The 72,089-nt window shown below is 42.7% G+C and overlaps 1 protein-coding gene and 1 pseudogene across 10 annotated transcripts; one reads left to right on the forward strand and one right to left on the reverse strand.

The window, feature by feature from the left end:
* Positions 1–7,139: 7,139 nt before the first annotated feature.
* CYSLTR2 (cysteinyl leukotriene receptor 2) lies at positions 7,140–50,550 on the reverse strand. Of its 10 annotated transcripts, XM_047723399.1 has the most exons (6): positions 47,821–47,872; positions 38,318–38,394; positions 33,706–33,882; positions 32,773–32,985; positions 15,624–15,695; positions 7,140–10,695 (listed from the first exon to the last, which is right to left on the reverse strand). In XM_047723399.1, the coding sequence occupies exons 4-6, from the start codon at positions 32,880–32,882 to the stop codon at positions 9,657–9,659; spliced, it is 1,221 nt and encodes a 406-aa protein (XP_047579355.1). In that variant the 5' UTR covers positions 32,883–32,985; positions 33,706–33,882; positions 38,318–38,394; positions 47,821–47,872; the 3' UTR covers positions 7,140–9,656. The 10 variants fall into 10 exon arrangements, with proteins under 10 accessions (XP_047579355.1, XP_047579354.1, XP_047579359.1 ...); XM_047723398.1 differs by lacking the exon at positions 47,821–47,872 and having other exon boundaries at positions 33,785–33,882; positions 38,318–39,167; XM_047723403.1 differs by lacking the exon at positions 47,821–47,872 and having other exon boundaries at positions 32,799–32,985; positions 38,318–39,167.
* Positions 41,343–41,588, forward strand: LOC125094945 (NADH dehydrogenase [ubiquinone] 1 subunit C1, mitochondrial-like; annotated as a pseudogene).
* Positions 50,551–72,089: the final 21,539 nt, after the last annotated feature.

A 72,089-nucleotide genomic window follows, 5' to 3' on the forward strand; every position in this document is an offset into this window, starting at 1 on the left:
AAGAAAATAAATCCTCTTGGGCACTTTCTTGAAGGGATGTAATAAAGATTCTAATTGCTTAATTACTCCTGCCGGTGTTTATGTGAGTGTGCCTTCCCTGCTGTAGCCGGACCACACAAGCCCCTGACTTCACACAGGTTACAGGAATGAATGTGCACGGGAAATGCATGGAATTATTCAAATGAAGCAGTTTTCTCTGGAGTATTATCCAAATAGCCCAAAGGCTTCCCTTCTAGGAAGTACAAACCGACTAAACTTAAGATGTCTGCAAAGTGACTTGTCCAAGTCCAAGTTGTCCAAAGTAACTTGCAGATGGAGGATGGTGGTGTTTAGGGGAGAGCATCTCAGGGAGGCCTACCCTATACGAGTACTTTGCTAGGTGCTTTTACATACGTTGTCCTATGTCATCTTCACAGCCCCACGAGACAGAGCTCAATATTTTCAGGCTTACCGACTAGCAAATGAAAACTTCGAAGGAGTGCCTTCCGTGCCTGAGGACTCCAGACCGAGAGTTCAGACACAGGCCTTCCAGACTGCGAGCCCCCAGCCTTCCTGTTGCTCCAAACTGCTTCCCGAAACCATAGCCTTGAGTCTTGTTTGTGACCCACAGCCTAGTCCCCACCATGCTGTGAGGGCTGCGTTTCTTGCAGCCTTGTGGTGGCAAAATGGAACAAACCACCACAAAGGTTAGGTAAGACCCCTAACCTTCAGTTTAAGCTTGTGAATGTCAACCCTCCCTAAAGAACAGGCAGTCAGGACTGAGTTCAACCAGGTTTGGGGTAATTTTTGATTTCTAGCACACATCTCTGATCATCTAACCTTTATCTTTCGAAATTCTGGCTTTGTTCCCATATTTCCGGAAGTAACAAAGTATATTTATGTAAGAAGCTGTTTATAGGTGTCTACATTTGAGAGGTGAGGGAGACCCAGAGTTGCTTTGAGTCACGATGAATTTGGCTTCCATGACCTCACTTCTTATGCAGAGGACAAAAGTTCTTTTTTTTCTTACAGGATCTGGGGAAACCGCCTAGAGCTGGTCCAGGAGGCTCGCTTCTCCCTCATCACAAGGGCCAGCGCTGTCTTCTGGACTCCTTTCTGTCCAGAGCTGCATTACGCCCAGCATAATCACTGCATTCTTTTAAGTAGGAACATGAGTATGTGTTTTCAGAACCCTCAAAATAACAAAATTCAACTATGAAGAACAAATTAGAGACCGACTCATAATTAATGAAAAGTAAATAATTAATAAAAGATCAGCTTACACAAAGCATCTAGTAGCTCATGACAACTTGCATTTCTGCAGGGTTTTGTAGATTCTGAGAGGACTGACATGCGTTTTCATATTTTATTTTGTCCTCACCACTACTTTGCAAGATGGGACAAGTATGTCACTTCCATGTTACAGATGAGAAAACTAAGGCAAAGACATCAAAGTCCTTTGCCCAAGGTCACGTGGATGGAAAGTATCAGAACTGAGGCTGGGTCTCAGCTCATTTGACTCGGTGTTAAAATGCTTTATCCTTTATAAGCATGTTTCTTTTTCAGATTTATTTTCCTTTGAAGTAGAACTCACAGACTCAGGAGCTACTTTGGCATATATTCAAATCTGAAACGGAGAACCATTTCTAAAAAAATGATTCAACTTTTTCCAAAGAAGGCTATTGGAGGTCGGCAACATTCTGAAAAGAGTATCTGAATTTATACACCATGAGGAGCACTAGTGAAGCTTCTAAAAAACACAGATAATCTAGCCTGACTACAAATATATTCAATAAGAATTTCCAGGTGTGGGTTAGTGTGTTTGTCTGTTTGTTTTAAAAGCTGAAGAGTTGGTTCAGCCCAAACTAAAAAGTACTAGTTTAAATGTGGCCAACATTAGGCAATCTTAGAACTGGTGAGGAGAGTCACTGATTTGCAAAGTGAGTGGCTCCTGTGCTCAAAGGCTTCCACCATTTCGTGGGAATGTCTGGGTGACTCAGAGGGTTAAGTGTCTGTGAACTCAGACACTTGGGTCATGATTCCGGGGTTCTGGGATCGAGTCCTATGTTAGGCTCCTTGCTGGGGGAGAGGGGTGCGGTAGTCTGCTTCTCCCTCTCCCTCTGTGCCTCCCCTGCTCACACACTCTTTCTCAAATAAATAAATAAAATCTTAAAAAAAAAAAAAAAGATGTGCCATTTCCTTGCAGGCAAACTTAATAAAATTAATCTGTACATAGCTCCTCCAACAGAGAAGACAGAATGAATCACATACAATTGAACATAATGAAGAATGAATTCCAACCGGCTGTGGGGCATTGTTCTATATTTACACTGAAGATCTAGTCTACATGTTCCTTAAAGAGCAACGTTCCTTGTACGCAGATGACTCTAGTCATCATACAGTCTTCCTCAGAAGTGTTCCATGACTCCCCAGTGTCTCTCAAATCATGCCCACAATCACCCATGATCCTACCCAACCTGCTTTTACAGACTTGAAGCACAACCATTGCCCTCCCCAACCCACTCCACCAGGAGGCTATCTGCCCACCAGTTCACATCAGATTGCTTACAATTTCCAAAAAGCACTAGATTTTGTTGGGTTGGGTCTTTACCCACGTCCCTCAACTAAAATGCCCTTCCCTTTTACTCTTCCTCAGTATCTGCCCATTAAACTCTGCCTTTTCTTTAAGGGTTAAGATAAACAACTCATTTTCCAAAAAAAAAACATCATTTAAACTAGAATTCTTTCTTGTGTTCTGTTGGTGGTTCGTCTGTCTGTTCCTAGCTTATAAACACCCATCAGTTTTGGACTTATGCTCGGTGTTACATGGTATAAAAAAGATCAAGTAGTGAATTTAATTTAATGTGGTCCCAGGATTGGAATGCATCCAGGAACTTAGCAGAAATAAACATAAAACTTCTCTGTGGAGGAAAGCCACATAAGCCTCAAAAGATTCCCACTCATCAGGTTCCAAAGAACAGGGGCCTGGAGTCAAAAATCACAAAACACACCAAATCACCATGGATGAGAAGCAGCAAAAATGATATGCATCAAAGTAATATTTCAGAATACAAGAGATAAAGAAAAGATCTCAACACCAACCAGCAAGAAAGTCAACTCACTTATGAAGCAGTATCACACTATAGTTTAGTGTGGTATAGAAGCAAATAAGGTCTAAGTGGCAAGTGTGGTGGTTAAGGGCATGAGCTCTGGAATGCACTGACTGGGTTTCAATGCCACTTCTATCCTTTGCAAGTACATCTTTACCTCTCTATGACTTAGTTTTTCCATCTATAAAATATGATTAATACCATTTTCAATTTCTTGTACTATACGAAAAATGCACACATATTTCCTAGAAGAGTATCTGGGATTAATAAATGGTAGCTATCACTATTAAAGGAACTGGACAGCTGACTTCTCATTGGCAATGACGAAAAGCGGAAGACAGTCACCCTAGCTATCAATCTAGAACTCTTGATTTACCCATATATTTATCTATATCTTTGTTCACTACTCCTTCTTGCATTTCAGAATGCCCATCTGTTACCATTTTTCTTTTGCCAAAAGTACAATCTTTAAATTTCCTTTTGTGAGAGTTTATTGGTTAACTCCCTAAGTGTAAATAATATATGAAAATCACAGTGAAACATGAACACCACATTGAAAGTCACTTGAAACTCCCCAGGTTTCAACAGGTTAAAAGTCTAACCATCTCAAATGCTTCCAAAGAGACAGATATGTGGAAGTTCTCGTACACTGCTATCAGGGGTTTGAATTGGTAAAGCCGGTTTGGAAAAGAGTTGAGTATTACATAGAATTGTTGATCATGAACACATTCCTAAATATATAATCTATTCAAGTTTTTACATGTGCACAGTGAAAGACATGTATGGGAATATTCGTAGAGCCATTGTTTCCAAAAGAAAAAAACTAACAATAATCTGTCTCCATTAACAGAAGTATGGATAATTAAATGTTATGCTTGTACCAGCAGTAGTATCATGATTGAACCTCAAGAAGATAAAGCTGAATGGAAAAAACTGTTACCATAGAAACTATTTCTAGAAAGAGCAAAAACATTCAAACTAAATTCAGTTGCCCCTTGAACAATGTGAGTATTGGGGGTGCTGACCTCTCGTATAACTGAAAATCCAAAATAAGTTCTGGCTCCCCCAAAACTTAACTAATAGCCTACTCTTGACCAGAAGTCTTACTGATGAAATATAAATGGTATGTAATACATATTTTGTATATTATAGGGATTACATACTGAATTCTTACAATAAAATAAGCAAGAGAAAAGAAAATCTTATTAAGAAAATCATAAGGAAGGGAAAAATACATTTACAGTACAGTACAAATACATTTACAGTACAAGGGGAAAATACATTTATAAATACAGCAGCGCTGTATTTATAGAAAAAACTCCACAAAAAAGTGGACACACATGGTTAAAACCTATGTCGTTTAGGGGTTGCTCGGAGATGCATTTATATGGTAAAGGAATTTTTAACACAAAATTCAGAATAACGGTTACCTCCAGGATCAGGGGTACATAAATAAGTGTGGTGGGACTAATAAGATTCTATTTCTGGGGTGCCTGGGTGACTCTTGATCTTGGGGTTGTGAGTTTGAGCCCCACGTTGGGTATAGAGATTACTTAGAAATAAAATCTAGGGGCGCCTGGGTGGCTCAGTGAGTTAAAGCCTCTGCCTTGGGCTCAGGTCATGATCCCAGAGTCCTGGGATCAAGCCCCACATCGGGCTCTCTGCTCAGCAGGGAGCTTGCTTCCTTCTCTCTCTCTCTCTCTGCCTGCCTCTCTGCCTACTTGTAATCTCTGTCTGTCAAATAAATAAATAAAATCTTTAAAAAAAAGAAATAAAACCTAAAAAAAAGAAGATTCTAATTCTTAGAGTAGGGAGTAAGAACAGAAGTAACAGTTTTATTCTTCCTTAATTCAAACATTTTTGTTTGTTTGAAAGATCTTGTGAATAAAGAAAGCATCATGCTTCATTTTAAGAAAATTAATTTACAGCAGACTTGAAGCATCTATCCCACAAGGCTAATAGGAAATTCCATCTTGGCTTGTTATACGGGTTCCCCAACTTGAGAGTTATACACGTGTTTGTTTTTCCCTGACTTGAGGATTATGCAAAGGTCCTGATGTTCTACATGAGCCAACACAGGCTGTAGTAGCTTCCTTCCATGTCCCACAGGCCCTGCTATGTCTGTCCCACGCTTGGCATGCAAGGATCTTTGGGGACAAGGAAGCAGGGGAAGGACCATGAGTCCCTGCGCTTAGAATTTTCATGCAGCTGAAACTTCTGAGACCTTTCCAACTCCCCATGTAAATTAATCTCCATTCCTATCTATGTATCTTTGAACTCTCTGTGGATTTTCACATCAGTGCTATACTCTTTGCTTATTAGAGCTTTCAAATGCACACTAACTTTTTAACAAGTTCTCTATTGTTAAGACTCTCCTCGTGGCTTTTATTAGCCATGAGTAGCTGCCCCTATCTACTTGGGGACAAAAATATCTTAGAGGAAGGATCTCCTATCACCATATTCTCTGGATTACCCCCTCCCACCTACCTCCATTCTCCCCAACAGAGTCTCTATTTTCAAGCCCTTTTCCAGGAAGAAAAATGAAAGCTCTGTAGAAAGCCATCTCTCTTGTCCATCTCCCCTCGTAGACCTGTTTTTGGTCAGTTTGACAACATTTTTGCTGCAGAATAAATTGTAAGTCATCTTAATTAAATCCAACGCAGAGAACTGGTCATTCAAAATAGTTACAAAACTTAATGGCATTTGCTTCTTAGGTCCCCACTGAAAAAACAGAGTTGCAGTATCATAATTCGTCTAAAGCTGACACAACAAACATCCGTTCTCCCAGTTGAACAATTTGTGTACTTGCTTGACGGGCTATCTAATCTTTCAAACAAAAAGAACTGTATCTAAAACTTTGGGACACTCTTGGCTTTCACTTTGGTAAATAAAGAATTCCATTTTGTTTTCTTCCTCAAGGACAACATTCTTTACCAGATGAGATGCTTCACCCTGACTGGAGAAAGGGAAAGTCTTGGAAAAAGGAAAAACAAGTCATTAAGCATGTATTCTCTCACACACCCACATACACACATGTCCAGGCACCATAGGTTTAAAGACACAATGACTCACAACCCCTCCATTACTGTTGATTAAAAGGATGTCGGTCGCTCTCAGGTATTCCAACTTTACCTGGGCTGTCTTACCCGTGGAGAGCTGTTGAGATTTCTAATCACCTTTTGAAAATCCTTATGAGTTTACAATATAAACTCCTATTTTAGCTTTTGTCTTTCTTCTAACAGATCATTCCTTCACACTCCTGAGCTGCTGGGGCCACTACATAGGTACCAGCCATGTTGGGCTTGGATGCCTGGCTGGCTGGCAGCTCTTCTCCACCTCACTTGTGGTGCAGGTGACTCACTATGTGGCCTCTGCAGTCCCATTTCACCCTTCTCCCAGCTGAGATTTCTGTGGGTTTAACCCTCCTGCAGGTGTAGACGTTGACCATCCTTGCTGCATCTGAGAAATCCTTCCGTGGTCTAATTTAGGAGCTGGGGTGTAATCTGAGTGTTCTGATCAAAAGGAAGCCCAATGACTTTGGTTAAATGTCTGGAACAGGAGATACCCTGTTTCTTCTCCTGGATATAAGAAAGGAAGCATGTAGCCTCAGTCTGCTTGCAATCAGCTTGTTCCCATGAGGGGATTCAGCCATCAGACAGGGCTGATGCCTGGAGAAGAAGGCTCACAGAAGCCCCTGCTCTATAGTGCCTGAAGTCCAACTTCTCTCTGGATGTTAAGTTATGTGAGATAGTGATTGTTTAAGCCACTCAGAGTTGGGTTTTCTGCTGCTTGTCTCTAAAAAATATCCGGATATACTAAATAATCTCTGATCCTAGGAAGTGATTCCAGCCATCCCAAGAGGGGTCTCCCCTCCCATGGCAGGGCTGGGTGGGTCTCCTTCAGAGGCCCAAGTCCAAGTCTAGTCATTTCCTGCTTTCCTTTCTCCTGTCAGTGTTCAGTGCCCATTTCTGGCGACCTTTATTTTCTGTCTCATTTCTTTGAAAACGAACAAACAAAACCCACAGAATCCATTTGACTTTTAAAGTTTAATTTAAACTTAATTTTTATTTCAACAATACATATTTACAAGTTAGATGGCTGAAAAGTTCTTAACAGGAAAATAGAAATCTCCACCCTATTGTTCTACCCCAAACTCCCTAGAGGCCATCCCTGTCTCTCCTTTTCATTGCTTCTTCTGGACTATAGCTCCTGTTGCTAAATAACATTTTTCTACAGCTTTTGTCATTCCCTAGCTTTAGTTATTATGCATTTTCTGTGACAGAAGATGGAGATCTAGATCTTACACCTCTCCCCCCGCATACATACCCTCTCATTTCTTAAAAAAGTTGTATCACAGTATTTTGTTATTTACATTATTCTCTGTGTAAACATTATTTACAGCTGAGCCACATAGTGTATTATGATTATATTTCTGTTCTTAAACAACTGTTTCTTTCTGCTAGCATTCAAGGATCACAGTGTCTTTTCCCTTGTTTATTTTTCTATGTATTTTCATTAGTTCATCCCAAGTTCTTCAAGAAAAATATAAATCCCTCCAATGAGTGCAAATCAATTAGTTTCTTTTTTCTTTTCTGCTATCACCAACATCTTATTTTCTTCACCTTTCTCCTATGTTGGATTCTTTGTTTCCTAGATCCCATGTTTTCCCCTATCTTGGCTTAATCACTTATTTTGGAGGAACACATCCTCCAGCGGGTTTCTAATAAAAAGTGCAAGGGTGATAAAGAGTGTTGAGACCTTCCATACTAAAAATGTCTCTATCTACCCTCTCATTTATTTGTAGGTGTTTTTCATGTTTGGGCCTTTGTGCCCCATGTCCCCACCCCCTGGCCTTGCTGGCCCCCAAGTGCAGTGGTCATTGACTATTCATAATTAAGAGTGAGGCTCTAACAGGCTGACTAGGTGCTCTCTGAATGTGAGGGATTATTTGCAGTGTGGGCTTCCCTGTCGGGTAGGTAATAAGGGAGATTCTGGCTTTTGTGTTAGGAAATCCTCAACAGTCTGTATTTGTTAGTATTTTTCTTGGGTTGGACAGTTTCCCCACAGTGGGATCCTACAGGCACCTGTTTTGATGGGATATGAGTCTGTCAGCATTCTGATAGCCCCCCTGGGGCTCCTGTTTACTATGAAGACATTTCCTTTCTCCCTAGCTTGAGCCCACCACCTCCCTCCCACACTCTACTCTACCTGAGGTCAGTAACTCCAAAGAGAGTATCTTGTGAAAATGAGAAGGGGTAGGTGCCTGATGGGGAAAGAGAACTTTTATTCAGACCTTCAACCAATCTTCCTGGAGTTTTGTAGGGAAATCAGCAGAGTAAACACCCAGCTATCTCTTCTCCACAGATATTTTTTAAACACTTACAAGCTGTGTGAACTTGAACAAGCTTCTTAATTTCTCTGAGCTTCAGTTTTTTCATTCGTGAAGTAGAAACACAAGGCTTTGGTGTGAGGGTTAAATGGGGTTGCTGAATGCGAAATGTCTGGCACCTGCCCAGCATGGAGAGGGCATTCAATTGTTCATGGTACAATGGTCTGGGAGGTAGCAGTTGGTAGTCTCCCTAGGTTTGTTTCAGTGGACAAAAGAACCCCTTTCCAATATCCAGTTCTTTTCTATACTCCCTCAAAAGGAAAGCCACCGTATTCATGTTTTGCCAAAATATTAGTAGAATTTCAGGGGTACAACAACCTTTGCAACTTATCCTCTACCCCACACTCTCTCTCAGTGCCCACACAAACGCTTAGAGCAACCTCCTCTGTTCTGGCTCCCATCCCATTGGATTAATGTGCAAGACTGAGAACTGAAGTGAAGTCAGTCCAAACCCAAATCCCAAGAGTAAAACTGACTCCCTCTTCTCTGTATTTTCACCCATAATCCCTCTAATCCTAGGCAATGGCCTAGTTCTTCCTCCTACTCTTCCTATCCTTTCTAGCCTCCTGGCAAGAGAGAGGCAAAGAGAACTTTCTTGCCTTCAGTGTGCTAGAGCCTCTATCTCAGTACAAAATGAAATATCTCCTTCTCCCTACCTTTCACCAGCCCTTTCTTGCCCCAGTCCTCCTCTCCCTTTCTCTCTCACTGTTCTTATTTGGGACCTGTTGAAGAGCAACCTTCTTCACAAAGTCTTTTCAGTGAATTCCTAGGATGCTTTTCTTATCTGCTCTGGAACCTCCTTTAGCTTTGTTAACTGGCTATCTTAAAGAACTGAAGATGTAAGAGGGGCTGGAGAAGCTGGAGAAGTTGAGATTGTCTTAACCTTAATCTAGAATGCCTGATGGGACCAAGATCTGGTACAGAATCTGACGAAAAGAAGCACACAATATGCTAAGCACTTCTTTCCCAATCTGACATTTTAGGTTGCAAGACTAGTAGAGATTTTGCCTGCTACATTTCTCATCTAGACTCCACCACTGAAAACACACCTAATAAAATGTGTGAAGTAAGACTTGATTGACCTTTGTTGGAAATGGTGTAAATATATGGTCATTTGAGACTATGTGTGAATGAAGGTGAGCACAAGGATACAAGAACAGGCCTTACCTACAAAACCCTTAAACTTGTGTTTCCTTTTTCAACCAGATGCAGACAGGGATGCTGCACTTTGTCTTATGTAGGTGATCTTTTCTGAGTGTAGCCCTTAGCCTGTCCTTAAAATTTTCCCCAGCAAAGTAATAGAGCAAAGGATTGAGGCAGGTGTTGGCTGCTGCCAAGGCCAGTGTGATGACCACAGCTTTATGCAGCTTGTCTCTGCATACACCCACTTCCCACTCAAGCAGGTGGAGGGTTCTCAGTACATGATAGGGCAGGAAACACAGGAGGAAGATGATCAAGGCAATGATGATGGTGGTAAGAGCCTTCTTGTGAGAAACCCGCACACCCAGTTCTGGGATCTTCACCTTTAACAGAGCTCGAATGATCAGCAGGTAACAAATGTTGAGCATGCAGAATGGCAGCACGAAGCCCATCACCAAGGCAATGTAGTTCATGGTCTGCAGTTTAAAAATTTTACGCATATTCAGCTCTAAGCATAATGTGACACTGCCATTCCGCTCAGAGCCATGGTTCAGAAGCACTACTGAGGAAGCCATGATAAGGAACCATATGATCCCACACAGAGTCCAGGCACTCCTGGTGCTGGTGACATGGAGGCGCCGGAAGGGGTGAACGGTTGCCAGGAAACGCACGATGCTCAGCACAGTCAGGAAATAAATGCTGCTGTACATGTTGACATACATAGAGTAAGACATAATCCTGCAGGCCAGGTCCCCAAATATCCAATTGGAGCCTCTGAGGTAATAGTCAGCTCTGAAGGGTAGTGTACTTGTGAATAAGAAATCTGAAATGGCCAGGTTTAGCATGAAAACATTCACAGACGTGGACTTCTTATAAGACTGCAGGAAAACGTATATGGAAAAGCCATTTCCCAAGGTTCCCCAGATAAATATTATCAGGTACACGGTAGGGTAAAAATCCTTTTTGAAGTTTTCAATTGTACAGTTCTCATTGCTGTTGTTACTGGTGAAGGTGCCATTGGATTCCATTTCTGGTATGGAGGTGGATGGAGGCAAGGACATAAGTTTTCTCTTCATCCTATAAAAAAACACACACACAAAAAGTTACTTCTTGCTCACTACTTACAGCTTTTCAGATTTTAATGGAACAGAGAAATACTAGCTTTTCTTTGCTACTTGAGTCAAAAAATATCTGAAAATTCTTTACTGTATGCTCCATTATATGTCACGGTAAATTTCTAGAATGCAAAACAAACATTAATTTATTTGGTTAAAGCCAAAGCTTCAAATTTGGGAGACCTTTGGCCCAGTGCCTATGCTAATACTGCAGCTAAATCTACCAGAGAGCAGATGGCTCATCAGAATGTATGGAAGACAAAGGGAAATGGCACAAATTTTCAAGTGCTAAAAGAAAACTCTACCAACCCCAGAGTTCTATATGCTGCAAAAATACCCTTCAAGGAGAAGTCAAGACATTCTGAGATGATGGAAAACTAAGAGAATTTGTTGCCAGCAGACCTACCCTAAATGAATGGCTAAAAGAAGTGCTCTAGAAAGAAAGGAAACAATAAAAGAAAGAACCTAAGAACATAAAAAAAAGGTAAGACATGAAAAGCAAAAATATATAAGTACAAGAGATTTTCTTCTCTTTTTGAGTCTAAGTTATGTTTAATGATTGAAACAAAAACTCTAACATTGATGGGATTTGATATGATGTAGGGGAATTTTTAAAGATAATTTATTGTAATTCAGAGAGGGTAAAGGGACACGAAAGAGGTAAGTTTTCCACACTTTGCTTGAGTTGGTAAAATGATGATGTCAATAGACTGTGGTTAGTGACATATATATAATGTAACATCTAGAGCATCCATTATCAGAAGAGACTCCAAATTGCTAAGGAAGTGTCGAAAACAAAAATAAAACTGGCGGCATCACGTTACCTGATTTCAAGCTTTACTACAACGCTGTGATCACCAAGACAGCATGGTACTGGCATAAAAACAGACACATAGACCAGTGGAACAGAGTAGAGAGCCCAGATATGGACCCTCAACTCTATGGTCAAATAATCTTCGACAAAACAGGAAAAAATATACAGTGGAAAAAGACAGTCTCTTCAATAAATGGTGCTGGGAAAACTGGACGGCTATATGTAGAAGAATGAAACTCGACCATTCTCTTACACCATACACAAAGATAAACTCAAAATGGATAAAAAACCTCAACGTGAGACAGGAATCCATCAGAATCCTAGAGGAGAATATAGGCAATAACCTCTTCGATATCAGCCACAGCAACTTTTTTTCAAGATACGTCTCCAAAGGCAAAGGAAACAAAAGCAAAAATGAACTTTTGGGACTTCATCAAAATCAAAAGCTTCTGCACAGCAAAGGAAACAGTCAACAAAACAAAGAGGCAACCCATGGAATGGGAGAAGATATTTGCAAATGACAGTACAGACAAAAGGTTGATATCCAGGATCTATAAAGAACTCCTCAAACTCAACACACACAAAACAGACAATCATATAAAAAAAATGGGCAGAAGATATGAACAGACACTTCTCCAATGAAGACATACAAATGGATGGGGCGCCTGGGTGGCTCAGTGGGTTAAGCCGCTGCCTTCGGCTCAGGTCATGATCTCGGAGTCCTGGGATCGAGTCCCGCATCGGGCTCTCTGCTCAGCAGGGAGCCTGCTTCCTCCTCTCTCTCTGCCTGCCTCTCTGCCTGCTTGTGTTCTCTCTCTCTCTGTCAAATAAATAAAATCTTTATAAAAAAAAAAGACATACAAATGGCTATCAGACACATGAAAAAATGTTCATCATCACTAGCCATCAGGGAGATTCAAATTAAAACCATATTGAGATACCACCTTACACCACTTAGAATGGCCAAAATTAGCAAGACAGGAAACAACATGTGTTGGAGGGGATGTGGAGAAAGGGGAACCCTCTTACACTGTTGGTGGGAATGCAAGTTGGTGCAGCCACTTTGGAGAACAGTGTGGAGATTCCTCAAGAAATTAAAAATAGAGCTTCCCTATGACCCTGCAATTGCACTACTGGGTATTTACCCCAAAGATACAGATGTAGTGAAAAGAAGGGCCATCTGTACCCCAATGTTTATAGCACCAATGGCCACGGTCGCCAAACTGTGGAAAGATCCAAGATGCTCTTCAACAGACGAATGGATAAGGAAGATGTGGTCCGTATACACTATGGAGTATTATGCCTCCATCAGAAAGGATGAATACCCAACTTTTGTAGCAACATGGACGGGACTGGAAGAGATTATGCTGAGTGAAATAAATCAAGCAGAGAGAGTCAATTATCATATGGTTTCACTTATTTGTGGAGCATAACAAATAGCATGGAGGACAAGGGGAGATGGAGAGGAGAAGGGAGCTGAGGGAAATTGGAGGGGAAGATGAACCATGAGAGACTATGGACTCTGAAAAACAACCGGAGGGTTTTGAAGGGGCAGGCGTTGGGAGGTTGGGGGAACCAGGTGGTGGGTATTGGAGAGGGCACTATTGCATGGAGCACTGGGTGTGGTGCAAAAAACAATGAATATTGTTACGCTGAAAAGAAATTTAAAAATAATAATAATAATAAAAGCTATACAAAGAGATATGCTCAAATACACAAGAGCTAAATCAAAACGGAATTCTGAAAAGTGTTCAAATAATCACCAGGAAGATAGGAAAAAGAAAATAAATAATGCAAATAGAAAAATACAATAAAATGGCAGACTTATCTCTAACAAAAAAATAATTACATTAAACATAAATAGTCTAAAGATGCCAATTAAAATACAGATTTTATATATATATATATAAATTATATGCTTATATAAGAAATTCACTTCAAATTATAGTATTGGCAGGTTGAAAGTAAAAGGATGAAAAACACGTGTCATGCAAACATTAATCAAAGGAAATAAGGGTTGGCTCTTAATATCAGATAATGTAAACTTCAGAACAGAGAAAATTCTGGGAGAGGGACATTTATATTATAATAAAAGAGTTTATCTGCCAAAAAGACATACCAGTTCAAAATGTGTATGCACCAAACAACAGACTTGTAAACTATGTGAAGGAAAACTGATAGAATTGAAAGGAGAAATACACAAGTCCACTGTTATAGTTGGTAATTTCAAAACCCTGTCTCAATAACAGATAGAGCAAATAGGCAAAAACTCAGCAAGAATATGGAACACCTCAAATACAACATCAACCAACAGGAACCAACTGTCATTTATAAAATACTCTATTCAGCAACAGCAGAAAACATATTTTTTCAAGTGCCCACAGAACATATACCCAAATAAACCACATCCTTGGCCATAAAACAAACCTCAACAGATTTAAAAGAATTGAAATCATACAGAGTGTGCTCTATAACTACTATGGAATCAAACTAGAAATCAATAGCAGAAATATAGAAAATCCCCAAATTTTTGGAAACTAACAACACACTTCTAAATACTCCATGGGGGGCGCCTGGGTGGCTCAGTGGGTTAAAGGCTCTGCCTTCGGCTCAGGTCATGGTCCCAGGGTCCTGGGATCGAGCCCCACATTGGGCTCTCTGCTCCGCAGGGAGCCTGCTTCCTCCTCCCTCTCTCTCTCTGCCTGCCTCTCTGCCTACTTGTGATCTCTGTCTGTCAAATAAATAAATAAAATCTTTTTTAAAAATTAAATAAATAAATAAATAAATACTCCATGGGTCAAAGAGGAAGTCTCAAGGGAAACCAATAATCTACTGAACTAAATAAAAATGAAAATGCACCATATCAAAATTTGTGGAGTATAGCCAAAGCAAAGCTAACAGAAAACTGTATAACACTAAATGCATTCAGGACCACAGAAAAAGTTTTAAATCAGTCATCTAGGCTACCATCTCAAGAAGGTAAAAAGAAACCAAACCCCTTTAAAAGTGGAATAAACTCAGGGAACCTTGGTGGCTCGGTTGTTTAGGTGTCCAACTCTTAATCTCAGCTCAGGTCTTAATCTCAGGGTCATGAATTCAAGCCCTGCATGGGGCTCCAAGCTGAGCATGGAGCCTACTTAAAAAAAAAAAAAAAAAGTGAAATAAGCCCAAAGCAAGCAAAATGAGGGAAATAATAAAGGTAAAAGCAGAAATCAAGGAAATTAAAAACAGAAAAAAATAGAGAAAAATCAATGAAAGAAACAACTTGTTCTTGGAAAAGATAATTACAATCAACAAACTTATAGCAAGATAGACAAAGGTAAAAATAGAGCAGACATAAATTGCCATTATCAAGAATGAAACAGGGGACATAATTATAGACACTACAAACATCAGAAGTATAAGGGAATACTATGAATACCTCTACATGCATAAATTTGATAACTTAGGTGAAATGGACTAATTCCTTAAAAAAAAAAACAACCTACTTCAACTCACCAAATATAAAATGATAATTAGAACTACTGAGAAAATTACAATTTACACTCTCAAAAGGAATCTCCAAGTCCAGGTGGTATCATTGGAGAATTCTACCAAATTCTACCTTACTTAAATAAGAATTAACACCAATTCCATAAAATCTCTTCCAGAAAATGGGAGAGGAGGATACACTTCTCAATTTATTTTATGAAGCTACTATTACCTTGATATCAAAACCAGACACAGTATAAAACAAAAGACTACAAATCAATATTTCTTATGAATACCGACACAATATCTCTTACCAAAATATTAGCAAAAAAGTTTAGCCATATTACAAAAAGAATTATGCACCACAACCAAGCAGGATTTATTTCATGCATTCAACTCTCGTTCAATATAATTCATGTAAAAATTGTATTTTTTAGTGTTAATGTCATATTCATCTAAAGTGTTCTTCTTTTTTTTAAAATTATGTTAGCCACCATACAGTACATCATTAGTTTTTGATGAAGTGTTCCATGATTCATTGCCTTTTTTTTCTTCTTTCAATTCCTCTCTCTCTTTTTTTCCTCTCTTAGGAAATGAATGATTACCTGATCACGAGCCCCTCACTCTTTTTGTGCACATTTCTAGGAACATACGGTCTAGATAAACAGGCGAAATGTCTGAAATAAAAGAAGACAATTTTATTAAGATATATTTCATTTTGCGGACACTAAACGTGTATTTACATTAATAGCTTTTATTATTGCAGTTGTAAGGAAAAAAAGAAAAGGCATTACATCCAAGTTAAAAGAAGATACCAATTTTGGCATGTTTCAGAGTCTTTAAAAAATTAATTTAGTATATGACAACTAGTGTCAGCACAATATTTTGATTTGAACAAGGCCAGGGTTGATTTTTCCATTGGCTAAACTGAATTTCCTCCATGGGATTTATGAATTAAGCAAGATTCCACCATTTTCATTAAGTTGTTTAAAATTTAAAATTAAACATATAAATTTGTATTTAACTAAAAGGGGTAGTGACCACGAATCGTTTTTAAAAACTTATTTTATGACATTCTTTGGGACAAATCATAAGAATTTAATGTTTTAACTAGCAGCCACTATGTAACCATATTGTTTAAGAGCTCCAGGAGCTCCAGCAAGGCTTCTAGAGGCCTTAAGTCAACTTTGCCACTTAGTTTTATGATCTCCACTAAACTTAATAATCTCCCTGTTGGGGGCACCTGGTTGGCTCAGTAGGCTGGGAATGGAACTCTTGATCTCTGGGTCCTGAGTTCAAGCCCCACATTGGGTATAGGGATTACTTAAAATAAACAAATAGTTTCCCTGTTGTACAGAACTTCCTATTGATAGAAATGACTTGGGACTCTTCAGCCAATCACATAACCTCCTACACAATTTTGTTGGTTTCCCTTAAAATATCACCATCCATTGCTGTAACATTAAACCAAGCTACCCTCCTTTCCTCATCTATATATGTATGTGTATATATATATATACACACATACAGCACACACACACATATATATACTCATATATATGTATATATATGTATATAAAAGCCCATGATTGGTTATCTTAGTAACCGAGATGTCCATACCTTGCATGGACCTTCTAGATTCTCCCTTGCATATCCCTGATTTAATTTTGTTGGTTGGTTGGCTCATACTTAGAAAGAAAAATAAAATTGTCAAACAGGCTATGCTATTGGTGATGTGACTTTATCCTTGAAATATAAGCTTTACCTTGAACTAAAATATTCAGATGGTTAAGTTATTTGCCTTTACCCACACTTGCTGACAAATGGATAAAAGAACAAATATTTATACTGATACATAGAATATGATTTTGGATTCATTCATGAATTCAAAATACCTTAGAAATAGAGATTTCTATTAAAGATTATTAAAGCATAACTGACATATAACATTATGTTAATTTCAAGTGTACAACATGACTTTGGGAAAGGATCACCAAAATGAGTCTAGTTACCATCCACCACCACACATAATTAACAGATTTTTTTTCTCTTGTGATAAGAACTTCCAAGATCTACTTTCTTAGCAACTTTCAAATATGCAGGAAATGTTATTGACTATAGGTACCACACTGTATATCTCCCTGACTTATTTTAATAATCAGAAGTTTGTACCTCTGGATGTCCTTCATCCATGTCTCCTACTCCCACCCCCCTCCTCTGGCAGCCCCCAATCCGGTCTCTCTCTATGAGTTTTATTTTGTTTGTTCATTTGTTTCTCAGATTCCATATATAAGTGAAATCACATGGTATTTGTTTTTTCTCTGTCTGAATTATTTTACTTAGCATAATGCCCCATAGGTTCTTAATTGTTTTCTTAATTACTGCTTTAAAATTCAGCCATCTTTAAGAGTCGGCAATAAAGTTTTAGAAAATGCAAAAAAAAAAAAAAAAGGATCAAAGTAAACAATGGATCAAAAGTAAACAATGGATCAAAGAACCCTGAGATGCTTTGCTATTACCCAAAGATACAGCCATAATAAAAGTAGAGTTTAGCAAGGCTGCTTCATGATATTACCTGTAATAGCAGAGATAAACTGGTGATGGTATTAAACCAACACTGGCAGGGTAATTTGAAGGCTATCACTAAGGATGCTCCCATGTACGCCCCATCTGCCATCAACACAATTCTAGCAAGTCTGTAAAGGTAGAACATGGACATCCACAGTCCCAAGGCTCCTTTGAACATCTCCAGAAAGTCTATGAATGTGTTCTGGTTATTGTTCATTCTCAGAGTGTGTCAAGGCTTTTCTTTGCTACAGAGCTCTGTAGAAAAAAAATTGCTTAATTTGGGAATCCCAACTTGTCTCTTCTGTAAGAGACATACATTTCACTGATAGAATCATCAAAGAACCATAAAGCTTTAACTTTTACTTAGTAACGTCACTGTCCTCATCCATAGACAACAGGGGAAGTAACAAGAACGAATGGCATTCTAACACCCTCAACCTTCTCATGATTGAAGTATTTCCACTGGCTTGATTGCAAGCAATGAGGTCAGCCCCCCTAGAACCCACAAATTACCTGAGTTTACAAACTCAGATTACAAACTCCTCCTAATTTGTTTGTAATTGCTTAATTTGTTTACTTAATTTATAAACCCTTCCCCCTCCTCCTACCCCACCCCTCCTACTTCTTTTTTTCTTTTTTTTTTTTTTTTTTTTTAAGTAGACTTCACATCCAGCATGGAGCCCAATGTGGGGCTTAAATTCACAACCCTGAGACCAGGACCTGAGTTCAAGAGTTAGGGACACTTAACTAACTAACCCACCCAGGCACCCCTCTGGGTTGTTTTTTTCTTAGATCATAGCTACTGTTCTGAATTTAACAGATTACTGACAAAACTTAATAAATAAAACCAACCAAAAAACAAATGAAAAATACTTCAAGATGTAAATTTTCTTCTCTCTATCCCTTCTGATAGTTAAGTTTCTCCTCACATAATTAACCCTAATTTCAGTCTTATCAAAATTATATATTGACCCCATATCAACAAAATGCTTCTGCCGAAGTCCTTACAACCCTATCAGCAAAACCTAACCCTTTGGGAGTGGGAACAAAGATTGAGTCTAACCTGGTAGAAATCATTATTTTCTTCAACAACCTTCCAGCCTGCTTTGCAGGACCTGTTTGACTCCACTGAAGGCATCTGTCCACCTCCAATGACTCTCCACCACAGATACTCAAATAAAGAAAAAAGTCTCATTCTTATTGTGAGAAATGAATCTTAAATTCCCGGTTACCACTTGTCTACTTCCTAGGGAGACATCGAGCTTATACCCACCTGCCACACACTAACTCACCCTGTGTATTCACTATCATCATTAGAGGACATCAGATGTTTAAAATTACCACCCCTCCAGAAATTACGTTTCCCTAAAAAGTTACATAGAGACATTTGAGAGAGTCAGGCACACACTAATTGAGAGAAGTCTCTCTCAGGAGAGATAACAGACTGCCCGGTGTGCACAATGAGCAACCAACCACCAGAGTTGGAATAATGCAATCGGAAAGAATCACTCATAACTTGTTTCTGACCCTGGCAAGAGCATTATGTATTTAAAGTATACAACTTCTGCTCTGGAACCTGACAAAGACTCGCTCCTTGATCAAATGCTAGCCAGGCTCCTCGGAGCCCTCTTCTTGCTAGGCTTCCCACTTGAATAAAGGACTAACAGTTTTTTGGTTTTGGTTTTTTCTGTGTTAACATTTTTTTAAATTACAAAAATGATAGTAGGTTGTAAATGCTGTTTTGTCGTCTATAAACAATTTTCCTATAAATAAAATGTCACAATCGTTTTCCCATTTGATAGATTTTCTACTACAATACGAAAAAATATTTGCTTGTGTCAACAGTAAGGATGTAACATGACTCTAAGCCAGAAAACTTTGCCTCATAAGAATTAGTGGTAAGGGGGCGCCTGGGTGGCTCAGTGGATTAAAGCCTCTGCCTTCGGCTCAGGTCATGGTCCCAGGGTCCTAGGATTGAGCCCCACATCGGGCTCTCTGCTCTGCAGGGAGCCTGCTTCCTCCTCTTTCTCTCTGCCTGCCTCTCTGCCTACTTGTGATCTCTGTCTGTCAAATAAATAAATAAAATCTTTAAAAAAAAAAAAAGAATTAGTGGTAGGACGGAGGAGAAAACATTTCTGAAGGGGTAGACGGCCTAGCCTAACCACATAAATATGCAACAACTGTTCATACAGTTTATGAGGATTTCTCAACCTATGTTTGCCACACTCTTTCTTTTTTAAAAAATATTTTTTATTTAAATTCAATTAACATACAGTATATTATTGATTTCAGAGGTACAGACCTGTGATTCTTCAGTTTTATACCCAGCGCTCATTACATCACATGCCCTCCTTAATGAAGGACTAAGAGGGGCGCCTGGGTGGCTCAGTCGGTTAAGTGGCTGCCTTTGGCTCAGGTCACCATCTCAGAGTCCTGGGATCGAGCCCTGCATTGGGCTCCCTGCTCAGTGGAGAGCCTGCTTCTCCCTTTCCCTCTGCCTGCCTCTCTGCCTACTTGTGCTCTCTCTCTATCTCTCTGTCAAATAAGTAAATAAAATCTTTTTTAAAAATAAAGGACTAAGAGTTTTTTTTAACAGTTTAGGGCTACATCTCTAGGATGGCCATAACCTCCCCTTCTTATAGAGCCTGAAAAAACTCAAGGCAATCGAAAGAACTTATTGTTTGTTTCAGCCAACACCTGAAGATAGGGCTCCTGTCTCCCTCCCTTAGGGAGGGTAGCATCCTAAGCTTCAGAAGTGTCAGTTAGCAAACCCAGATGCAGTTCACGTGAGCCAACCTCCCCTTCCCATTTTTTGTAATTTTTCACTTCCCTGATTCTGCTGAACGCCTGTTTACCCCCTCTCTATTCCTTCATTCTTCCTTAAAAACATCCACTCACCTCTAAAAAATGAAGTTGAGTTCAGTTAATGTTGGGCTCTTTTCTCTACTGTAAGAGTATATTACTGATTAAAATCTGTCCTTCCTTCAACTAACGTCTGGCTTTGTTTATCTTTGACAAAGCCCAGGTTTAAATGTAAATTCGTTAGGCAGAGTTGTCATAGATAATAACCTAGTCCTTACTTTCTCCTTAACTAGCCAAAGAGAATTTTCTACTAGAGTAAACACTTACTACTGCACCTGTATAAATATTACATAGCAGCCTAAGACTTAAGGTATGGGTATAGGGAACCTTGCTGGATGTCTAGAAAAGAACAGGAGGATCAGGGGACATGTTTTCATTATCGGAGTATGACAGTATGGGTCCCTATTTTTCAGAGTCTGTTATACGAACTAACCATACTTATTCCTGAAAAGTCCTGCTTCCCTGAATATTACCCCCAAAGTATCCAATGCAAGCATAAATCCTATTATAATTCCTAACATCCTCTTTCTGAAATGCCCCAGTTTCCCTTCATGTGCATTCCGCCTTGACACAAGTCAATAGACCCAACTTTGTTCAACAACAGGTATGTTCCCAATGGCCTTGGCTAGAAGACATTGACTCTGAGAATCCACATAAAGATCCAAAGAATAAAAGAGTTATGGTAAAACATTAGTTAAGCTAACCTACCCAAAGAGATGGTTTGTTAATATATTTTAATGCAGCAAGGATGTTTTTCAATTCTCCTTCAGACACTTATGTGAAGGTATAACTCAGAAAACATGGTTGACATGTAAATGTTGTACAAAAAAAAAAAAGCTTTTTTCTTTAATTCAGCATTTCCCAAAGTATCTCCCACAGAATATGAATGCCATAGGATGCTCTGTAAAAGACAAGCCTTCCATGTTTAAATCAGCTTGAGAAATATTGTAACATCTAGTATTCTTCTCTTGGAGATTCATAATGCACGTTAAAGGCTCTATGGGGGTCCTGAAGAAAGACAGAAAAAAGACAGCTTGATTTACACACAGTAACCTTCCCTTTTTTTGATCCTAAGAACTCTTGTGCACATTAACATATTTTAATACTCCACAGAACTAATGTTCTAAATAATCTTACTTACAGGGAAATGCTGATGTTAGTATATAATTTTTCTGGAACAGGAATTTTTGATAGAAGAGAAAGAGAACCCCCACCCAATGGACCAGTCCAACCAGCAAGTGTTCAAGTGTTTGGAGTTGGGGGGTTCTAAGCATTAACTTCTGGGCAAACCAGCATTTCTGAGCATCCATTACTTCATTTGTAAAATGGAGATTGTATTAATTTCCTAAGGCTGCCTTAACAAAGTACCACAAACCTGGAGGATTAAACAACAGAAATGTATTCTCTCACAGTTCTGGAGGCTAGACATCTGAAATCCAGGTGTCAGTTGGGCCATACTCCCTTAGAAGCCTCTAGGGAAGACATCTTCCTTGCCTTTTCTAGCTTCTAGTGGCTACCAGAAATCTTTGGCTTTCCTTGGCTTGTGGAAGTGTCACTCCAATCTCTTGACTTTCTCATGGTATTTTCTTCTGTGTCTTCACATCATCTTCCTACTACATATTCTATGTTTCTGTGTCTTCTCCTCTTCTTACAAGAACCCAGGTCTTTTGGCTTAGGGCCCATCTTACTCCAGTAGGACCTCATCTTAATTAAATCCATCTACAAAGATCCTATTTCCAAATAAGGTCACATTCACAGGTACCTGAGATTAGGACTTGGATCTGTCTTTTTGGGGAGATATAATTCAACCCACAACAAGGATATATAACATTGATTTCATGGGGTTGTTGTAACCATTAAATGAGAGAGAGAGGGAGAGAGAGAGAGCACTTCACACAGTACTTGGTACTGGATAAATGTCCCCTTGCTCTTCCACCCTCAGGAATGTATGTAGGAATGATCTTGCTTCGACATCTGTCATTCCACTGACCATGAGGGTGATGACCTCAGTTCTCATGTTCGTATGAAGTGTAAAAAGTAGACTCCTCTTCATGTTTGCTAGAAGGGCATACTGTACAGAAATACTGACAACTCTTGGATTTTTCTGACAAGTTTATGATGAAAATCTCTCAAAACAACTCCACTCTTTTGATTTCAGTCCATTTCTATCAGGCAGCCTTCTAATAACCCATCTGCTTCATCAGGCCTCTCTGGAAGGGTGGACTTTGAATCGTGAGCTGGAAGGTTATGATAAAGGGAACATAGAACTTCCCATTATAAACATTCAAACCAGAATAACAAGAATTCTGGGTTAAAAATTATTTCCCTGTGAGTTGGACTTGTGTAAATTGATTTCTTTAGGCCTAGGAGTAGACTGACAAGATGAGAATTCTCATATGCAGAGCTGAGGGCCACCTCTTATTTCGGAGAGGACCATAGGGCCTTCATTGTGATGACATGAATCATGGCTCTCTGTTTTTGATCTGTCTCAACAGCAAGTCTGAGGTTTCTTGCTTGGGTTATAGGGAGAATGGTGAGGCCATTAGCTGGGATGAGGAGAGCATGCTTTAGAGCTTAGGAGACAGCTCAAGGTAGAGAAGCAGTTCAGAAAGATGGTCACACAGAGGCTGGAATTCTGTAAGCCTAACTGAGGAAAGGGAATACAGCAAAATGAGGAACTTGGAGACAGTGTTTGAACTCATCTTATAGGGAATTAAAATTTCTATTGGTTGGCAGGGCTAGGACAGAAGGATCAAACCCAAAATGCTAGAGGTGGTACAGGCAGCACAACCCAAGTCCATGAAGCAAGCCTGGAGTTGGATTCAATGTCACAATTATGTGTCTGGAAGGGCGGAGCACTAGAACCAGGGTCAACAAACAGAGCCTTGGGGACAAAGAGACAAGGCATGAGAAATAAGACTGGTATATGCCCAGCCAGAGGAATTCCCATGTTCCCAGGGGTTTTATTACAAATGGCTTTTTTTTGGTGGGGGGGTGGGGGAAGGATGGAGTCTTATCCATATGACCATACAGAATCTATTCTAGTCTTAAAGACCCTAACTTTGGAGCCAGGATTCTGATAGAATCTTAGGGAAAGCTCTTATCTAACAGACCAGAGAAGAATCTGAAAAAAGTAGAAATGAACCTAAAAATGATCAATCTTTAGACTTTTTGACCATGAAGACCACAGCTCCCGTCTCAGGACCAACAGGACTTGTGAATTGCAATGAGAATGGCCGCGGGGGTGGGGGTGGGGTGCCTGGGTGGCTCAGTGAGTTAAAGCCTCTGCCTTTGGCTTGGGTCATGATACTGGGGTCCTGGGATCAAATCCTGCATCGGGCTCTCTGCTCAGCGGGGAGCCTGCTTCCCCCTCTCTGCCTGCCTCTCTGCCTACTTGTGATCTCTGTCAAATAAATAAATAAAATCTTAAAAAAAAAAAAAAAAGAATGGCAGCTCGGGTGGGTTGGGATCAGCCTGCCCTCCTCCCTGACTAGGGTGTGGCAAGCATTCAGAGACACTGTCAGCTATGGATGCTGAGGAAAGTCCCTCATCATAGGCAGGGCATGGAATCTAGCAGGTGTGATCACAGACAAGAGGTCATCAAAAAAGATGGTAACAGGTATTCCCAGCAGGAAGTTGAGGGGTGTGAGGGAACCAAAACCAGACCCTAGCAACAGGGACTCCTTGAGCAACTGGAGAGCAAGGCAGAACTCATGGGGAAGTTTGTCTGTAAGCTCCAAGACCATTTAGAGCCATGCCATGGTGCAAGGAGAGGGTCAATATAGGTAAGCCCTGAATCCTGGAGGCCCTGAGTTCTGGAGGCCCTGAATCTCGAGGCCTGATCCTAGAGACCCTGAGTCCTGGAGGCCCTGGTCCGAGAGGCCCTGAGTCCTGGTCCTAGAGGCCCTGAGTCCTGGGAGCTCTGAATCCTGGAAGCCCTGAGATCTAGAGGCCCTGAGTCCTAGAGGCCCTGTGATTTGGAGGCCCGAGTCTTAGAGGCCCTGGGTTTTGGAGGCTCTGAGTCCCAGAAGCCCCAAGTCTTGGAGAGCCCAAGGGCTTGGGCACAGAGACTCAGGCCAGGGATGCCAAGACTGGGGCCCATTTTCCCTAATGAGGTGGAGACCAAGTCTCAGAAAAAAGAGAGATCCCCAACTTTAAAGCCAAGGCACAAACTCAGGATCAGATCATCCTCTAGGGTAACTGAGTTCCAGAGCTGTTTCTGTTCCTCTACCTGAGATTGGGATTGGTTCTGGGCCCTGGAGGGGACTGGAGAGGAGTGGGAGTGGTCGGTGGCTGACGAACAGCCTTAGTTGCAGGGAGAGGATACCCTACAGAAGCTGGAGCTTTGATTCCAAGAGCATCTTAATCCCTGGAAAGCTTAAGAAAGAAAATACATGGATACCCTTCCTAGAAGCCTCATCCAGCTACCAGCCATAGGCTAAAAGCAGGTCAGCTCAGTTCCAAAATTCCATTTAGCTCAATACTTTCTCTTAAGAACGCTTTAAGACATTTTGGTTGTTCTTTCCTGCCCATATCAAATACAACTGATCACATCACACTTCAACCTTTTGGACTGTTTTTTAAAAAGAAAAAGAAATCGCTTGCTGTATGTGGCTATAAAAATCAGCCAGACCGGGGCACCTGGGTGGCTCAGTGGGTTAGAGCCTCTGCCTTCGGCTCGGGTGGTGATCCCAGGGTCCTGGGATCGAGCCCCGCATCGGGCTCTCTTCTCCTCGGGGAGCCTGCTTCCTCCTCTCTCTCTCTCTGCCTGCCTCTCTGACTACTTGTGATTCTGTCTGTCTAATAAGTAAATAAAATCTTTTAAAAAAAAATCAGCCAGACCAATTAAGTACGTGACAGGAAGCTGAGAAATACATGAAGAGGTAAATTCAAGGAAACTTAGGAAATAAACTGACAGCCTAATTTCCACTTCCTTGGGAGAGGAGCACACAGCTTCCTAGACTGAAAAGGAGCCAGGAACAAAGAAAGAATTAAGGCTTTGTCTCCCGCAGCTTTACTGGTGACCAAACAAGACAGAGGAAACAGTGAGAAGCCGCAGGAGACAGGGATTCCGTATTTCAGTTAGGAAGAAAACCACATGTGTTGCGTGGTAAGAATCTGCTGTAAATGAATAGCTTCCATTGATGTTTGGGATGTCTTCATGGTCAGAGCAAAGCCGCAACTGTCTAAAACGTCACAGAGATATTTTCAACTGTACTTAGAAAAATACTTTTTTTTTTTTTTTTAAAGAATAATCCATTTTTTTACAGGGCCTAAGGATCCGTTGTCACAGAGTACCTCCCCCTTCGCCCCCCACTCCTCCACCGCCCCCATCAGATCCAACTGGAACTGTGCGACCACAGATGTACTCGACTTCAGTGCTGAGATCCGGACCTGGGACTTGTCTCAGAACCTGAAGACTGAGGCACTCAGACACACCGACAGACACGTGCCCCAGGGGCAGAGAGCGATAAGCATTACGCAACCAGAGGCTGTGAGATTGAGATAAACCCGTGAAGAATCGAGAATCTTCTGGAGAATAAAGGTCAGTGCCCTAGGCATCATCTTTATTGAAGAATTCATGATGGGATTTTTCTAAGCCATCAGCACCAAGACAGGAGAGCTATCTGCCAGCAGCCTCCCAGGTTACCACTAGGTGACGTTCTGGGTCCTCTGTTTGGCCACTGTCTCCGGGACTTTTAACTCCCACAGTGAAAATCCTTTCATCAAGTTAACATCAGGCCCTTGGTTGTCTGATTTCGTCAGCTACCCTCACTGCCCTCACTTCAAGATACCCGCCTTTGCCAGACCTGCCTGAGGGTTCTGAGAAAGCTCACGTCCTCCATCAGTCACAAATGTTTGCTCATTCAAAATAAGCAGCAGCCAGCCCGTACTGTGTTTACTCTGTGGTCCGCACTCTGCAAAGCTCCTTCTGTGTGTTAACTCAGTTAGTCCCCAGATATCCCTTGATAGTCTGAATTGGCTATTTTATAGATGAGGAAAATTAAAGTGCAAAGATATGGAATAGCTTGTGTGCCCAAGTTCACTTGTCGCTTAGTGGTGGGATGGGGCTTAAACCCCGCTCCCAGCTCTCTGTCACAAAGCTCTTCTGCCTCTCTCTGCACCTCAAATACTGGGTCCTGTGTACCTGACAAGGAAGAAAATACAACCTTAGAGCTGAAGGAACCCCCAGAGTGGTGAATAAACCAGAATCGTAGTAGACAAAGCCAGGTGAGAAGGGCCATCAGAATGAAATGCTGTAGGGAACAGCCTTGGGGAACAAGAGCGTTTTTAAGGTACTAAAGGGGGGAAAGGGGGAAAGGTACTAAAGGGGGAAAGGCTGGCTAAGGAGAGGGGCCAGGGGTTCTAGACAGAGGACCAGGCTGTGTGAAGACTGGTTGCTGTGACCGCAGGGCAAGTCTGGGGAACGGCAAGTGATAACAACCTAGGGGAAGCATGAAAGGGAGGATGAGTTGGGCAGAGGGTGGTTTGAGAGTGACCTACATCCACACAAAGGAGTTTGGGTTTTATTGGGGGGCCATAAGAGCCCTTGAATTGCAGAAAGCAGATGCGTATTTTTAGAAGGGTGATACTGGCAGCAGGTGGAGGACAGTTGGGAAGGAGGCAAGCCTAGGTTCAGAAAGACTGCAAGGGATTGTCCAGGGCAGAGGGGGTGGACATCCGGATGGGACTGAGAGACATAAAGAAAAATGAGAGGTGGCCAGAATTGTGACTGGACCAGTTAGGGAATGTCAAGGAAAGTGGGGGCAAGGAGGGGAATCTTCTCAGGTCTTTGCTGGGAGAATGGTGCCTTCCACTAATAAAAAGGACATAAGAAGATGCTGTTTTGGGGTTGGGGCGGGGGAGGGGTGGAGAGGATGAGTTCAACGAGGGACATTTTGAATATGAGGCTTTTGTGACACATGTAAATAAACTGTCCCCTTGCAGTCTAGAGCTGGGGTGGAGGGGTTAAGGGAGCTTGCTGAGTTTGTGGTTCATCAGCACTTGATGGTGACTAAAGCCAGAAAAGTTGAATGACCTCCCACAGGGGCATGAGAACAGAGAAGGAAAGAGCGCCAGAGATAAGACCTTGGGGGTGGGGGTGGGGGGTGGGGGAATCACCAATTAAGAGCCAGGCAGAGAACAGGAGCCTGGAAAGATGGCTGAGAAAGGTTGGCCAAACCCAAACCAAAAGAGATGAATCAAGAATGCAGCGTCAAGGAGACCAGGAGAAAGACTAGTGGAAGAAGCAAGGAGGTCGGTGGGGATAAAAAGTCTCAGGGGACTCTGCAATAAGAAGTTTATCAGTGAGCAGAGGGGTCGGGTGAAAGCCCAAGGACAGGGGCAGCAGTGACTGCTGAGCTGGGAGAGGACCCTTTCGAGTTCTGCAGCTGTGAAGGGCATGTTGCTGGAGGAACATTCTGAGTCTGGGAGGGAAGCTGCAAGTATTCTTTTCTCTGGAGACACCTTGATTGTGACCCTTAGCCACACTCCCTCCTGTGACTTGGGTCTCCTCCTCTCTTCATTTCTCCTTCTCTCTTCCAACTTCATCCACCCGAACCTCTAGGCTGAATGTACTCTGTACCTGAAGACTAGCAGGCCTGTCTGACTCCCAACCTTCCCGCTTTTCCAGCTGCATAACGCTTACTCTCTGCCCTTCGGCTTCCTCACCCTCCAAGTGAGGCTAAACAAGAGAGCCTCTAGGAGGGGCGCCTGGGTGGCTCAGTGGGTTAATCCTCTGCCTTCCGCTCGGGTCATGGTCTCAGGGTCCTGGGATCGAGCCCCACGTTGGGCTCTCTGCTTAGCGGGGAGCCTATTTCCCCGTCTCTCTCTGCCTACTTGTGATCTTTAAAAAAAAAAAAAAAAAAAAAAAAAAGAGAGAGAGCCTGTAGGATTGTTCTGAGTTGTAAAGGAAAGAATATGCTCACTCCACACAGTGAGTGGTCAACCCAATGCCATTGTTCTCTTCTACCTAATTCTGCGACCTAGTGGAATTTTTGTTTTTGCTTGTCCTCTCACTCTTAAATTCCCTGAACTCCGGGCTCACTGCTGTCATTTCTTTCTCATCATCCTCTTTTTAACTTACAGCAGTAGCTGCCCTGCCCCATCCCCACCACCTCATGAGAGCCACCTGTGCATCATAGGGGACTAAGATAAGGTCATCTGTTTCTGTTCAACAGTTGGTTTTATTGCCCTTTCTTAAACTTCCTTCTCGGCTACTCTAGAATTTGATCCTCAGGTCTTATCAGTGAAACCTCCATTCCTTCTCTCTCTTCTGTGGTCCTGAGTCCTTGTGGTTTTCCGTTTTGTGATTGTTCAGCCCTTCCAAATCCACTGTTAGTTCTTCTTTACCCAACTGTGGACCCCACTGGAGCCCCACCTCTCTCTATAACCCCCCAAGAACTCACCCACCATGGAGACCTTACCCCATCTCTCTGCCTCTGACTCCCAGATGTTGCTTACATATGAAAATACCATATTTTCATCTTATAATTTACAAAGAGTTTTTTTTTTCTCCATTACCTCATTTGCTCCACTTGGCTATCTTTTGAGATAGGCTGAGTTGGCATTTTTATCTCAGTTTTACAAATAAAGAAAAAGAGCTCTGAGATCTAGAAAATTTAAGTGTTTTTTCCTGAATTCTAACCTAAGCTATGCTCCTATATTTCTAGTTGTCTAGAGGATAGCCTTATTTGGAGATTCTGTCCCTACCTCAGATCTTACTTGGGTCTATCCTTCCTCTCAAATCAATCCCACTCAGCTGGTGTTAGGGACTGAACGTGAACCCCTGACATTTACATGTTGAAGCTCCAACCTCCAATGGGACTGTATTTGGAGATAGGGATTTCATGGGGGTGATTAAGGTTAAATGAGGTGATACGGTAGAGTTCTGATCCAATAGGACTAGTGTCCCAGGAGAAGAAACACATTCTGCCATGTGAGAGGACATAGCCAGATGGCAGCCACCTACAAGCCAAGAGGAAAGGTCTCAGAATAAAACCCATCTTGTCAGCGTCTTGATCTTAGACTTCCAGCCTCTAGAACTGCGAGAAATAAATTTCTGTTCTTTAAACCACTCAGTCTGTGGTATTTCGTATGGCAGCTGGAGTGGAGCCAGATGGCTGGTGACCATTTGGGGGATGTTTTCTTTCATTTTTCTCTTTCTTTAATATCTCACATCCAATCAGTTGACAGAGTTATCACCATCATTTTTATATGACATGCCTTGAATTCTATCCCTCCTCTCCACGTACAAAGTCACCACCGTAACCCTGAGTTTTGTTAGCTGATGCCTAGAAACCATTAGCCTCTCCTGACCTGTAAACCACTGCGAGATTAAACGAGTCAAAACATCGCAGACCCGTGGGATTTGATGGTCCAGGTGAATTCTCGGCCCCATCAGACCTCTCCCTCTCCTCCCCACTGATGTCTACATCCTCCCCCTAAGTCACCGTGGGTTTGAAGTTCTCCACAGTGTGAGGCTTCTGCTTTAATAACCACGCTGCAGTTCACTACTCTCCCCTAACAATAATGCTCTTCGTTTTCTCTGACAACTTTAGATTATAACTTAGATGCTACTGCATACTGTGGAATGACAAAAAAGACATTCTTTTTATATCTCACAGAAATATTCAGAGGAGGGAGTTGGGCTAAGGTCATGGATCCAGATCTGCCGTTTACCAGCTTGGGGATTCTTTGCAAGCGATGTAACTTCTCTGTGCCTCTTTTTCCTTGTCTGTAAACGGCACAATGAGTGTGAGGCATTTCACACCGTCTGAGCCCTCCACGATGTTAGCTCTTATGATTAAACTTCAAAATTGGGGTCTAGAGAAATGATTTAAAAGGTGACGAGGCTTTTGGGGCATTAGTAAAAATATAAAAGCAAGGCTGAGAGATAATTTGATTGCAAAGATAAATAAATATGGTGTCTGTGCTGTGGGAAAACAGCAGAGAGCGGCAGGTATGGGCAGAGATCCCAGGTGTGAGTGCCGGCTCTTTCACTCATAAGTGTTGTGACCTTGGGCAAGTCACTTCATGCCCTTGTGCCTCCACTCCTCCTTAGTAAAATGGGGGCAAGGATGATACTAGTCGCTCCCTCACAGGGCTGCTGTGAGGATGACGGGCGATGACGCATGAATGGCACGCAGACCAGGGCTGGGACGACAGACAGCACCGTGTGGGAGTCGTCATTGCTGCGAAGGATCACAGACTGAGAGCCCCTGAAATTGGGCGGAGAGGATGCAATCCTCTGGATCAGAAGATTCTACATGTTTGACCCTCGAAACCCCAGAGGCCCCAGAATGCTGAACTGACACACACCCCCAAACAGGGAAGTATCATCGAGTGCCTGATTCTGGGAATGCGAGACTGCTAGCCTAGTCCTTTCTTGAAACTGGCCCCAAATGCCATGGCAGACACGTAAAGCTTCGTACACTTTCTTGCCTCCTCAGAACTGTCTTGTACTTTCCAATTTTTTTCCAAAGGGATCAAGTAAATTAAGTTTTAGAGACCAAAACAGAACTGAGAACAAAAAGAACTGAGATTACGACATCTTTTGAATGAGGTGCTGAGCTGGTCCCCAGACCTCCAGAATAAATGGGGGACGGGGAGAAGGAGTGAACCACACAGGGCCCCGTTTCCATGGAGTCAGCACGCTGGAGCATTCTGCTGCTCCCATCCTTCTTTTGCCCTGTCTCTCCCGAAGTGCCTCAAAGTGCCCCACAGTGCAAGTCACTTCACGAAGCACCAGGCTAATGCCCCGCTTTGCCTTCCAAATGCCACTCACTTCCCCAGGCCTCATAGCCCAGAAGTCAACACTTTGGCCCCGATCTGCTATAAACCAGTAAATGCTGAATAGTATTTATGGCTCTGCAATTCCCTGAAGAGGAAATTCTCTAATAATTCATTTTCTCTCTACTGCAGAAAGTCTCCTTAACAGCTCTGGGGCCAGAGGGATTTTTCAGCCAGAGTCCTAGGACTTGGTAACTCACCATGAGGGATAACTGGAGTTTCTGCTTCATGGCCAATGCAGAGTTTCACTGTCTAGTTTCCATCCTCTAGTTAGGACTCCACGTTTGGAAGTCGCAAAGCTCACAGAGCCCCGTTGTCCCAGATCCCACCAACCTGTGCCTGGCTCGCCCTGGAGCTCGGCAGCCCAAAAATTCAACGTGTAGTTGTTCATAGCATTGCTGCGGGTTTCTGGAGTAGCTTGAAACCCTGGATCTGGCCCATTTCCCATCTGGGGGAAGACCTGAGCAAGCCCTTACCTCGAGGGTGGGAAGGCTTTCACCAGCATTCGTCGCAATAGGGCCAAAGAGGATCTCTGTGGGCTCCCAAGTGCGCTGAGCACTTTCTCCACTGTAATCGTCTGACACAAGTGGTTTCTTTTGTAACCAGACTTTCCAGCCCCCATCGCCATCTCTCCTCAGATCCTTCAGCCAACTGCCAGGATCGGCAAGGAGGAGACAGCCCATCGGTTCTTCTCCCTGACCCACCTGCTGACTAAATTCCAGGATGTCCCGAGAAAGTTCAGAAACTCCCAGAATAAATTCTGCATTTCATTAATTTGGTTTCTTATTTTATTTCTAAAGACCAGATACCTTATTGCATTAAGTTTGCTAATTAGAACATTTTCTTAAAGTCACAGCAGTTGGGTTGTCAGCTTTCTGGTGATTTCGCCCAGCTGCCGATCCCCATGTGCCCCTCAGTTTGCATCTGCCTTTCTCTCTTTCTAGCACTTTTCCCGACTCCTGGGAGCTCAAGGAAGCCACCAGAGCCTTCCTGGCCTGGGCTCTGCCTAAAGCTGGGCCTTCTTTAAATATTGACAGTTGGGCCCAGTTCGGGGATGGGACTGGACACGCAGCACCCACTTCTCCCCCAAAAGGAGAATTTAGCTCAGCTCCCAGAATGCGTAGTAAAATGACATCCACCACCACAAATGCACATGTACAGATGGAAGAGGCACCTTGAGAACATGTTTATTGCCAGAGCCGCTGTTAGGGCAAAGATCTGCAGGGATGAAAAGTGGCTTTTCAAAAGCATCAGAGGTCAGATATCAGCATCAGATTTATGGGTTAGCAATATTTGCCTTTTTTCTACCCTTTGCTAACAAGTTTTTCTCCATTGTTTGCTTGTTTGCTTTTCTCCTCTTGTTTGTTCATTCTCCCTGTGAAGCTTCTTTCTGGATAATTTTCCTGTGCAAAAAGGAGCTGATGGATTTAGGGCACATTTGGGGATAAATGCCCCTTAAAATTGGGCTCTTTTCACAATTTCATCCTTTCTTGTGTATTTTGAGGGCACAAATGCTTCCAAAGAACAATTTACCCCCAGGGGAAGAAGCAGAAGCTCACCCCTAGCAGAAGGTCGGCATCCAAGCACGTGAGGGGTCTCTTTTCTGATCCCAAGGGTGAGATGCACGGCATTATCTCTGACATCCTACTTCCCACTTCTGTCTTCTTAATCTCCTTGTTTCATTCTCTAATGTTCTCCAAAGCCAGCTTTTCTTCCAATTTCTTCCTAACCAGCAACACTCAGCCACTACAACAAACAAAGACAAGCTGAATGCAAGGAACTGAGAGAGTAAGGACTGCTCTGAGCTCCTTAAAGATATGACTTCATTTTCTTTAGGCATTATTTTGACTAAATGCTGTCTTTTCTCTGGCTCTTATCACTTTTCAGCTCTTGTTTGTTAATAAAACATATGAAACCATGACACTGATTATGGATTTAATTTTATAAAACCATCTCAATGATTTTTTTTGTCCCCTAGTGCTCTTCACCGGTGTATCCGGGAAGACCGACTGTATCTGGGACTAACCCAGTCTCTGACCTCAGGAAGGCCGCAGGGCCACTCTGCGTCTGCCTCCGATCCCCTCCAGTCTTTTCATTGCAAAGACAGAAGGAAGACAGAAGGTCAGCAAGTATCATCTCAGAAGCCATCACCCAACACAGTCCAATAAGTTCTAGGAACTGCCAGCATTAGGACTATCCTTGCTCACAATCAAAGTGACAAAGTTTAATCAAATTAAAACTGTCTCTCTCTCTCTCTTCCCTCCTACCAAGGCACTTCATATTCTGCCATTAAATTCACATCGTAGAGCCAAGAAATTATTTACAGAGGTCGCTTGTTAAGCGTCCTTTGTTTCCTGAAATGATACAGAGGCATCGTGATATCATAGAAAAGCTGTACATCACAACAGGAGCCAAATCCTAGCTCTACTCCCTTGCTAACTGCATGGGCATTAGCAAGTACTCAACTTCTTGGACTTCTCCAGAAGACAAAGGAGGCGACACAGGCGGAAGCCTCCAGCACAGCCGCACTGAGCCTGGCACTCACACACGGTCCATGCGTTAGCATGCTAGATGCCACCCTGTCTGTTGCCGAGGGAAGTAGAGCCTGAGAACTTCTGGGTATGCCAGCTGTAGGACACCTGCCTAGGAGAGTAAGAAACAAAAGGAGAAGGAGAGAATGTTTCAGTATCTCTGGAAAAATGGAAAGCCAGGGGAATTGTCCTGAATGGTGCCCTAGGAAGCTGCCAGTAGCATGGGGCTGTGAGCATCTGTAACCTAAAGAGGAGAGAGTATGGAACAAAAGCAAACCAAGGGCTTTCCTCCTTCTCCGGGGCAGACCTGGCCTCATTATCCAACCATCTCCACCCGCATCTCTCTTTTCTGACCCAGGGACCAGATGATGGTGGGCCCAGTACAGGTTGTCGTCTTCTACCTGCACAAAGGACACACAGTCTCCTGTTTCACTCCGGCTATGCTCAGCCCATTCTCTACACAGTGGCTAGAGTGACCTTTCCAAAATGCATACCCAACCATATGACTTCTACTCAAAACCCACTATCACATCAGAATGAAGTTCAACTCCAAGAATATCACAATGTGGACTTGTCAACCAGCATATTCTCTCCCCACAACTTTCCTCACTAAAACCCATTCTAGCCTCATGGAACTTATTTCAATGCCCTAAACACACCTGACTCTCTCTTCCCTATTCACTCTGAGCTCCAGCTCCTCTGGCCATCTCTGACCCAACCTCAGGTTTCTTTCTAGACATCACTTCTTCCAGAAAAAGACTTCTCTGACCCCTCCAAGTCTTGGCTGGCTGCTGCCCCACCTGGCCCCACAGTGCCATGGGCTTCCTGTCCCAGCACTTCCTCCTCAGGGCCGTCGTAGTTCCTGTGTATCCTCACCCCCCAGACTGTTCACCACTGATGGCAGGCATGGGATCTCACCTGTCTACCACTGTATCCTCAGGCCCTGGCAAAGCTTGTGGCCCATAAATGTGCTCCAGGGAAAGATCCCTGAGGGAGCTACAGATGGTATTATTCACCTCCCCCATTTTATGTCTCACAATAAATATCTTCCGAGGGGGAAAAAAATGCCCAGTAGTCTTTTGCAGCAAAATGATGTTTGCATATTTTCCCTCACACACTTACTGTTTCTAAAATTCAAATATAGGTTCTAGGGACAAGAATAAAGAATCAATGGCATTGAGGGTAATGGGGTGTCGACAGAAAGGACCCAAGTGGTACTCTGCGCTGAACACTGTAGAAAGGGACACTATTTATATAGCTGAAGGTTGACAGTTGTTTTTCTCACTCTGTGACAAATGAGTTCCTGGTAGGGATTTGTCTGCTACCAGCTAACAAGGAAAACTGCCTTCAATTCTCTCAGATAATTTATAAGAGAACAAAATTATTGTCGCGGTAAAACACAAAATAAAAAGAAACCACTTCCTTTAAAGAATCTGTGATGTCCCCAGGTACCCTGCAGACAATCCCATCTTCTGTACTGGAGTCGCAAACAAGGTAAAATGCTATCTCCACTGCCTCATAGGAGGACCCTTATGTAGGACTCAGTTTTTCTTTAGTGATAAAAAAATTCTTATTTCTATAACGTACAATAAAGGTATGTGGACTGGATCCTTTTAAATTTTTCCAGCATAATCTTGAAACCTCTAGAGCAAAGAGGCTCCACTCCCCCCTCTTCCCCGCTTTCCCTCCACTTCCTTCTTCTCTCTGTCCCTCCCTGGCCTGTCCTCCCTCCCTTCTCCTCTTTTCTTCCTTATTGTTCTTCTTCAAATCGGGTCTCCCCTTTCCTCAAAACCTCTCTTCAAAACGCTCTAGAGATTCAAAAAGCTTCCTTTCCTGACCCTGGCTCTTCCTAAGGACACGTCCACCTTTGGGATTCTTTGGTTCCAACTCACTACTCCAGGTTCCATTACTTTCTTTGTCAGAGGCATCAGCCCACACCACCACCAAGTCATCAGTCCAACAGGGGAAGTTTTCTTTCAAATATTGCCAGACATTGCACCATCTTCTCCACGGAGGAGTTAATATAAAAAAGTCAATAGGTTCAACAGAGATAAACATAAGCTGTTACCTAACTTGCACATTTATTGGTGACTTAGTTTATTTATACCTTTCCATCTATTCTTTCTTTTTTTTTTAAGATTTTATTTATTTATTTGACAGGGAGATCACAAGTAGGCAAAGAGGCAGGAAGAGAGAGAGAGAGGAGGAAGTAGGCTCCCTGCTGAGCAGAGAGCCCGATGCAGTGCTCCATCCCAGAACCCTGAGATCATGACCTGAGCCGAAGGCAGAGGCTTTAACCCACTGAGCCATCCAGGCGCCCTGTCCATCTATTCTTTCTTAAAATATTTCTTTTTTTAAATTTTTATTTATTCTTTTGAGAAAGAATGAGAGTGAGAGAGAGAGAGAGAGAGAGAGAGAGGGCACAAACACAGGGAGCAGCAGGCAGAGGGAGAAGCGGGGTCCCTTCAAAGCAGGAGTCCAATGTGGGGCTCGATCCCAGGACTCCGGGATCATGACCTGAGCCGAAGGCAGATGCTTAACCAACTGAGCCACTCAGGCACCCCCTTTCCATCTATTCTGAGTGGAGCCTATGTGCTAGGTTGCCTGCAAGGACTCCATCCTCAAGCATTCTTGGTCAGCAGAGGGACCGAGACCTGCACATAAGGAACTCTAGGACAAGGAAGGCAGTGGTCAGTGCCCCGAGAAAATCACAGACACAGGGCTGGAGGTTCTGATCATTTGATAAGGCGCTATGATGAAGCTGAGCAACCCAGAATGCTTGTCTTTCTCTGCAGCATCCCACTTGTGTTAAGGAGAGCCCCCTGGGTAACAGTATGAGCCCTTGCTTGGCTTTTATCTTCCAGGCTTAATCCTGGGAGGATTAGTGTGCCTCAGATGTCTGGTGTGTAAGACAAACTTGGAAAATGGGAGTCCCTGAGTCTGGAATACACATGAGATACTAAAAATGCCCAAGGTGATCCTGACACATCGCAATGAGCACGTTGCAAAAAGATGTTATTTTTCTTCCATAACAGGTGCTGTTTATGTTGTGTTGTACCCCTTATGACCCTAGGCCGGTAGGAAGGTGGAATACTAACAGATGCTGGGCATAATTTTGATTCATTTGGAGCATTCTGGAGCCCCAGCCTCTCTAACTTTTAACCAATGGACTGGAAACAAATCCATCCCTTTAAAGCTTTAGTAAATTGGAATTCATAAGTAGATTCTCATCGCAAGGGTTTATGTGGTTAAGGTGGATGATAGAAATTTCTAGAGGTTTTGGGGTGCCTGGGTAGCTCAATCAACTAAGCATCTGTCTCCCTTCAGCTCAGGTCATGACCTCGGGGTCCTGGGATGGAGCCTTGGGGTCCTGGGATAGAGCCCTGTGTTGCACTCCCTGCTCAGCCAGGAGTCTGCCTCTCCCTCTGCCCCTCCCCTGCCTCCTGTGCGCACATGCGCGCTCGCTCTCTCTCTCACTTTCTCTCTCTCAAATAAATAAACAAGATCTTTAAAAATATTTCTAGAGGTTTTGTTCATTTTAGGTTTCCCACAAATTACTTCTGCATTATTAATACAGTATTCAAAGAGAGACTTGGGTGGCGTGCCTGAAATTGTACCTCTCCTTCCCTTAATATGTATTGATCTCAGGTATGTGTCAGAGACAGGAAAATATTTCAAATGACCTAGGTATAAATGACAGGTCTCATTATGCCAGCCATCCATTAGAATGACCTGGGAAATTTTTAAAACAAACAAACAAACAAACAAACAAAACCAGAACAGAACAAAAACTACTACAGATGATTGGCTTATCTCCAAAAGCCCCGTTTCAATTATTCTAGGGATACTTTTTAATTTCCTCAGAATGAAGTGATTCTGGTTGAATGTGTAGCTAACCCAGATTCAGGGCACAAAGGGGTGATAAACAGATAAACACATACACTCTCACACATGCTTTACCTCTCATTTAACCCCCGAGTAAAACCACTGACACATTCTCAAATTTAACCTCCTCTCCCCGCCGGCCAAAAAAAAGCTCCTATCCCCCAAATGGGAAAAAATACATTTTTAGATAATAAAATAACCCAGTCTATGAAAGACAGGAAAGATGCTATCTGGTCAAAATCAGGGGAATGCTTGAGTGAGGTGTGGCAAATCTCAATGCAACAGTACCCAGCAATTTAAAATTATGATTATGAAGAATTTACAGCAATGCAGAAACAGTTCATGCTCTAAGGGGGAAAAAATGAGCATCAAGTAATCCATGCTGTATGGACACAACTGTGGAAATCAAACTAAAATTATATGCAGACATGCAAAAAAGAATGGAAAGAAATACCACCGAAATGTCAATAAAGACTAACTCAATGGTGGTTTTACTTTCTTCTCCTTTTTTGTACTTTCCCAGTATCTTTTAATCGGCTATGTATATGGTAGGGGAAAAAATTTACAATGGAACAAAATTAACTTACTTTTCAGAAAGCATGCTATCAGCAACTTCCAATACTCAGTAACGAATTAACAAAACAAAGATTAAAAATGCTCACCCGAAGGTTCCTGTGTTCCCAGCTGTCTTCTGTCTCCTGTACTCCTCCTGCTTTCCTCCTCCAAGTAATTCAGCTTGCTTACTCAAAAGTGAAAACAGCAAATATATTTTATAAAAATTTCAGCTAACAGCTAGAGAATAAGGAACTTTGGTCAGCTGGTCTCTCAGAGCTTTATAGAACTTGGTGTGGGGGTTGGTCTGGCTTCCTTCTTAAGAAGGGGAATTCTTCCAGTTAGAGACTACACATCTAAAAGGAAGAAGCCTGGATTAACCCTGTCACTCTAATGCCTGTTTTTATTAGCATCTTTCACAACAGATCAAGGGAATGTGATGGGCTAGACTCAGGGCTGTTAAATAGCTATTCGAGCTCCTAAATGTTTTTTGTTCCCATGACAATAGTAACAGCACTGCTGCCTGATCTGCCTTATAGATACAGCTCTACAGAGCTGTTTAGAGCACTTCCCAGCCCCTCTTGCTTTTTCAGCTTACTTGCTCCTGGGCAGAGGCCTTCCCCCATTATGCTGCAAATGGTCTGTTGGAGGTCACCCATAACCTCCTGACTGTTCACATAAAAAAGGTCCTTGCTCAGTCCTCATCTTCCTTCCCAAGCTCATTGTGCAATTAAGGCCACTTTCTTGAAACTTTCTCCGTTTTGTTTCTCTGACTCTCCTCGTTCTTTTTGTACCCCTTGGGCTGCTTCTTCTTACCTTCCTGATGTTTTTCTTCTACTCCTTTTCTAAAGGTGAGTTTGCCCCGGAAGTCTGTCTTCTGACCTCTTCCTACCATATTCTCTTGCTTTTATTTATATTGTCCGCTTCCATGGATACATTTTACATGGCCCCTCCCAAGCATACATGCCCCCATCTACCCCATCTAATCAAATGGCACCACAGTGATTCAGCCAGTCATTCTATCTGTAAGCCTAGAAGTCATTCTTAACTCCTCTCTTTCTCCCACAACCAATATCCAAACCAACCAATTCTATTTGTTCTACCTGCAAAATGTGTTCTAAATCCAACCATTTCTTACTTCCCCCATCCCCGTTAAAATCTTCTTCATCATGTCTTGGAAAGAATGTTGCAGTAACATTAAGCAAGAACTAAAAGACATCCAAATTGGAAAGAAAGAAGGAAAACTATATCTGTTTACAGATGATGTAATCTTTTATGTAGAAAACCCTAAAGATCCACACACAAAAAACTGTTGGAACTAATAAACAAATTCATCAGTTGCAGGATACAAAATTAACACACAAAAATCAGTTGCATCTCTATATACTAACAATGGACAATTCGAAAGGAAATTTTAAAAAATTCTAATTACAATAACATCAAGAAGAATAAGTAAAAACAACACTTAGGAATTAGCTAAGGAGATGAAAGACTTATACACTGAAAACTACAAAACATTGCTGAAAGTAATTAAAGAAGACATAAAAAAAATGGAAAGACATCCCATGTTCACGGTTTGGAAGACTTAGTATTATTAAGACATCAATACTACCCAAATCAATCTACAAACGCAATACAATCTCTTTCAAAATCCCAATGATTTTTTTCTCAGACATAGAAAAGTCTAATCTTAAAATTCATATGGAATCTAAAGGGACTCCCAAATAGCCAAAACAGTCTTGAAAACGAACAAAGTTAGAGGAACATTACTTCCTGATTTCAAAACTTACTACAACACACAGTAATCAAAACAATATGATCTTGGCATAGAGTTAGATAGATAGCCTACTGAAGTAGAATAGAGAACCCAGAAATAAACTCTCACATATATGTTCTAGTAACTTTTGATGAGGGTGCCAAGACCATTTATGGGAAAAGGAACGTTTTGAACAAATAGTTCTGGGAAAACTGGATATCTACATGCAAATGATTGAAGCTGGACCCTTACCTATTACCATACACAAAAAAATTACAAAATGGATCAAAGATTTAAACATAAGGGCTAAAACTATTAAAAAAAGAAAATATAGGGGAAAGCTTCATGGATTTTGTGACGATTTCTTGATTATGACACAGGCTTTAAAAGAAAAAAATAGGCAAATTTGACTTTATCAAAACTATAAACTTTTGGGTGCCAAAGGACACATAAACAGAGTAAAAAAGCAATCCACAAAATGGTAGAGAATATTTGCAAAATACATATCTGATAAGGGATTAATATCCAGAGTAAAAACAGAACTCCCAAAACTCAACAACAAAAACTAACAACCCAATTAAAAATAGGCAAAGGGCTTGAATAGATATTTCTCCAAAGAAAATATACAAATGGCCAATAAGCCCATGAAAAGATACACATCACTGATCATTACAGAAATGCAAGTCAAAACCACAGTAAGATACAACCTCCTACCCATTAAGATGACCATTACCAAAGAAGAAAAAGAAAAAGAAAATAGTAAGTGTTGACAAAGATGTGAAGAAATTGGACTTGTGCATCGCTGGTAGGATGTGTGTGGTTTCTCAAAAAAATTTTAAAATAGAAGTACATCCCATATGGTCGGGCAATTCCACTTCTGAGTATATACCCCCAAAGAATTGAAGGCATCTACCGCATACCCAGGAACATTTGAAGAGCTATTTGTACACTCATGTTCATAGTAGCGTTATTCACAATAACCAAAAGGTGGAAGCAACCCAAGTGTCCATTAATGGGTGAATGGATAAACAGAATATACTATATACATACCATGGAATATTATTCATTAGTAAAAGGAAGGAAACTCTGCTCCCTGCTCAGTCGGGAGTCTGCTTCTCCCTCCCTGGCTCATACTCTCTCTTTCTCTCTCACATGTGCGCACACACACACACACACACACACACACACACACACGAGCAAAAATAAATAAATAAATAATCTTTTTTAAAAAAGGAAGGAAATTCTGGCACATGCTGCAACGCAGATGAACCTTGAAGACATTATGCTAAGAGAAATAAATCACAAAAAGACAAAAACTGTACGATTGTTCTTAGATGAGGTATCTAAAGTAGTCAAATTTGAGAGCCTGGCCCAGCAAGATGGCACCAACTGCATCATTGCTCCTGTTCTGCAAGCTGCTGGCTCTGGCTGGGCTCCCAAGAGGCTCTTCAGCCTGATCAAAATTCTACATTCAAAAGCCACCACATGATAGACCTGACTGGCTGAGAGTTGGACTGATCTTGGCCACCTCCACCTTCTTGTGGGTCTCGCTCATCAAACAACATGATGAAGATGTTTTAGTTTATCAGAGAAGAAATGGTTGGAATAAACTATTGAAATACTAATGTGGTATGCTCCAAATAGTGATTATACCATTTCCTTTGGATCCACCAATGTGCTGGGTCGTAAATGTGACAGAAAAAGTGATATGTGAATGGATGTCAAGTCAGCATTTGTGTTTTGCACCATCAAAATGAAAAAATAAAAATACTCTTGTATTCTTAAAAGTAAATAAATTAAAGTTAAAAAAATAGTCAAATTCATAGAGACAGGAAGTAGAAGGTGGTTGCCAGCAGCTAAATGAAGGGGGAAATGAGTTATTTAATGGGTACAGAGATTCAGTTTTATAAGATGAAAAAGTTTTGGAGATGGATAGTGATTGCACAACAATGTGAATGGACTTGATGTCACTGAGCAGTACACATAAAAATGGTAAATTTTAGGTTATGCATACTTAACCACATTTTTAAAAATAAGAAATTTTTGGGCGCCTGGGTGGCTCAGTGGTTAAAGCCTCTGCCTTCGGCTCAGGTCATGATCTCAGGGTTCTGGGATCGAGCGCCGCATCGGGCTCTCTGCTCAGCAGGGAGCCTGCTTCCTCCTCTCTCTCTGCCTGCCTCTCTGCCTACTTGTGATCTCTCTGTCAAATAAATAAAGTCTTTTAAAAAAATAAATAAATAAAAATAAGAAATTTTTTAAATAAATTGGGAAAATCTTTAATAAAAGAATGCTGTCTAACAACTTACCTAATTGTCTTCCCTTTTCCCCTTTTATTATCCTACAGTCAAGTTTTTTGAGTAAATCAAATCATGGCAGTTTCCAGCTCAGAATTCTGGAATGATTTCCCAAAATTCTCAGAATAAAAATCCTTATAGTAAAAAAAAAAAAAAAATCCTTCTAGTCTACAAAGACCTGACCTATTGGCCCATCCTACATCTGTACAACTTCATCTCTCTCCCTGAGGACTTTCCTGCTGCTGTTCCAGGCACCTGTGCCAGAATGTTCCTGCCCCCTGACTCCCTCACTACATTTGGGTTTCTGCTTAAATGCCACTGCCCCAGAGATGACTTTCTCGATCTCCCTTTTCTTTATTATTTTTTAAAGACTTTATTTATTTGAGAGAGAAAGAACAAGCATGTGGGAGGGGCAGAGGGAGAGAGAAAGAGACTTTATTTATTTATTTATTTGAGAGAGAGACAGAACAAGCCCATGGGAGGGGCAGAGGAAGAGAGAGAGAGAAGTAGACTTCCTGCTGAGCAAGGAGCCTGATGCGGGGCTTGATCTGAACACCCGGAGATCATGACCTGAGCTGAAGGCAAATGATTAACTGACTGAGCCACCCAGGCACCCCTCCTGATCTCCATTTCTAAAAGACACCCCCCCTCCACCCAACACACACTCTATCCCCACCCTAACCTGCTTTATTGTGCTTTACAGTATTCATCACCATCACTACTTCTTTAATATATGTGTTTGCAAATGGTGGAGCTTCTATAATATTTGTGCAGACTTCGACTTCCTGGGGTTCTGGACACCTCATATGTCTGCAGGTGCCTTGTCCTGGTCCCTCCCGCCTGGGCTCCCTTGCACATTATTAAGAGCCCCACACTTAGGACTGTGGACACTCCACCTTTTTTTGTCCACATCCCTGCCCCTGCAAATGGCTGTCCTTGGCCACTGCTAGGACAAGACAGCTCCACAAATTGTATGTTCCAACACATTTGGGGAGGTGATCATGCAGCCCTTAGGGATATTTGGCTGGTGAATTCTCAGGTATCCTGAGCACACCACAGACAGCAAAGTTGGGGGAGGTTAGCTCCACAGACTCCCCACAGCCTTGGGACAGGAAGGGCTGGAGGAGGACCAGAGAGGGGGTCCTCCAAAGCATGCCCTCCCTGGGGCAGTGGTTCCTTGTGCCTATGTAGGAGTAGTCTGCCTTCACGGACCCACTTCAGCCTCCCTTTCATGTCACATTTCCTGCTCATGGCTCTCTTGTTCCCTTCCCATGCGCCAAACTGAACTGTTTATTTATCTCCCAGAATAAAAAGCACTGTTCTGGAGCCCAGGAGTAGCACAAAATGATAAGGAGTTTAGTTGTGTTGAATAGAAAACAGCAAATGCTTCCTTAAAAATAAACATGGAAGCCTTTGTTTATACTTTGTTCACTGGACCTATAACAGACCTCACAAATTATCATGCTTCTTCTAAAGACGCAGAGGCTCGGACCTGCTAAGGAGCTCAGTGCTGACACGAGCAGCCTCAGAACCCAAGGCGGCATCCTGAAAAGCTGCAAACAGTTCCCCAGGCCCACCCGTCTGATTCCACTCCACCAGTGTCCTCTGCCAGCCCAAAGGCTGCAGAAAAGACATGCTGTCTTGGACTACACCTTCACCCTACGTCTCCGAGAACCCAGGAAACTGCTGATTCTAGCACCCGGCCCCTTCCCTCACCCCCCTTCACCATGGCCTGGTGATAGTAGCTGGAATGGCAAATCCTTCCTCATCCCATCTGTAGGTCCTGCAGGTGACAAAAATCTTGAAACTTGGAGAGAGAAAAAAAAAAAAAAAGTCTTCCTCAAAAGCTCTGGGCTGCTACTGCTGTGAATATGAAAAGGAAAAGAGGCTTCTAGAACCACTGTATGAATATCCCAGAGCTCTCCAGCAATTGCTGTGGATAGGGCAGTGTGGTGAGGTGACCTTGACACCACAGAACCCGGGGTGACAGCGGGGGCTTATCTGTGCTGCTTCTTCGTGGAGCTGTGGAGAAGGGACTGGGGCCAAGGCTGCTGCTCTGAGAACATGGTTCTTCCTGGGCCAGGATCTCTGTGTCTGGTATTTGATTGACCCTAGTGGAAATTAACAGTGTACAAATATTACATTACTATTCTTACCTTCAGAAAAAAAAAAGTTTAAGAAACAAAGTCTACAAGCAATCACTACAGGTTTTCATTCTCCTCCCCCCAAAAATCGAGCGAATTGACTATCGTCCAATTCATTAAAATAAAAACGATGAAAAAATTAAACCCTACAGACCCAGAACTAACTTTTGCATATTAGGTTTTCAAGGAGCAGAATAACACTCTCTTCAATAGTTAGGAAGACAAGGAAGGAAAATCTTCTTTTTTTCCCCTTTTACCTCTGATTCTGTAAACCTCTGGTAAAGGAGAAATCTCATCAAGACTTTCTTTTATTTTTAGAGCAGCCTGGAATTTCTAAGCATTCCAAGTGCAGGAAGTCACTTCACTGGAAAGGACCCATTAGAAGGTCTTTCTTTGTACCATGTGGCCTGATAACATGAGATGAAATCTCACTGTAATATGATCTTTCCGGGTTGGCCAATGAAGGCATTTGCTTAGAGTAGAAATGGAAGGGATTCATGGCTTTAAACCAAAAAATAAAATCCTCAGGGAGCAGAGAAATAAATCAACATATTTTTTTTAAAATTTGTTGTTCCTGACACGCTTGAGAAAACAACAAGAAAAAAAGTCAGCCTGTTTCATGTGCAGCATGTTTCAGGACACAGAGAGTTTGTCTGGGACTCTTAAGGGCTTACAGATCTCCCGCACGGAAGGTGGGAATCTGCTCTCATTTTGAAGGAGATCTCAGCTGGTCCTGGGTAACAAAGTGAACTGGGGAAAGTTGGCGTCAATTTCTTGCTGATTACACTGATGCACTAGTCACAGAACGTTTTACTCAGAGTTTTAGAGTCATAAACTTGAATCTAGCAGGTATGTTCTTGTAAACACAAATCTGGGATTCCTACAAAATCAGAACTACTGTTAAGATGCTAGGGCATTGGAGAAAGTAGCTTATTTTCATAATGCAAGATTAAACACCATGGAAGAAGTCCGTGGGAGTCATGTCTATATAGGTCATTAACAAAGGCAAAGAATAGAACCAAGCTCAGGGAATTTAGAAAGCACCAAATTGTATATACAGGAGGGTTCATTCTATGATAAGACTAAAAAACTTACGCGGTGTAATGGACTGAATGGTGGCACCAAAGATAGGTCCCCATCCTAATCCCAGAGTATTCTGAGTCAGAGTAACTTGTGTTCACAGTGGCTCAACTGCTTACAAATCATAATCCTTGGAGAGATGTTAACACAGTTAACCAGTTTTAATGTTCATTCCTTACTTATACTGGATACACAGAAGTTTAAGTATACAAAAAGCAAAGCCAGCATGGTTTACTAGAACTGGAAGTGTGGTGACAGGATTCACAGCTGAAGGCCCCGCAGCTTGTGAGGGATGAACCCCCCTACACCCAGTCCTCTAGGACCTCCTTCCCTCTGAGCCATCACTCAAGCAGTCACTCCTCAGGCATTGCCTGATGTTGAATGAAACAAAGCCTATCCGGAAGGGACTTTACTAGTTTACTATTGCAATTACTAATCACTGGGCTGCTTCAAGTTTAAAAACCCAAATCAAACTGAACCACCTAGAAGGCATACTGGACAGTTGAAATACTTCCCCTCCCCATGTGGGCTCTCTGGTGCTTGGAAAGATGACCAAACATGGCCTCATATGGCAAAAGCTGTGACAAAGTGAAGAATCCTGAGAAGAGTGTCTCCTGGATTATCCAGGTGGGCCCAATATGAGTTAGTTGTGGTTATGCTTGTGACAGCGAAGCTGAAGGACTTTTGAGAGAGCCACCCAGAGAAGGCCATGTGCACTGGTTACAAAGGGGCAACTGTTATGCCCCGATTACGGGCCCGTGATTAAAAGAGCGAGACTGATATAAAGCAAAGGTCAAGCAAAGCTTTATTTCGCGCCAAGCATCAAGAATCTAACCGAATGTTCAGGGCCGCACCTCTTACAAGAGAGGGCAACCCTTCTCTGTTTCACAGACTAGCTTTAAGGGCAAAGGTCATGAGATCGGGCCTGGCCACGCACAGGTGACCAATGAGATTGTAACACACACAGGAAACTCCACAGTGATGCTAGGTGACCAATTGAGTTACAATTTACCCTAGTAGACATTTGAACTAGCCTATTACACCTTGATTGGGATTGGCACCCAAAGGGCGGGGCCCATACTCCTTGGTAACCAGGGAGACAGTATGCATCCCCCCACTGATCAGATGTCTCCACCTGGCCTGACCCACCTTTGTATCTGGGCTTTGTTACCTGAAGCTGGTTTCCCGGACTTGTCTCCAAGTAAATCCCCTAGGGGAAGGGGAGCAGGGACAGTTTCTAAATAGGTCCTTACAGCAACCATTAGCCAAGGAATTCCTGATGCCACCTGAAACTCAAAAAGGCAAGGAAGGATTTCCCCAGAGCCTCTAGATGGAGCACTTTCATTTCAGACTTCTGGCCTCCAGAACTGTGAAGGAATTTCTGTTGTTTTAAACCACCAACTGGGGGTGCCTGGGTGGCTCAGTGGGTTAAAGCCTCTGCCTTCAGCTAAGGTCATGATCCCAGGGTCCTGGGATCCAGCCCCGCCTCGGGCTCTCTGCTCAGCAGGTGGCCTGCTTCCCTTCCTCTCTGACTGCCTCTGCCTATTTGTGACCTCTGTCTGTCAAATAAATAAATAAAATCTAAAACAAACAAACAAACAAAAAAAAACCACCAACTGATGGTAATTTGTTATGGCAGCCCTGGGGAACTCATACGCCTAAGCTTCCCCGACCACAAAGATCCGAAATGTGGGGAGAAAGTGAACAGTAGACTAATAGGTTTAACTAATCCATAGTGGATTTTTTTTTTAAAGAAAATAAAAATCCTTCTATTTTTAATTTATGTTTTGATTTTTAACCTCTCATATTGGATTCTCCCTTCAACGGAACAACTTAGCTTCCTGAGTGGGATCAACTCTCTGGAGAGGCAGTGGGACTGGAGTAAGCATTCATGGCCGCTCCAGTCCAGTTTAGTCAGAGGAGCGGGGAGGAGATGGAGAGAAATGTGCCGTATGCTGGTCATGTGACACATACCGTCCAACCCTCACACTTCCACCTTTGCAAAGTGCTTTTGAACACTTTGGTGATGAGTTGCCAAATTAGAAATTCTAACAGGAGGTGTGTGTCCCTTGCAGAGTTTGCATGAGAATGAGACTCAACAGACTCCAGGTCCCTTCAGAGTCTGCATGAGAATGGGAGTCAACAGACTCCCGGTCTCTTTCAGAGACCCAGTCAACAGTCTTTGGGAAGGAGCTGGTCAATTTCCCAAGCTACAACTCTTAAAACTGGGTTCAGGCTGAGCTTTCTGTGTGGAGGGGGCTGAAGTTATCTTTACATCCTCCTTTCTTCTCCCTTTAGGCCACCCCTCACGGAGACCCATAAAATCTCTTGCTGCTTACCTTAGGCCTTTCAGAGGAAGCAAATAGTCAAGTCACTTGGGATAAATGAGCGCCTAACAATGTAGCATCCTAAAAAACAAACAAACAAACAAAACCCACCCAACAGCAAAGGATTAGAGCCTCAACAAAATGCATGGTACAGAAGAGAATTCAATGAAACTTGCTAGTTTAGTTTCAAATCTGTAATGGCTCATCGGTCCCTTCTGGTTTCTTCCAAATCTCAACGGTGCTGTCATGAGCCCTGCTTAATTAAGGTGATCTCACACTCTCTCCCTGCCCTCCATAGCTTTGGTCTCGGCAGTGAGCACCTTCTTAATTCCCACCTTGGCCTGAGGTGGCAGGTGGCCAGGTAAGAATCCTGAAGGGAGTCAAGAGATAGTCTGGTCCAATCTTGGCACTTAAGTTGTATGGTCTTAGAAATACACTGGAACCCTCTCCATGCTGGAGGGGAAGGAAGGAGGACACAATGATAAGTAACACAAGGAATTCTGGGCTTAACTTAGTATCTTTGCACAAAAATCAATCATAGTGCCATCCCCTAAAAGACCACATTGTAGTACATTCCCTTCTAGGCAATTTTTCTCTGCTGTTATTTGCACAGTTGTCGTTTCTTTTGTTTGACGTAAATTTGCATCCTGCTTTTTTCCACTAACACCTTAAAGCATTTTCCCACTTCAGATGAAATATTTTAATGATTGAATTCTATGCCGTCAACAGGATGCACAGTAGTTGGGAGATTAAACTGCTGTCAGGGTTATTTTTGTTCCCCTGCTGCATAAAGCTATTTCCAGTTTCAGGGTGACAGACCACTCCGGCACCGCCGGAGCCTGGGCTTGCTTACCCTCAGCTCTGTTCGTCACAGCCACCACGCCTTCTGCCCTGCTCTCTCTGCACTGGGGTGGCAGGCCCAGCCCTAGAGGCTGCCTACCTCAGACCCTCAATAATAGAATGTAAGAGGGGATTTTTGTAGCATGGAGTTTAATGTGGTGGATGATGGAAGAATGACTCTTGAGAAAAAGAGCAAAGGTCTATAAGAAAACCCTAAGGAACGTTCTGTTCTCTGCCTTCTCTGGGTTGAGTCTGAGTCTGAAGCCAGAGCTTTAAGAATCAATGTAGGTGGCTCAGGGGTGGGGGACTTTCCTCATCTTCCACCCTAGAGCCAGGTGCCTGGGGTTCCCTGAGAGACCCTATGAGCAATTTCTGCCTAGTTCTGGGCAGAGTGGCAGAAATGGTGGTGTTACCCTGATTCCCTCTGGCCTCTGGCCCTGCCTATCTCAGGCATTTAAACAGCAGACACAATGGCAGCACGGTGATGGCCTGAAGTCACACTGGGTCTGTGGTGTCTCCTCCTTTCCTCCATAGACAGAAGGATGGCCTAGCTTGAGCAGAAAACCTCAGGGACATTTAGGAAATAGGCATGGAAAAGTTGGGAACAAGAAGAAGAGGGAAGAGCTAGTTGGAAATAGACTCTCACCCCAGATGAAGACCTCTGAGCTAGACCCTTCTCCTAGTTCCTTTGTCACTGAGGCAGGATCCAAAGCCCTTTGGGCTGCCGGAGCCTGGGCTTGCTTACCCTCAGCTCTGTTCGTCACAGCCACCACGCCTTCTGCCCTGCTCTCTCTGCACTGGGGTGGCAGGCCCAGCCCTAGAGGCTGCCTACCTCAGACCCTCAGGTCAGCCCAGCTTCCCTCTGGATTTGGCTCTTGAGGAGGGTAGAATGCAGAAGAAGGGAATGAGGAGACAGGATATCTCTTCCCATTCGCCCTTCAGGGGGTGTTTCTGATGGCTGTTGTGTCTTTTCTGTGGCTCCAGCTCCTGCCTGCCACGACCCAGGCTTCTGCAAGGCGGCCCGGGAGCTTAGGGAAGGCAGTGTCCCCACTCTGTCCCTACAGCCACCATGGTGATAGCTTCCCACTGTGCTAATCTCTGTGTCACCTCATCTCCCTCTGGTCTCAGCTCTTCTAGCACAGCAGAAATCTTCCCTGTTTTAAGTAGTTAGAGGGGGTTCTGTGTTCCTGGTTGGTCTCTGGCAGCTATACCACTCCTGCCTGCGTGAGCCAACGAGATCCTCGCTTGAAGAGGGACATGTGTTCACCACACTCAGACGCCCCCACAGTCACAGCTACTGGGCATCCACTGTGCGCCTGGTCCAGACAGGGACTTCCCCACCCATACCCATGTGGTCACTGCGAGGACCCTTGCAAATATTGTCAGCCAAGACATCACCTAAATGATGAGGCGCCCACATTTCAGAGATACTGGTAATCATGCATCTTCCTGCCGTTAGCAGATGCCTGGGATACACACCAGAGAGCCCCCTGACACTATAAACCACCCATCGATATTAACGGATTTCTACTTACTCACAGAAAGCTGGGGGTCCTCTTAGCATTGCTGAGCTTTTCCATGGCACTCATTTATTTGACACTACGGCTTTCTCAATTTATCCGGCTTCTCCCTCTCAACAGTCATGGAAAGGGGGGCAGCATGTCCCTCTCAGCTGAGCATGCTCCATAGAATGAGCCCAAGTGGGTGGCCCACGAAAACAGTAACACAAAATGCATCATGCGTTCAAGTACCTAAAGAGTACTTTGCAGTTGATTTAATAGCTGGAGGCCCAGAATTCCTCAGAGCCCAGAAAACTGCATTATTTCATCCGAGTCATTAGGGAGGTCCAACGAACCAAGACACTTAGGAACTGCCCAGACGAACAAATTCACTTTGCTTTTCGCAGATGAGTCATGAGGCTCCTACTAATGACTTCTCAGGGCCCAATTAGCAACCACCCTCTGCTTCAACAGGGAGGCAGGGAGCCCGCAGAAGGAAAGGGAGTTCAGACTGGCAGTCCAGCCTGGGCTCTGTCCCGGTGGAGTGGAGAGCGGTGGATTCAGCCGAGGAGTAGATGCTGCAGAAAAACAAACAGATGGGAAACATGCAGTGAAGAAGGCATTCTGAAATCCAAATTTTCCACACTCCAGGAATGTCAGCGTTTATAAATTCCTTCCCCTGGTATAAATAAAAAGGCTCTTCTGTTTTGAACATGTTAGGTAATTTGGAGCCCGGAAGGATGAAACCCCAGGAAACCTCGTAGGGTACTTTAAGGAACCAGCTTGCTGTAGGGGTGTTGTTTTTCCTCTCTGTGCAAAATAGTGGGAAAGAATAAATGTTTCTCCAGTGGGGCAGAATTAGAACATCTCACATGTGTTTGTAGCCCTACTGTCTATACTCTGACTGACATGTACTAGATGCTCAATAAATATACGAGTACAGATGAAGAAAGAAATGAAATAATCTTGCCAACTTCAAAAAATACATCTGGGCTCCTCCCTTCCTCCACTCGTTTTTTTGTTTTTTTGTTTGTTTGTTTGTTTAAATCCATTTGTTCAGCAGACATTAAGCAGAGTTTTATCAGTCCCCTTGCTGGAAGGAGGTATACAACACTACCTAAGACATGGGTCCTGCCCTCAGGAGGATCACTGCCTAGTCGAGAGAGGCAGAAAGCAAACATTCCTAAGTCCTTGAGCTGGTTGGGGCCTGGAGGAGGAATGGTGGGTCCTAGGGCCCAGATAACACTACAGGTGCCCCTGTATGAGTGACAACCCTTCTGAATATGAGAATTACCATAAGGTGTAGCTTCCTCAGTCACCTACACCCGAGGTCTCTCTTAGTTGCTGGGGTGCAGAGGTTGGATTTCTAGGAACAAGAGCTGGCAGGCTCTTCCTAAGGCAGAACACAGCAGAAAAAGGCTGCTTCAAGCTTGTGGGGCAGGAGTTGGCTCTGGGATAGAAGCAGTGGTCCCAGGTGGAAGGAGGGCCTTTGTGGCAGAAGGAATCTTGGAAGAAATGCCAGGCAGGGCTCTGCAGGGAGCAACAGCCCAGCATGGGCTCTACCCTGCCTTGCCCTTTCCAGCTCTGTGTGTGTGTGTGTGTGTGTGTGGGTGTGCATGTGACTTACTCTCTCTGAGCCTCTTTGCTCGCCATGAAATGGTCACAACAGTGCAGCAGCCAAATGGGGCTGTTGTGCAGGACAACCATGTTAATGTGTGGAAAGTGCTCGGCACAGGACCTGGTAATTCATGGTATTGTGCTAGGTTTTGGGAGAGGATGGAAAGATGAATTGAAAATTGAGCCTACTATTAAGGAGCTGAAAGAATCCCAGTTCAGAGAAGATACTTTCACAGAAATTATACATTCGATAGAGTATAAACATTCTGCAGAAAAAAAAAAAAAAAACCCAGATGAATTAAAAACTCCTTTAGTGTTATCTGCTAGGCAGGTATGATAGTCAATTCCATGTGTCAGCGTGGCTAGGCGATGGTGGTCAGTTACTAGGTAAACACCAGTCTAGAGGTTGCTGCAAGGTATTTTTTAGATGTGATTAACACTTAAATCAGTAGACTTTCACTAAAGCAGCATATCCTCTGTCATGCAGTTGGGCCTCATCCCGTCAGATGAAGGCTTTAAGAGAAAGACTATGTGAGTTTCCCCCAAATAGAAGAAATTCTCAAGACTGCAATATAGAAACTTGTCTGAGTTTTGGGCCTACTGCCCTATGAAATTTGGACCCAAGACATCATTAGTTTGCACCAGAATTTCCAGCCTACCAGTCTGTCCCACGGGTTTTGAACTTGGCCCCCACATTTGGATGAGCCAATTCTGTAAAATAAATTTGTGTATGTGTATATGAATGTGTGTGTGTGGGTGTGTGGGTGTGCGTATTCTATTTGTTCTGTTTCTCTGGAAAACCCTAATATAGAGGACGGTTGGGAAATTGTAACATATGACATAATTTTATGAGGAATCAATAGGATTATACACAAGGAGAAAGATTGGGTTAGTAACTGTTCTTACTGGGGAATACAGATTCGCGGCACTTGGGGGGAAAGGGATAATTACCAAACCATCTACCTCTCTCTATTTGCAAGTTTCTGTTTTGTGGCCCCCTCAGTGTCTTAAAGAGGGTGTTCTTGAGACTCTACAGTTCAAACAAACCTCTTAACGGCTTCACTTACCTGAAAAGAGTAGACAAAGCAATTTATTTTCACTATTTGGTACTTAGCAGGAGTTGCCTGGCATTTTTGTGCATGGTTTATGCCCTATCTCCAACTGAATTATGAGCTTTTCTAGGGACTCTCAGCATGTAGCCTGCCATTCTAAACACACAGGTTCTCAATAAACATTGCTTGGATTGAATTGAGTTGAATATATCCTCCCATGGATATATCCATGGGTATATCAAACTCCCACAAATGGCAGCATTCTAGGCAGACCCAAGGGGATAGAGGATCATTTAGAAACTACTCTTATTTCTCTTATTTCTTCTCCCTCCATCCTACATAGGCAATTCCTGTTCCTTGTTCTCCTGTACTTGGCTTCATGCCCAACATGTAGTCAACAATTACCAAGGACCAGTAAGATGTAAAGCCCACACTTGATGTCTGGTGGGAAAACAAAGGAGCAGAACTCTAGCCTCGTGGTTTCTTGGCCTCTAACTCCAGTGGGCCCTTTCCCCACCCACCTCTGCCATCTGCCCCCACTGGCATAGCTTTGACTTTGTCTTCACTGTTAAGCACACCAACTCCAAATTCTCTATTTCAATATCTTATTCATTCTTGGCCCCTGCCTCCTCATCTCCTGATTCACTTCTTTGAGCTACCCTTCAAAATCACATGGCCAGCCCTCTAACCCCCAAAACATACATGCGTGCACTCATACATGTACGTACACACATATCGTACACTTCCCAGGCTTAGAGCCCATGGTCCAGCATTCCAGACTCACTCTTCCAAACACCCTTAGCCCCCTACTTCTCCCATCATTGAATTCACCTGCCAAAACCCCAACCCTAGTTAAATCCAACTATCTTCCTACTATGTGGTTATACTCCAGCAGCAGAAACTCAGTGAAGAAAATCAGACAATCCTGCTGCTTGGTTTTTTCTTTAAAACTTTAAATGACAGCTTTTAAGTGATAACATTTCCCCAGTAAATCAAGTCCCCCCTCCTCAAGGAGACTATTAGGCCACTTCTCTTCCCTTTCCTCAAACCTACAAGAAATTTCTTCCCTCACTTTCAGTTTGTGACCTCATTTCATACTTCACTGAGAAAATATAATTAGATGAGAACTACCTCATCTTCCCACTAACAAACTCAGAACCTGTGTGGAGACCCACATGGATTTTTTGCCTTCTCAGCTGATGCAAAGGAACAAAGATCCTGCTCTTCTCCAAAGCCAGGTGCTCTCCTGTGCTCTCCAGCCAACCATCACTCCTTACTCAAGCTCTTGTTTCTATAGCATAAATTTCTTCCTTGCTGGATCATTCCAATCAACATATTAATATGCCTTAATATGACCCATTTAAATAGATTCCTTGACCCCACGCTCCTCTAGCTAGTTCTCCATTTCTTTGTTTTCCTTTAGAGCAAAGAAATTATCTTTTTCATTCTACTCCCTCATCCTCCATTCTCTATACAACTTCCCCTCCCAGCCCAGGCTTTCATCCTCATCAATCAGCTCACCCAACCCCAACGACTCTTAAAAAGACCACCAGTGACAGCTATTTTCTTTTAAATATGTAAAAAAGTAAAGAGGGTAATATAATCAACTCCGGTGTTCTTATCAATCAGCTTCAACTCACGACCAATCTTATTTCATTTATCTCCTACTCACTTCCCCCTCCCTAATGATTTACAAGTCCCAGATATATTACTTCATCCATAAATATTTGTTTCTCTAAATAAGGACTCTTTTATAAAAAAAAAATAATGACCACACCTAAAAAAATTAATAATCCTTAGTATCATCAAATATCAATGGCTACTCCCTCTTAGCTTCCTTTGCTGGCTCCCCTCTTCTACGTGACCTCTGAATGTTGGGAGTCTCAGGCTGTGTCCTCTGTTCTTTTCCCTTTTTATATTCCTTCCCTAGGTGATCTCATCCAATCATCATGCTTTGAATGTCAGCTATAGGTTTATGACTCTCCTGAGTTCCAGGTTTCTCTGGTTGATGGCTTAACTTAAATTTCTAATGAGAACATCAATTTTAATGTGACAGAACAGAATCTTTGATTCTTTCTGCACCCACCCCTACCCCCAAAATCTTCTCAACTCCCAGCTTTATCCATCCTAATAAATGACACTACCATCTATATTTTTTGCACAGACAACAACCTGGCAGTTAATCTTGATTTCTTGATTTCACTTCTAACTGATATAGGGACTCCTATTTGGCGCTACTATTTTCTCTTCTTCCATAGTATAGAACTTTTACGGGGCACGTGTGCACCCAGAATAAAGATGGCACTTCTCCATTTCCCTTGCACCCAATTGTGGCCCTAGGACTGGGAAGCGTCAAGGGACAACTTTTTGTGTCTCCTTTATCTATTTTTTTATCATGATGTCTTCAAGGCAGAGGCTGTTTTGGACCAGGGGGATGAGGTCCACCACCCTAAGATGCCCTAGTAGTGAGCTGCTAGTATGTGCATTATCCAGGGTCTAGGCTGGAGATAGAATTTAAACAGGCAAAGTTTAATATAAAGAATTGCTATTTTGGGGCGCCTGGGTGGCTCAGTGGGTTAAAGCCTCTGCCTTTGGCTCAGGTCATGATCCCAGGGTCCTGAGATCTGGCCCCGCATCAGGCTCTCTGCTCCGCAGGGAGCCTGCTTCCTCCTCTCTCTCTGCCTGCTTCTCTGCCTGCTTGTGATCTCTGTCTGTCAAATAAATAAATAAAATCTTAAAAAAAAAAAGGAATTACTATTTTTAGGGGGTTGGGTTCTAAAAGCAGATAAAAGAAAACTCTAAAGAATACCTGAGGGCTGAGAAAGAGTAGCCAATGAAGGAGCAAATTTGAAAGGGGAGAGGGGCTCAGAACTTGTTGGAAAAGGTGTGCCAGAGCCCACTAGAGGTGGAGAAGTTTGCTTAGGCCAGTTACTTTAAAGGAGATTCACAGCCTGTGGACTAAAAGTAGTGGGTGGGAAACTGTGGGCCAAAACTGGACAGAGATGGCCATGGGATGCCCTGTACACAAGCCACTGGGAGTTACCTTGTAGGTGCAAGAGGAAGAGAAAGAGAACCATAACCAAGAAGAGAAGCTCCTTCTTCTTGTCATATCCCTATGGTACCATCTACTGACAAAGCTAACATCAGGCCAAACAGCAAAGGAAAAGTGCTTACAGAATCCAACTCCAGTGCTACAAACAAGGCAATGAAGAACGGATTTGGAGTGAAGAAGCAAAATCTGCATTGGTGTGCTAGGCTGCCACAACACAGACCAGGAGGCTTAACCAACAGACATTTATTTCCTCACAATACTTGAGGCTAGAATTTCAAGATCAAGAAGTCAACAGATTTGCTTTCTCTTGAGGCCTCTTGTTGGCTTGCAGATGGTCCCCTCCTTGCTGTGTCTTCACGTAGCCTTTTCCCTCTGCACACACACATGAATCCCCTGATGTCTTCTCACTTCTAAAGACACCAGTCACATGCATTAGAGCTCTACACTTAGGACCTCCCTTGACTTACCTCTTTAGAAGCCCTGTCTCCAAATATAGTCATCTTGGGGGTTAGGGCTTCAACATAAGAATCTGGGGAGAACACAATTCAGTCCAAAATTCTCCACCCTTTGGACCCCCAAATGTATGTCTTTCTCACATGTAAAATACATTGCTCCCATCCTCACAGGCCCCACAGTCTTAACCCATTTCAGCATCGACTCCAAGTTCAGTTCTAAACAACATCTAAATCAGGCATAAGTGAGACCCAAGGTATGATTTGTTCTGAGGCAAAATTCCTCTCTACTGTGAACGTGTGAACCCAAGCAAAGTATGTCCTTCCAAAACACAGTGGTGCGACAGGCCCAGTATGTTTCCAACTTAAAAGGGAGAATTCGGAGAGGAGGCAGGCAGAACTGTTAACTGGCACAGAGGGCTGCATCAGTCCTGGATCTCCTACAAAGACTTTGACTTCAGAGAATAATAAATTTCTTCCTTTTTTTTTTTTTTTTTTTGGATACAGCAGAACCTAATCTTAACTAAACCAAATAAACATAAAATTCATCAGCAAATCTTGTTGGTTCACCATTACCGTGGTACTCACCCTGATCTGAAACACTACTATCTCTCAGCTAGTATGATGGTTAATTTTATGTGTCAACTTGACTGGGCCGAAGGATGACTCAATATCGGACTAAACATAAAATATCGGATTAGCCTCTTCCAGAAGAGGTTAGCATTTGAATTGGTGGTCTGAGTAAAGATGACCCGCCTCCACGTGGGTGAACACCATCTAACCTGTTGAGGTCCTGAGCTGCATACTGATCTTCTCCCCCTTCAGTGCACCTGGTTCTCAGGCCTTCAGACTCGGACTGGGATCCACATTTCCCGATAGATCTATCAGTTCTGTAGTTCTCAGGCTTTCAAACAATACCTCAGCTCTCCTGGGCCTCCAGCTTGCAGACGACAGATGGTGGGACTTCTCAAACTTTATAATGGTATGAACAAATTCCTTTTAATAAATATCCTTATGTTATATATAATATCTCTCTATAAATATCTTTATATAACTCCATCCTATTGGTTCTGTTTCCCTGGAGAACCCTGACCAACACAGCTGGATTATAGTAACTACTTTCGTACTCATCTCTCTGTTGCCACTCCAGCTCGCTACAATCTGTTCTCCACACACCAGCCAGAGTGATCTTCCCATTGCATATATCTGATCATATGACCTCCTTACATAAACCCTTCAAACATGGTGACTGGTATAAAATCTAAAGCCCTTCAAGGTCCTACATAATCCAACCTATGCTTGCCATTCCAAATCTATTTCTTTCAACTCTGCTCTTCTTTCCCTGTCCTCTAGCCATACTTAATTATTTCTGACCCTTGAACACTTCAAGCTCATTTCTACCACAGAGCCTTGCTGTCTGAATGCTTTCCCCAGATTTTCACATGACTGCTTTTTTCTTATCACCCGGGGTCACAGTTTCTGGAGTAAGCCTTGCCCTTTCCTGCATCTATGTCTTGTTTAGCGACATCTTACCTTCTAGAATGCCTTCTCTTCCCATTCCAGCCCCACAGGCTTGATGCCAACACCAGCAAGCAATGCCTCGTCCCCTATCAATGGCTGACCCTGGTTACAGTTGTACAAGAAGGGAATTTATTCACTCACTGTAATGAACTTCACAGAGCACTGCTACATGCAGGGTCTGAGCTAGATAATAAAGGTTTACAAAGTGAGTTAAGAGGTGGTCACTGACCTTAGAAAGAGGACAACAGAGGAGAAAGAGAAGGGAAAAAAGACTACCACATGCCTACTAAGTCTTTGGCGTTTTCTAGCTACTTAACAAGCACTGTCTTAATTCTTTCAAGAGCCTTGGAGAGAGATGTTTTTGGCCCCATTTTATAAACAAGGAAGCTGAGACACAGCACCATTCCACAAGGTCATGTGGCTAGAAAGTGACTATGGGTGCTCACATCCCTGCCACAACACTGAGGAATGGGTAGGGCTAGAGGACAGTAATGGCAGTGTCTCAACACTGACTGAGAAGGTCTCAGGGGAACTGGGGAGGAGAGGACACTGAAGGGAGCCCACCAGTGCTTACAGCCTGAAGTTACCTAGACCTCATCTGGTAGATGAAAGACATCATTTTATGGCTGAGGCAAAAGAAAGTTCCATGGACTCACTGACACACCCAATGAGGCAGAATCGGGACCAGAGCCTGAGTCTTGGGCATTTTCACTCACATTTCTCTTTTTATTTGCCTTGTAGATTGCTGAACTCAGTTTTACACAAATTTTTAGACCAATCAGTCTAAAAATAATCCCATGATCCTTGCCAGGGTTTGGTTTAGAAACTCGGGCCCAAGCCAGTCAGCACAAGGCATTCAAATAGAACCAAAGGTACTGGTTCACACATGGACAGGTGATAAGATCTCAGGTTTGTGAGATGTGAGAAGAAGGTAGTCAAAGGATTCTGGGAAAGTTTCCTCACTCTCTACAGAGGACCACAGCAAGAGATCCTGGATATAGTCCTAGGTGGCTGTGAGACCCACAGTTCTCCTAGCAATCATGATACCAGCCTGGGGATGAATCTGACATCTGGAGGAAGAAAAAGCAAAGAGAATCTCAGAGAAATGAAACAAGAATACTGAATTGTGATTGGTCCCACCAACTTCTGGTCTTTTTCAGTGACATGAGTTACTGAATTTATATTAGTCAAGTTGAAGAGGAAATTTACCCAGAGCAGGGCCAGGCTGTCAGGCCCAGAAGATAGAAAGTTACTAGAAATAGCAAGAGATAAACAGAAGCCCCTCCAGGAGCAATATATAACTAGCCCTTTCTGCTTCTGTAAATAGGCCTCCCTCCATAAGCTCCCTGCCCTAACCACTGTTGCCATCTAAAGAACCCCCCCTCCAAGTTTAAACCCAACTACCAGCGGTCAGCATAGCCCTTGGACACTCACCTCCTGCACTCCCCTATAAAAGCTCTATAACCCCAATGCCCAGGGCCCAGAATTTCGAGTGCAAGTTTGTCTGGGTCCACCAGTGTAAAATAAACCAAGTTCACCTACTTCTCCAAGTGTTGCTTGATTTCTCACAAGTCTGATTCTTATTTTCCACCACAAAGCCACTTTGATTTGGGTTTTCTGTAACTTTAAGCTGAACGTATCCTGTCTGATAGTGAGGCTCAGTTGCCTCATCTGAAAAATGGGTATAATAATGTCTACTCTATGAAATTGTTATGATCATTAAGTTAAGTAATATATATAAAGTATTTATAATTTATAATATAATGTCCATCATAAACTCAAACCAAATGTTATTATTACTCTTATTGCCAGGTATTTAGACAAAAAAAAAATATGGACTTAAATAAACTTGGCAATCCAACAGTGGGATGTCCACTTTCCCAAATATCAAATTGTATGGAGGCATGGAGGGGGGTGGGGGGAGAATGTCTAATAATTCTGGATTAAAATGTAAATTGTTATTTTCATATCTCTCTCTCTCTGTCTCTCTTTTTAGTAGCCCTTTACCAACCTTTCCCTATTTCTCCAATCCCACCCCCAGCCCCTGGCAACCAATTTCCTACTTTGTTTCTTTGAGTTCAGCATCTTTTAAGGGGGGGATGGAGGTTGGGTTCTGATAAATTAGAAGACTGGCAGAAGCTTTGAAAGTATGCAGATAAATCTCTCTTTTAGGAAAAGACAATGAATCATTTTGCCTGTTTTGCCTGCATTGGGCCCTGGGGGACAGCTGTGGTGAGCTCTCACAGAGTCCTTAAGAACTGCCTCTTTGTTTGCTATAGTTTTGCAGGTCTCAGATACAAGACCATTGGATTTCAGAGTTAAGTATTTCAAGAACTCAGCTCCTGTACTGGGAGTCTTCATAGTTGGGGCACTGGATGTGGAATCCAAACCCCTTACTCCTCCCCCCAAAGCAGAGACTTATGACTTCCCGCCTAGTTGTATGTGTGTTGGGAGTAGAGTTTATGGTGTGTCTCAGCCTTTCATATACATTTTGGTGGGGGTATTTTCTCATTCCTCCAATGTGTATAAGTCACTCGCCTAGTTTCTTGACCATGCTCTGAGTAATTGCACATTCCGTATATCCACAGGAGAGGATGCTCAGGAGCCTGCTAGGTTGCCATCTTGGTTCCCTCCAATTCCCCTTAAAAGCTTTCTTTGACTTTTCAGTAAAATAGGAGGGTAAGCATCTCATTTGCTGATGAAGATGGATGAAAATCTTCACTTAAAAAATATATTTTTTATTTATTTATTTGAGAGAGAGAGGGAGGGAACATGAGCAGGGAGAGTGGCAGAAGGAGAAGCAGGCTTCCTGCTGAGCCTAGAGCCCACTATGGGGCTTGATCCCAGGACCCTGAGATCATGACCTGAGCAGAAGGCAGACGCTTTACTAACTGAGCCACCCAGGTGCCCCTTCACCTTTCCTTTTTTTAAATTCAATTATATATTGAGGAACAAGACAAGAAAGAGTATTGGGTGGGGATAAGAATAAATTATCTCTGCCCAATTTCATCAAACCCTGAGATTAACTGATATATTACATCTTGCCAATAGACATTGAAGCTGCCCCTTCCAGCTCTACTCTTTCCTACCCCCTTTTCCTTTCCAACCCTCCTTACTTCCAATATAGCTGTCAAATCCCTTAGATTTATTCACTAACGATGCTCAGTATACTTAGGCTTCTTTATAGAATCCTTAACAGCATCGTAAATGGCAGATTTGGTTAAGTTTGAGGACTGAAGGCTTGAGAATGTTTGTACAGAGGGGTTTATCTAAATAGTAAGGAAATACAAATTATCGTGATGACAAAAAGTCAAGACAAAATGAAAATTATAGGTCACCTCCCCTTCCTCCACAGCACGATTTTCTTTAGTGCTCCCTCATATTTGTTGACCCATCTAGTGTTAAATGCTTCAGGGTGGCATTTCTATATTTTCCAGGATCCTGAATATAGCACTTACAGTCCACAAATATTTTCCCAACTTTCAGTCTTATTTTCTTTTCTTGATTTTTATGGCACTAACCCTGAAGTTCTTGGACCTTTTTATTTATTCCCAGCTCTCCTAAGGCCTCACAGAATTTCTAGTTCTATCACCAAGCAAAATGAAAAACCACTAGAAAAGTTCATGTGGCTGGGCCAGTGACCCATCACACATGGGTCTGGAATTCTTCAGGAATCACTGATTGGCCCGAAGCACAAAACATGGAGGACAACGCCTTATCCCATCACACCCTTCTGCTGTTCGCATCCTTCATGGTCTCTGACCTGAAGACTTCCTCCCCAGAAGCCCGTTAAGACAGATCAAGAGTCCTGGAGCAATTTTTCATGTTTCCAAAAAGCGAATGGAAACTACAACACTTGGGTCTCATGAGAAGAAACATCCATCACCTCACCAAACTAGTAAGGGTAATGGTTAGCCACGATCTCTGTGGATGTTGTAGGGGCTAGGGGCTGCCATAATCTGAGCACCAACTCAAATCTTTCCCTGTGTTGTTCCTAATCCTTATGTGATACAAATTTCACTGTTCACACCCATTAATGCAGGGCCGCAATCCTGAGTAAAGGGCCCCCCAGGTATTTCCTGATTCCTCAGGGGATGTTCCAAAGAGATGCAAGTCTCATCAGCTGCCATTTCCAGTCTCTTCATCTGCCCCCCCACCCCTCCCCCACCCCACTGGTCACTGTCTCCTCAATCAAATGTTCAACTCCTAGCCCGAGGAAAAGGAGAGAGGTCAGAGCCTTACTCCTTCCAGAGAGAAGAGCACAAAAGGAGCCCACTCTGACTAGGAAACACAATGCAGAGCATTTGATACTTCCCTTGCAGAGTGATGGTTGGTGTCTTCTCTGATAGGAAGAGAAAGAGAAGGAGAGTAAGAGACCTTAGAGCAGGAAGCTGAAGGGAAAAGAGACGCATTCTTGCTACATAAATATGCCAGAAAGGCAAATAATGAGCCTATGTTGGTTGGCATGGAAGCTGTTGGTCAGCCCCTCCCCCGCACGAGAGACGGAAAGCTGAAGATTACAAAAGACAAAGTAGGCCCAGGAGAGACTGTCACATCCTGCCTGAAGCCTAGAGAGTCAGCTGAGGAGAAGCCCACAGGCCCTGGCACCCCAGTCTCCACCACACGACGAAAGAACCAAATGGCTTGGCATAGGAGAAATGTGTTTGGTAGGGATTTTGCTTTGTTTTGTGTGTCATTATACTTGGAAACCTCAATAAAATGGAATAAGGCAAATCTGTGGCCAGAGGCTCTGGGAGTTGTGGAAGGTAGCTAGGGTCTTTTCAGCGAGGATGGGTCTGGATCTGGGGACTCCACACTGTGAGAATAGGCTCTGCCTTTTAAAAAATTGGGGTTGGGGTGGCACCTGGTCAGTTAAATGTCTGACTCTTGATTTTGGCTCAGGTCATGATCTCAGGGTCGTGAGATGGAGCCCTGCATCGGGGTCTGTGCTGGGTGTGGAGTCTGCTTAAGTAAGATTCTCTCTCTCTCTCTTCCTCTGCTCATCCTTGCCCCACTCTCTCCCTCCAAAAAAAGATAAACGCACACACACAAAGGTGGGAACCCTACCTATCTAGTATAATTTGTTATTGTAGACTTCCAAAGAAATGACTATCCGTCAAGTCCTCAAGCATCTTCTCTGGAACTTTTGAGATTTGTCTTTTATTCCATTGCTTTCCTTAGAAACCTGCCTTGGCGTCCAGCTTGGGAAATGAACAAAGTTCTCTATTTTGGATACTAGCAGATTACCTTTGGAATAGAAAAATACCTTTGGCACTTGATGCCACAACCCTGGTTCTAGCCATTATTCCTTTTTTGTTATTTACTAACTTTGATGGCAGGTGATAGAAGAAAGAAAAAATTGAACTTTAGAGAAGGTGATACTGAGGCCAGTATCGTCTGCCTGGAATGTTCTTCTAACTGGACACTTGATTTTTCTCATCCTTTAGACCTCAGTTTAAATGTCACCTGCTGAGAGAGCCTTCCCAATCACCTGTCTACTGTGGATACCCCCTGTGATGGGTAATGACTGGGCCATGGTGCCCAGATATGGTCAAACACTATTCTGGATGTTCTTGTGAAGGTGTTTTTGAATGAGATTTACATTTGAGTAAAGCACATTGCCCTCGCTAATGTGGGTGGGCCTCATCAAATCAGTTAAAGGTCTGAATAGAACAAAAGGCTGACCTCCCCTGAGCAAGAGGGAATTCTGATGGCAGACAGCCTTTGGACTTCACCTGCAACATCAATTCTTTCTGGTTCTACAGCTGACTGTCTTTGAACTCAAGCTGTGGTTCTTACTTGAGTGTCCAGCTTGCTGCCCGCCCTCCCCCCCCACCAGATGTTGGACTTTCCAAGTCTTCACAGTTGTGAGCCAATTCCTTAAAATAGATCTGTTTCTCCCTATAAACATTTGTCTCTCTGGGGAACCCTGACTAGTACACCAGGCACGTACACATCATTATCCCTTTCCTCAGTCTTTGTTCATGTCCTTCAGAGGCTCGTTCCAACGTCCAGACATTTTATTCATTATTTCACCTTTTTCTGTAGTGTCTTGACTGAATGTAAATTCCATGAAGGCCAGGCAGATGTGCCTTGTTCTCCCTGTGTCTGAGAGGCACTGGGTGCACAGCAGATGCTAGTAAGTCTTGGTTAAATGACAGAATGGCTAAGGTTCTCCAATAGACTATGGGCTAGGGGCACTCCTATATGCAAACTGGAGTTCTAATGTGTGTGAGAACACTGTGTTAAAAATGCTCACAACCACAGTAAGACACCCACTAGGAGGGCTGGAAGCACACACACACACACACACACACACACACACACACACACACACAGACACTAACAAGATTTGGCAAGGTGTGGAAAGGTAAGAACTCACATACTTTGCTGGCAGGAATGGGGTAGCTACTGTGAAAAACAATTCCACAATCCATTGGCAAATTAAAGATAGAGTGACCCTATGACCCAAGAATTTCACTTCTAGAAGTGAAGTGAAGAGAAAGTAAAGAGAAATGAAAATCTGTCTCTAGTAAAACTTCTGCACCGATCTTCATAGCAACACTATTCTTAATGGTCAAAGGGAGGAAATCACCCCAATGTCCATCAGCTGATGAATGGATAAGTGAAGTAGTATGTCCATACAATAGGATATTATCTGGCAATTGAAAGGGATGAGGTACTAATACGTGCTAGGATGCCAATGAGCCTTGAACATATTACATATTAAGCCAGACCACATGATGCCACTTATTCTATGTTCTGTTTCTATGAAAGGTCCATAAGAGGCAAATCCATAGAGACAGAAAGTAGATTAGTGGTTGCCAGGAGCTGGGGGTATGGGGAAATGGGGAGTGACTGCTAATGAGTATGGGGATTCTTTGGGGGGTGATAAAAGTGTTCTTGGAATTAGTGATGATAGTTGCACAACCTGTATACATATTAAAGGCCACTGAATTATAAACCTCCAAGTGGTGAGCTTTAAGGTATATAAATTATATATATTTATTTTTTTAATGAAAAAAAAAAGCTCTCAAGATGTGAGATCTCAAGGGCTATAACAGTGGTGCAGAACGCAGCCTCAAGATGAGGGGAGCGTGCAGCGTTCCAACCGTGCCCTTGAGAACCTGCACTGCGTGAGCTAAATGGGAGTTATATTTATAATCATAAGGATAGTAATGTTCATACTGTTCTCTTTTTCTTTTTGGCATATAAATACGTTTATAGGTGATTTATCATTCTTAAAACTCACTTAGTCATTATTTAAGAACCTGGGGACGTAGCCCCTTTCAAAACCATGTGTCAAAAACCACTATTTAGTACATCCGGTATCAAACATGGCCAGTAGTAAATGATACTTTTGGCTGCCATAAAAAATAAAATAAGACTACCCATATGTCAGCTTCCTGGAGGAGCGCTATAGACTGTCATTCATCACGAGTCCAGTCTCAACCACAAAAGCCAGATTCCCTTCTTGTCACCACCCTCTCAGCCACTTTCTCCTGCTACTTCTGGTTTCACTTCCTGTCACTGACTGCCGCTCTGTGGTAGCACGTCTGTTGTTGAGGATACACTGAGGGGGAGGCACTCTCCTGGGTGCAGGGGCAACCCACAAAGGAAGCCATCATCACCTCACACCCCAGAGTCACCTGCCTAATCTTGGGGAGATCCTGGCGAGAGAAGGTTACTCTGCAGAGAATGTGCTAGACCACATTTCCCACCCGCACAGAAGACCTCACATACTTGTGGTGTCTGCTCCATTCATTGCGAATTTCAGAAGAGAGTAGAGTGGAGCGCATTGGAGCCACTTCCTCCCCTGGGAAAACCAAGTGTAAGCAAAGCTTGCAAGAAGCTACTCTTCTGAAGAGGAGCAAGGCTGAGCCTGATAAACTGCAGCCAACTTCTGAGCACATGCTCATAAAGTCTATTTTCACCAGATCTAGGATAAACAGCACCTGGTCAAAAGACTTTGTTCTTTAAAAATAAAAATCAACCAATCAACTCTGCAGCTTTTCACTTCCTAAAAATGAAAAGTAGGCACTAGAGTTCCATTTTGAATCTATTCAGGAGCAGTCACTGGAAGCCCGAGGTTTATCAAGCAAACTAATCATGGGTCATCTTCTGAACCGTGAGCAGGGCTATAGGTACCAGAAAGAGTGCACAGGAGGACCAACCATATTTGCAGGAAGTTTCCCCCAAAATTAAATGAGTAGAAATAGATCTGGTTTACCAGATCAGTTCTTTCCTGATCATGATTAACAGCTTGCTACAGAAAGGGCAGTTGGAGTCAGTGTAGTCAGGACAAAAGCACGAATATGGGAAATTCTGAAGGTGGTAACAAAGTAACAGACATAAGCAGCCAGTGACCCAATTATGTTTTCATGTTAGAAATCGAATTCTCAGGATGTGTGGGTGACTCAGTGGGTTAAGCGGCTGACTCAATTTCGGCTCAGGTCATGATCTCAGGGTCGTGGGATTGAGCCTCCACATGGGGCTTTGAGGTTGGCATAGAGTTGGCTTGATTCTCTCTCCCTCTCCCTCTGCCCCTCCCTCCAATCCTCTCTTGGTCTCTCTCTCAAATAAATAAATCTTTTTTTAAAAAAGGAAAGGAGAGTAGAGGAGAGGAGGGGAATTCTCAGCCTGATGGGCTTAGTCAACAGGTGCCTCCTAGAGTGAAATCCTGAATCTGATCACCAGGGAACATCAGCCAAACTCAAACTGAGGACAGTCTACAAATTCATTGCCCTGAACTCCTAAAATAGGTCAATGTCACGAAATACAAAGACAGACTAAGAAACAGTTGTATATTAAAAAGAGACTCATGAAATGTGACAAGTGCCTTGGATTTTCTTTTGCTACAAAGTATATTATTGGATCAATTGACAAAATATTTATAAGGTTTATAGATTAGATAATATTTTATCAATATTAATTTCCTGGTTTTGATGATTGTCTTGTGCTTTTGAAGAAAATTCCTTGAGTTGAGAAAACATACACTGAAATATTTGAGAATGAAGAGACACTATGTCTGTATCTTACTCTTAAATGATCCAGAAAAATAATGAGAGAGAAAGAAGAAAGAGGAGGCTTTCTTCATGAAAAAAATCATGGTTCTTCTAGGAAGGAGGATGGGAAGAATGGGTGTTGGACCTTACACTAAGCACACATATCTTAATAATGTGGGCTTTTATTGCTGAAAAATCACTTGGGTAAATTCTACCTTCAACTATTAAAACATGAAATTATACATAACAGAACATGAAGGGAAATTTTTCCTGTGTCCTAGAATTAACCAGAGGCATTAAGCACCCCACATTCAGAGAGCTGCCAACAGTTGGAGTTATCTCTTTACCCTCAGAGCCTATGAGAGGCACCAGTTCAGGGGCAATCCTACTTTCCCACCCCATACCACATCCAGTGACCGTAAGAAAAAGTTTAAGAGGTAAAGGAGTCCTGGGCTTTTTGACTAATAACAGCATTTATGAAAAGAAGCTATTTCCTTTCACTCTCTAAAACCAAGTATAAGACCCCAAGAGAATCAGTGATAAAAGTTTGGGAAAACTACAAGAGGGGGATAATTGTTTTTTTTTTTTTTCCCTAGTTGAACATCTGCTTATCTAGTAGTGGTCTAATCTGCCCATTAGTTGAAAAAGAGGAAGAGAAACTTCAGGATAATGGCAAGATAGAGAGGAAATTCTCCAAGGTGGAATAGCTTCTATACCATTTGGCAAGACAAAGATGTGTGTGTTTCCAATGGATCAAGCAGACATCAGTGAAAAGAAATAGGTTTGGGTCACATTGTTGATACCAGATCAAAGATAGGTAACCTGAGGGAATAATAATCCCAGGGTTGAGAGGTATGGGATGGAGCAACTTTGGTATGGATAGGGGAGTGAGACGGGGTGAGGGGGGGGGGGAAGCTAGTGCAATTTACAGAGCTATGTCGTCTGAAATGTTGCCTATTAAATCAAATCTGATTTTGTCAGGGGAATCAACCCTGCTCTCAATCACACTTGTACAAACCACATTTAACCTGAAAAACCTCAAGAGCCAACACAGGACTAGTTAGTACTAGGAGGGCAAGAGGGAAAAAGCTTAGAACAACTTTTGAGGTAAAAGTTTGGAAATGAAGAAGAACGAGCCTCAAATATCAAAATGAGACTGTTCTAAAATAAGAATGCCTAAAGAATTATAAAATTTGACAAAGATATCAATAGTGAATGAACTACTCATTGGTAAAGTTTGACAAGGTCAGTTGGAAAAAATTATTAGATAGAAATTTGAAATATTTTCTGTTTTAATCACATGAGTTTAGAAGCCTAAATAAACTGATTGTATATAGAAACTAAAATAGGATAAAGCATTGACCCATGATCTGTCCAGCTGTACCTCACACCCCTCCCTTTCATCTGCCTTGCCCTTGTGTCTGACTAAGCAGCAGAGACTCTTCCAGCTACTATGTTAACAGAAGGACGGCCAACTTTCCTAGGAAATTTCAAGGGAGTGATGTCATAAAATCAACATCAAATGGCCACTGAGTCTGTGTTTCCCTTGACTGCCACTGTCAAGTGATGTTGATCAGGAGTTGGTCAGTGAGCTGACCACAAAGCTGACCTTCTGTCCACTGTGTGACATGATCCCTGTAATTTTCATGGGGCCACCATATTACTCCACGTCTATTATTGGGGGAAAAGGAAGGAAGGAAAGAAAAAGTAAGCTAAATCTAGCAACAGTCAGAATATGATTTAATTTGCCTTGGGTCTCCTTATCTGAATTTGAGTGGGGTGGTTGACACACATACTGACATATTTCCTGCTTGCAATTCTAATTACCAGTGTACCTATTGTTTCCAGAGAAGACACCACATGGGACGGGGGTGGGGGAGAGGGTGGAAGGAGATTTCCTGGGCTCGAATGCCAGCAATCCCATTCATTAACGTTATGACTATGGGAAAACTACTTTACCTCTCTATGCTTCAATTTTCTTATCATGAAAAGGTCGTATGTAACCCACTAAATTGTTGTGAGGATTAGAAAACATATCCTGTGTGAAACCTTGAGCACAGTGCCTGGCACATCATAAATACTTAATTAATTTTGGCTATTATTATCATAATAATTATAATTATTTTCACCTTAAGAAGTTTAAGGGCACAGAGTGGGAGTGGGAAGGAGAGTGGAGGGAAAGGAGGAGCTGGCTGCTATTAGCACGAAGCGGACAACCAGCACTAAGAGTAGAATGAAGAACCAGCAGCCAAAGTCAGCTTGAGGAACTCAATGGAGCTTCCCCACAAGTTGTCCTGGAGTTGATGGAGGGCAAAGACAATGTCTAGCTTGAACCAAGGTTGGGGTGTCCAGAGTGGGTAGACCAGGAGGTGCTTGATGAACTCTTACAGCTCCATCTTATTGGCTGCAGAGAATATGGAGACACGCCCCCAACCAAGAGATATTGGCTTGGCCTGCAGCTTGGACACTTGTTGCAAGGTAGTGGAAACACTTCGAAGACAGGCAGGCAGTGTGAGCAGGCTGGAGGCTGCTACCCCTTTCTGGCTATTTGGGTCCTAGTGGCCATAGTCTTCTCCAGCTGGAAGGCAATGGGCCTTGATGTGACAGCTTAGTAAGCATTGCTTTCTGAATGTGAAGTTATTTAACCTCACCCATGGGAAATTCAGACACACTGTCAGAAGCAAGGGGTTGAGGGGCCCTTCACTGGCTCAGTCAGTAGAGCATGTGACTCTCGATCTCAGAGTCATGAGTTTAAGCTCCATGTTGAGTTCAACCCCTTTACTTTAAAAAAAAAAAAAAGTAGAAATGAGGGGTTGAGGGTAATCAAAAGTTAAGAATAGGAAATTGGAGGCAATTTGAGAAATGCATTTCAAAGAAGAAGCGCTTCCCTTAGACAGCTCTACAAAAGGCATACAGACACTTATGAAGTTAAATAACACAGTGCTCAACATCTCCAGCTCCACTCTTAGGCAAATGTGGGTTTGACTCTCCACTGTGCCACTCAGAAGCTGGATATCTCTGAGTCAGTTACCTAACCACCTTAAAACTAGGTTTTCTCCTTTGTAATTGAGGCTGTTGACAGTACCAATCAGTCTCAAAGGGTTATTATTAAGTATTGAATGAAAGAACTTACAAAATAAATCCGGCATATATTAGGAGCTCAAGGTTAACTATTGTCTCAAGTGACCAAGTTTCTTCATCATGTTCCTTTCCCACAAAAGAATAAGTGACGTTGAGGGTTTTGTTACAAAGCCTGGAAAATCTTTTACACTTTCACAGCCTTTTCAACAACAGAATAACTTCCAGATATCCAGCTATAGCTTTCATCTAAGTATTTCACCAATACAATGTCTACAGAAAGGCCAAGATAAGGAGTTTACCATCTGTATGCCCATGATTCCCAGTTATATCTCTAGCTTTGACCTCTCCCTGAACTACTATAGATTTGATTATTCAATTTCCTACTCAACATTTTTACTGGATGTCTAAAAGACGTCTTAAACTAAACATGCTCAAAATTGAACACCTGATCTTCATACCCCAAGTCTGCCCTTCCGGCAGCCTTCACCACTTCAGTTAATGACATCTCTAATCTTCCAAGTGCTCATGGGAAAACCCTTGAGACACCCTTGCTGCTTCTCTTTTTGATTTCCAATAGGTCAGAAACACTTTCACTCAGATTTCAAAATATATCAGACCCCTTCTGAGCTGACCAGAGTCAGACCACTTCTCACTACTCTTCTACTACAACTTAGATCCAAGCTAAAAATATCTGCCTACCTGGGTTTCTGCCCTTGCTTCTTAGCTGGGCTTCTTGCTTCCACCCTCAATTCTTTCTACGGGTTGAACTGTGTCCCAAGAAAAGATTATGTTGTAGTCCAAACATCAGTATCTGTAAAGGTGACCTTATTTGGATATAAGGTCTTTGCAAACATAATCAATTTAAGATGAGGTCAGATTGGGGTGGGTCTTAATCTAATGACTGGTGTCCTTATGAGAGAATGATTTAGAGACACGGAGATAAAGGGAAAAATGCCATGTGGAGATGGAGGCAGAGATTGGAGGTACGCTATCACAAGTCAAGGAACACCAAGGAATGCCCTCAAAGATCAGAAATTGGAAGAAGCCAGGAAGGATTCTCCCCCCCAGAACTTTTAGAGGGAGCATGCCCCTGTTGACACTTGATTTCAGACTTCTAGTCTCCAAACATGGCTAGAAAATAGACTTCTGTGGTTTTAAGCCACCCAGTTTGTGGTACTTGTTACAGCAGTCCTAGGAAACTGACACACCCCTCTACAGTCTATATCAACAGAGACCCAAGAGCGATCCTTTTAAAGCCTGTTCTAATCTGATCACTCCTTCAGCAGAAACCCTCCAATAGCCTTCACGTCAGTCCTTACAGTTGCTGATAAGTTCCATTATGATATTTTCCTACCCTCTTCTCTCCTACCTCCCTGCTGGTGATCTCCCCTTGTTTACTCTATCATAGCTGCCATTCCTGTTGTTCCTTGAACAGACCAAGCACGCTCCCAGAGCAGAGCCTCTGCCTCTGCCTAGAAGGCTCTTCCCCAGACAACCGCATGGCTCTTCCCTCACCTGCTTCAAGTCTTTGCTCAGGTGTTACCTTCTCAGTGAGATGTACCTTGTCCACACTGTTTAACCCTGTACTTCCAAACCTTATTATTCTCCTCTATTTTTTCCATCTTGCCTGTACCTTTTCACATAGCATATATTTTACCAATCTGTTGTCTTCTTCCCGCACTAGAATATAAGCTTCATGGGATGGAGATTTCTAACTAACACACAAAAGGCATTCATTAAATATTTGTTGAAATATTGAATGAAAATGAATGAAGATTGTCCTGGGACAAAACTGTGGTTCCTTAACAAAAGACATATAATTCTAAGGGCAGATAATCTTTCTCCCAATAGCTTGTGAAGACTGAATTCTTTGTTCAGTTTATCTGCAGGCCACATCCCCCATATCTAATTTAAGCTAGGATCTTTCCAAATTATTCAAATGAGGATTAAATGAGAAAAAAAATGTATGTACATGCAGCTGACATTGTTCTTGGCACAGAATAAGTACCTAATAAATTAAGTTTCTATCTACTCTCCCTATCACTGATGACAATGAGTATAGAATTTGATTATCCTGAAGGAGTGGGCAGGGGGCTTCTTTAACATAAGTCCTTCTCATGACAGGGACAAATGACTTGGGTCTAGAGTAGCACCTACACCAG

The sequence above is a fragment of the Lutra lutra genome, chromosome 3 (genome assembly GCF_902655055.1).
Source record: "Lutra lutra chromosome 3, mLutLut1.2, whole genome shotgun sequence".
NCBI classification, from domain to species: Eukaryota; Metazoa; Chordata; class Mammalia; order Carnivora; family Mustelidae; genus Lutra; species Lutra lutra.

What these genes read in the sequence shown, in the direction of transcription:
- CYSLTR2 (XM_047723401.1), bottom strand. Translation starts at nt 50,212, where the DNA reads ATGCTAAGAGGACCCCCAGCTTTCTGTGA. An exon ending in GGACCCCCAGCTTTCTGTGA is followed by an intron (nt 38,399 to 50,183) that starts GTAAGTAGAAAT and finishes TTCACTTTTGAG; the next exon opens with TAAGCAAGCTGAATTACTTG. An exon ending in AGTGAGGGGCTCGTGATCAG is followed by an intron (nt 10,696 to 15,623) that starts GTAATCATTCAT and finishes GTTTTTTTATAG; the next exon opens with GATGAAGAGAAAACTTATGT.